This window comes from Lolium perenne, chromosome 3 (assembly GCF_019359855.2).
Source record: "Lolium perenne isolate Kyuss_39 chromosome 3, Kyuss_2.0, whole genome shotgun sequence".
In the NCBI taxonomy this organism is placed as follows: Eukaryota; Viridiplantae; Streptophyta; class Magnoliopsida; order Poales; family Poaceae; genus Lolium; species Lolium perenne.
Window position 1 is genome coordinate 17,433,015 of NC_067246.2, and position 72,089 is coordinate 17,505,103.

The 72,089-nt window shown below is 46.1% G+C and overlaps 1 protein-coding gene across 3 annotated transcripts; it reads right to left on the reverse strand.

Moving 5' to 3' along the window:
* Positions 1–11,498: 11,498 nt before the first annotated feature.
* LOC127341094 (ent-kaur-16-ene synthase, chloroplastic) lies at positions 11,499–39,050 on the reverse strand. Of its 3 annotated transcripts, none has more exons than XM_051366871.1 (14): positions 38,792–39,050; positions 32,057–32,100; positions 31,684–31,957; positions 31,374–31,554; positions 29,823–30,040; positions 29,616–29,736; positions 29,447–29,544; positions 29,150–29,364; positions 28,940–29,052; positions 28,753–28,848; positions 28,459–28,674; positions 28,214–28,355; positions 27,871–28,116; positions 11,499–12,077 (listed from the first exon to the last, which is right to left on the reverse strand). In XM_051366871.1, exons 1-14 carry the CDS (start codon positions 38,976–38,978, stop codon positions 11,742–11,744), a joined length of 2,487 nt encoding a protein of 828 aa, XP_051222831.1. In that variant the 5' UTR covers positions 38,979–39,050; the 3' UTR covers positions 11,499–11,741. The 3 variants fall into 3 exon arrangements, with proteins under 3 accessions (XP_051222831.1, XP_051222830.1, XP_051222832.1); XM_051366870.1 differs by having other exon boundaries at positions 31,344–31,554; XM_051366872.1 differs by lacking the exon at positions 28,459–28,674 and having other exon boundaries at positions 31,344–31,554.
* Between the last annotated feature and the right edge of the window lie 33,039 nt (positions 39,051–72,089).

Sequence of the window (72,089 nt, forward strand, 5' to 3'; positions counted from 1 at the left end):
TAATGCGAACAAGCAGGGGGGTTTTGTTATCTGTCCATGTGTTAACTGTAAGAATCAGAAGGGTTACTCTTCCTCAAGAGATGTTCACATGCACCTGCTTCGGCACGGTTTCATGCCAAGCTATAATTGTTGGACCAAGCATGGAGAAAGAGGGGTTATAATGGAAGAAGATGAAGAAGGGGATGATTTCATCGATGAAAGCTATCTTTCTCATTTCGGTGATACTTTCATGGAGGATGCTGAAGGTGAAGGGGAAGGTGAAGGGGAAGGTGAAGAAGAGGCACGTGATGATCCCGTTGATGATCTTGGTCGGACCATTGCTGATGCACGGAGACGCTGCGAAACTGAAAAGGAGAGGGAGAATTTGGATCGCATGTTAGAGGATCACAGGAAGGCGCTGTACCCCGGATGCGATGATGGTCTGAAAAAGCTGGGCTGCACACTGGATTTGCTGAAATGGAAGGCACAGGCAGGTGTAGCTGACTCGGCATTTGAAAACTTGCTGAAAATGTTGAAGAATATGTTTCCAAAGAATAACGAGTTGCCCGCCAAGCACGTACGAAGCAAAGAAGGTTGTCTGCCCTCTAGGTTTAGAGGTTACTGAAGATACATGCATGCATCAACGACTGCATCCTCTACCGCGGTGAATACGAGAATTTGAATGAATGCCCGGTATGCACTGCATTGCGTTATAAGATCAGAGGCGATGACCCTGGTGACGATGTTGAGGGCCAGAAAACCAGGAAGAGGGTTCCCGCCAAGGTGATGTGGTATGCTCCTATAATACCACGGTTGAAACATCTGTTCAGGAACAAAGAGCATGCCAAGTTGTTGCGATGGCACAAAGAGGACCGTAAGTCGGACGGGGAGTTGAGACACCCCGCAGATGGAACGCAATGGAGAAAGATCGACAGAGAGTTCAAAGATTTTGCAGCTGACGCAAGGAACATAAGATTTGGTCTAAGTACGGATGGCATGAATCCTTTTGGCGAGCAGAGCTCCAGCCATAGCACCTGGCCCGTGACTCTATGCATCTACAACCTTCCTCCTTGGTTGTGCATGAAGCGAAAGTTCATTATGATGCCAGTGCTCATCCAAGGTCCGAAGCAACCCGGCAACGACATCGATGTGTACCTAAGGCCATTAGTTGATGAGCTTTTACAGCTGTGGGGCAGACCTGGTGTCCGTGTGTGGGATGAGCACAAAGAAGAGGAATTTGACCTACGAGCGTTGCTTTTCGTAACCATCAACGATTGGCCTGCTCTTAGTAACCTTTCGGGACTATCAAATAAGGGATACAATGCATGCACGCACTGCTTACATGAGACTGAAAGTGTACATTTGCCAAATTGTAAGAAGAACGTGTATCTTGGGCATCGTCGATTTCTTCCGAAAGGTCATCCAGTAAGAAAGAAAGGCAAGCATTACAACGGCAAGGCAGATCACCGGCCGAAGCCTGCGGAACACACTGGTGCTGAGGTATTTGATATGGTCAAGGATTTGAAAGTCATCTTTGGAAAGGGTCCTGGCGGACAATCAGTTCCGAAGGGAGCTGACGGGCACGCAGCCATGTGGAAGAAGAAATCTATATTCTGGGAGCTAGAATATTGGAAAGTCCTAGAAGTCCGCTCTACAATCGACGTGATGCACGTTACGAAGAATATTTGCGTGAACCTCCTAAGCTTCTTGGGCGTGTATGGGAAGTCAAATGATACAAAGGAAGCACGGCAGGACCAGCAAAGTTTGAAAGAACCTGATGACCTGCATCCGGAATGGTTTCAAGGTCGTGCCAGCTACGCTCTGACCAAAGAAGAGAAGGTCATCTTTTTTGAATGCCTGAGCAGTATGAAGGTCCCGTCTGGATTCTCGTCCAATATAAAGGGAATAATAAACATGGCGGAGAAAAAGTTCCAAAACCTGAAGTCTCACGACTGCCACGTGATTATGACGCAATTGCTTCCGATTGCTTTGAGGGGGCACCTGCCGGAAAATGTTCGAGTAGCCATTGTGAAGCTATGTGCATTCCTCAATGCAATCTCTCAGAAGGTAATCAATCCAGAAGTTCTACCACGGTTACAGAACGATGTGATCCAATGTCTTGTCAGTTTCGAGTTGGTGTTCCCGCCATCCTTCTTCAATATTATGACGCACCTCCTGGTTCACCTAGTCGATGAGATTTCCATTCTCGGTCCTGTATTTCTACACAATATGTTCCCCTTCGAGAGGTTCATGGGAATATTAAAGAAATATGTTCGTAACCGTGCTATGCCAGAAGGAAGCATCGCCAAGGGCTATGGAAATGAGGAGGTAATTGAGTTTTGTGTTGACTTTGTTCCTGACCTTAAGCCGATTGGTCTTCCTCGATCGCGGCACGAGGGGAGACTAAGTGGAAAAGGCACGATCGGAAGGAAATCAACGATATGTATGGACGGCCATTCTCTGACTGAAGCACACCACACAGTTCTGACCAATTCCAGCTTGGTGGCTCCGTACTTTGAGAAACACAAGAATATTTTACGCTCGGACAACCCTGGGAAGCCTGAATCCTGGATTAGGAAGGCCCACATGGAGACTTTCGGCAGTTGGTTGAGAAAACATTTAATGAGTGACGAAGATGTTGTAGATCAGCTGTACATGTTGGCCAAGACACCATCTTCGACTATAACGACTTTCCAAGGGTACGAGATAAATGGGAATACATTTTACACGATCGCCCAAGATAAAAAGAGCACCAACCAAAACAGTGGTGTCCGCTTTGATGCAGCAACCGAGAATGGGCAAAAGGTCACATATTATGGTTACATAGAGGAGATATGGGAACTTGACTATGGACCCTCCTTTAGGGTCCCTTTGTTCCGGTGCAAATGGTTCAAGCTAACAGGAGGTGGGGTAAAGGTGGACCAGCAATACGGAATAACAATGGTGGATTTCAACAATCTTGGTTACCTTGACGAACCATTCGTCCTAGCGAAAGATGTCGCTCAGGTTTTCTATGTGAAGGACATGAGTAGCAAACCGAGGAAACGGAAATATAAGAAAACGATCAGTACATCATGCGATGATCCAAAGCGCCACATTGTTCTTTCAGGGAAAAGAAACATCGTGGGAGTGGAGGACAAGACAGACATGTCAGAAGATTATAATATGTTTGCTGAAAGTCCGCCCTTCAAAGTGAACACCGACCCAAGCATTAAGTTAAATGATGAGGATGCTCCATGGATACGGCACAATTGTAAGCAAGCAGGGACACAAGGAAAGAAATGATGTGTAATAATTTATTGTACCAAACTTTGTTGAATGGATCATGTGAATTATATTACCCGTGATGTGTTTGGTGTCCATTTTCGAATGATTCAATTGACTCGAGATAGCACTGATGATACATGAAATTTGGAGTGATTCAGTCATACTCCTGCATACAGGAAATTTGGAGTGACTAAGTCATACTCCTGCATACAGGAAATTTGGAGTGACTAAGTCATACTCCTGCATACATTAATTTTGGAGTGATTTAGTCATACTCCTGCCTAGGCGTATAATATGCATACTCGTAGTCTTCATAGCCGCCGCCGTTGTACTGGTAGTCGTCGCCTTCTAAGTTGCCGGCGTCGTCGTCGGCTCTTTGTCGTCGCTGTCGTCGGGCGGTGCTCGTGGCTCGAACTGAGGGTAGCGCAGGCGGGGGATATCGCCGGCCGTGATGTAGTCCATGACGCTCTGCAGAGTCCGGCCGTACCACCATAGCCGACGGCCGGCCTCGTGGAAGTTTCCAGGAGGCAGACCGTCCTCCTCATACCTGGCGAGCGCCCTCTCACGCCGATTGATGAAGAAGGCGTCCCAAGTATGCTGGTTATCGGGATGCCAGCGGGGATTCATCCGCTGCTCCGGCGTGAGGTCGAGGTAGTAGTGGTTCGTGATGGCCGCCCGGCGCGCAGTACCCTGAGGGACGGGAGGGACCGGCACGCCGCCGGCGCTTAGGCTCCAGCCGGCAGGGACGCGGTAGCCCGGTGGGCAAGGGTAGTTCGAGGCGCAAAGCTCCTCCACCTGCTGGTAGGTTAGAGTGGGTGCGGTGGAAGCCATGAGAGAGTGATGAGAGATTGTAGAGATGTGATAATGCTGGCCAAGCCGGGCTACCTATATGTAGTGACAAATGGCGGGAAAAATAGGAGCGGGAAGACAGGAGGCGGGAAGAAAGAGGCAGGAAGAAAGTGGCAGGAAGAAAGAGGTGGGAAGAAAGTGGCGGGAAGAAAGTGGCGGGAAGTATTTTTAAGAATTTGAATTGAATTAGTTTTATTTTTCTGATTTATTTGATATATTTTTTGTATTTTTAAAATTTTGAATTGAATTAGTTTTATTTTTCTGAATTTTTTGATATATTATTTGTATTTTTAAAATTTTGAATTGAATTAGTTTTATTTTTCTGAATTTTTTGATATATTATTTGTATTTTTAACATTTTGAAATGAATTTGTTTTATTTTTCTGAATTTCTTGATATATTATTTGTATTATTAACATTTTGAATTGAATTAGTTTTATTTTTGTGAATTTTTTGATATATTATTTGTATTTTATGATTTTGAAAAAGAAAAGTAATTTGAAAAAAGTCCTTTAGTCGCGGTTGGCCTAAAGGTCTCTGCGCGCGGGAACGAAAAAACCCGGCGAAAAAGCCTTTAGTCGCGGGTGGCCGGGCCAACCGCGACTAAAGGGTACCCTTTAGTCGCGGGTCGCCTCCCCAACCGCGACTAAAGGGGGGCTATAAATATTTTGCCCCGAGCCGTCGCCTCTCCACATCGTCTTCTCCGCGCGCCCGAACCGTCGCCTCTCCACATCGTCGCCCCCAGAGACGTCGCGCCGATCGACGCCGCCGCCCCGCCGCCAACAACGCCGCCGCCCGCCGCCGCCCCCGCCCGGCCGCGCGCCGCCCGTGCCGTCGACCTCCATCGCGCCCGTGCGTCTCGACGCCGTCGTTTCCTCGCGCCGCACCGGTCGCACGCGCCGCGCGCGCCCGCGCCGGCCGCGATATTCTTCTCAATCTCCGACGTAGACCGCCGCCGCCGCCCCGCACGCGCCGCACCCTGACCTTTGACCGCGCGCGCGCCGCCGCCCTTGTTGCGCGCCGCCGGCCAGTCGACCACCGCAGCGCGCGCCATGAAGCAGAGGGAGAAGAAGGAAGGGCGCGCCGGCAGGGGCGCCTTGCCACCTTTTTTTTTGTTTTTTTGTTTTTTTTTTAAATTTGTAACTAAGTACACATAACTAAAATTTGTAACAAAAAAAAATTTGTAACAAAATTTGTAACTTAACAAAAATTTATATATAACTAAAATTTGTATATAACTAAAATTTTATATAACTAAAATTTATAACAAAAAAAAGTACTCCGCACGCCCCCGTACGTCGCCGGTACGGTCAAATTTTGAGTGGTACGTCGACGACGTCCTTCTCGCGCCGCGTGTGTACACGTCGACGAAGTCCTTCTCGCGCCGCACCGGCCGCGCAGCCCGGCCGTGTTCTTTCCGACGTACGACCGCGCGTATACGGAGGGGGCAGCTAGCGCTCGTCGCCCCCTCCGTATACGCGCGGTGTTTTTTTTTGGATCGAGAGGGGGCGGCGAGGGTTATGTGTGTTGTCCTCGCCTCCCTCTCCGTGACGCTGTCGTCTGCCGCCCCGTCTCGCGCTCTTCCGCGACACCCTCTCCCACCCCTTCCAGCTCGCCCCCTCCTTTTGCCACCGCCCTTTCGCCACCACCACCGCCCCCCTTCTTCACTTAATTAATTTGTTTTGACTACATGTTTTCAGGACTGACATATGGCGGACGATAGAGCTGACCCAATTATGGACAACTATGATCCGGACGCTGAAGAACAAATCTTCGGCATCATAAAAGGCGATGTTCTATATGTGCCGACCGGACAAGAAGAAGATTATATCGATTCTTATCTGAACCTTGACGGTGAAGATGAAGGGCATGGTCAGCAAGATGGTGCCGAAGGAACGTCGATAAACGACGATCTTCAGTTGGAAGTAGCAACCACCTCCGGCGCCGAGGTATATATATATACATTGAGCCTCTGGTGATACAAACTCACTGATTTGAATAAATATGTGTGTACTAACGCGCGCGCCTCTCTTTCTTATTTTAGCCCTCGGCCGGATCGTCGAAACAATCGAGTACGTCGTCGTCAAAGCGTGGCGCAACCAAGACGATGAAAGGAGGAGAAACATGCACCATCGATGTTGTCGAGGAAGCAACCGGCAGGCCGCTGGAGCCCAGCAAGAACGCCACCAAGTTTGTCAGCCAATGCGGAGCCGTTGTTAGAGACAACGTCTCGATCACCGTCCAGGAGTGGAATGAGCCAAAGAAGGCACGTGTTGGTTTCACTTTTGTCGATAAGAGAACAAAAAAAGATTGCTTCAACAAGCTTATGGAACATTTCGTTCTACCTCCGGAATACCGCAAATACAATGAGGAGGGTAACAAGATTGCGGAAAACAAGGAGAGGTGCAAGCTAGTCAAACAGTTCGCTCTTTCTAGGATGGCCAACGCATTCCGGAAATACAAGCAAAATCTAGCCCATGACTTTCTCAAGCCGGGCAAGACTCCGTATTTCAAAGGACAATATGAGAAACTGCAACATGATTGGCCAGATTTTGTGAAGCAAAAGAAATCGGAGCAGTTCCTTGAAATATCGAAAAAAAATAAGGATAATACGGCCAAGAAGGAGTACAATCATAAAATGGGGCCAGGAGGGTATCGCTTTTGGCAGCCTAGGTGGGAGAAGATGGAGAACGAGCTGAGGACGTGAGGAATCCGTCCAGGTACGGAGGGATGGGACCCAAGGGCCAAAAGCTGGTGGTACGGGCATGGGGGATCGCTGAACCCGGAGACAGGGGAGTGTGTTTACCAGGGCAAAATAATTACACCCACCCAAAAGCTTATTCAGGCAATGAGGGATGCTCAAGAGGGGAGGATCAAGTTCAACAGAGAGAACGACGCCCTGACAAAAGCCCTCGGGAATCCTGAACACGGAGGACGTGTACGAGGCATGGGGCCCATTCCGTGGAAAATAGGGTTCCCCCAGAACGATGACCCGTACGGTTACAGAAGCCGTAAGAGAAAGATGGATCGGGAAGCAGATGTTGTGGCGCAGTTGGTATCGGAAATGGATGTGATGAAGAAAACCGTGAGTGTACTAGTAGCCGAAAGAGATGCAGCTCGGGCGCAGCATGAAGATCATCCATTGGATCTCGGAAGCCAGCCGCGGAGAAGCAGCGTGGCTTCCACGGAGGCCCCATCGGCTGGTGCACCGACGATCGAAATTACTGCACCGGAGCCTCTGGTGGTCGAAATTACTGCACCGGAGCCTCCTCGCTACCCCGTGGACGATATAAAGGAGATGAAAGCATGTCATCTGTATTATCCTATCGGGAACATGTCCATGAAGGTAGCCATCGGCTGTGCTTTACCACCTGGAGCACTCCACCACAACAACCCCATTCAAGATGGCTATGCTCGTGTCACGGTGGAGGACATAGTCCAAGGGTTTGAGGACCTGGACATTGACATTGCTACACCTGAAGGGGCGACAAGACTTGGAGATGTCAAGCGCCAGTTCATTCTATGGCAGAAGAAGTTTATCAAGTTTCCAGGCGAGGCGCCAACAAGTCCACCACCCTACGGTGGTGGTGGTGGCGGCGGTGGCGGTGGTGGTGGTGGTGCTTCACCTACACCTCCTTCACGAGGGCCGACGCCGCCCCCCAATTCACCTCCGGCGGGTAAGCAGCCACCGCCCCCTAGTCCGCCCCGGGCGGGTAAGCAGACGCCGCCCCCCAATCCACCTCCGGCGAAGAAGCAGAAGCAGCAGTCCTGGATTATTAACCCGGACCCTTACGTACCTAAGAAAACAAAGGTACCGGAGCCATCACTGAAGCCTCTCCCCACGAGGCCTTGGGAACATAGTGCCGAGGAAGTCGAGGCGGGCGCGGCTGCTGATTTAGAGAAATGGAAGGCGAGCTGCAAGAAGAAAATAGAGGGCGAGCCCAAGCCAGTATTTTCTGATGAGCAAAAGAAGTGGGCTAAGTCATTTTTGAACACACCGTCCCAAGCCGCAAAAAATCTGCCTGACGACTATGCACGTGAACTTCGTAGGCAAGCACTCGCGTTCAAGAGGAACCAAGATTTGGCGGAGAAGCAGGAGAAGAAAGCCTTGGAGGAGGCCGAGAAAAAATTAGAAAGGGGGAAAGAAGTTGCCCAGCTCGGGGAACAAAGTAAACAATCGATCGCCCCGCTCATAGTGCAAGCCGCCGGTCCGGATGCCCCCGATATCATAGCAGCTGCGGCAGCACATGGATTGACTGTAACGAGTGCCAGAGAACAAGCGGCCGACTTAGGTATCACTCTTCGTGCACTGTTAGGCCTTGATGAGGCGCCAATGAAGGACGTAGTATTTACATATGTGAAGAATGGCCCTCTCGTCGAGCCTGCGCAGGAAGAGGATCTACCTCGACAAATGAAAGGTCTGCTAAATTGGTACAAGGGTTACATAAAACTTAAAAACGCCAAAGACTATATTTATGCGGAAGTTAGATATGAGCATCACTTCAAACATTACTATATAACAATTCATCGGAGTGAATTGTTCCAGCTGTTCAATCTGCGCGACCTCGACAAATCTATCATCAGTTGCTACGTTCTGTAAGTGATTTATTAATTTCTACCCCATCTCGTTCATTGCCTGCACTATATATTGTCCTAACTATCTTGTTGTGTACGCTATTATGCAGAATGAAGAAGCGGGAAATGCAAATAAGGAACATCAATGATGTTGGGTTCATTGACCCACACATCGTTAATTCATATGTGTTAGAACACCACCCCGCCGACGTGGAGGAAGACCTGTCGCGGTTTCTTAGAAAACAGGAACTCAAAAGTGATATTCTATTTCCTTACCATTTTGGGTGAGTGTTTCTGTCTTGAGCACATTCTCTTTTGTTTACTCCATGCATGGTATGTGGCTAATCGATGAGTTATATATGCATGACTGTGCATGTATCCTGTCCGCAGGTTCCACTGGATTCTGATGGTAATTCAAATTCACACCTCCACAGTTCTCGTCCACGACTCTCTGAATATGGATGCGGCGCTTTGGGCCGACATGAGAAAAATGATGCAAAAGTAATTGTTTTCATTCATTTGCGCTCTATATCGATCGGCCTATTTCATTCATCATTTCCTAATATCAAGTAACTAATTAATAACTCTCTTGTTCATTTAATTTTCTTTGCCTCGTAGGGTTTGGAGACGGTTCGTAGATGAAAAGGTCGGTGAATTCAAAAAAGAGCTACATTTTAAAAGGGCAGTGCGGACGACTGGGGATATTCAGCCACCGGGGACCAATCTATGTGGATACTATGTTTGTGAGAGGATCCGGAGATACACCAATGAGCGGGACCAGTCGGATGAGATCAACATCAAGAGGAATAACCTCCGGAAGACGCTTAGTCCAGAAGCTCGCTTCCGACCACTTCAGGAGGAACTAGCTGGATGGTTCGCGAGGGAAGTCATCGATCCTACAGGACAACACTACGTAGAGGACGTAGAACTATACATGCATTAAATTATGTATGGAAACTTGTTCAAACTTGTATATGGTCATCCGATGATATTGAATATATATTGTATATTCCTCTTGAATTCTTTTTGGTTCTAATTTCAAATTTGTTTGAAATTGTACATTCATATGCATGCATGTATGTAGTACCGTAGAATATGTGAAACTCCTTCAAAATTACAATAAAGCACAAAAGAAATAAAACAATACAAATTAAACAGAAAACAGGTTTAGGGGGGGGCAAGTTTAGGGGGGGGGGCCTAAAACCCTAAACCTGCGGCGGCTTTTAGTCGCGGTCGGCCAGAAGAACCGCGACTAAAGGGCCTCCGCCCCGACGGTCGCCTGGCGCCCACGTGGACGGGCCTTTAGTCGCGGTTCGTAAGCAACCGCGACTAAAGGGGGGGGGGCCTTTAGTCGCGCTACTTTGGTCGCGGTTGCGCAACCGCGACTAATGGCAGTTGCGAACCGCGACCAAAGGCCCTTTTTCCACCAGTGTGAGTAATGGAGGAGTGCCTGCCGACGCCAATAGAGGCTCCGTGCCTCGTGACATTCATAGGTGAAAATTCTGTGGTGCAGCAGGTCAGCGTTGAAACCGTTGACACGACAAAGCTTCACCTCGTCGCGCGCGTGGCTGCGCACAACGATCGTCTGAGGACTCACCACATAACCGCATCTTCGGCTTCGGGAGCGATGAAATCCCCACGCTCTCCTCCTTTACCTCCTATGCCTCCTCGTCACCTCTCAAGAAGTCGTCAGCCTCCCCATCCAATTCTTCCTCCTCCTTGTGTGAAGACACCGGGTACACAATGATGCACAAGCGCTCGGTGGCCCAGGAGCTCTCCACCGCAGGAGGGGAAGCGGGAGTGGGATACCTGAACCGTGTGTTGTACGTGTTGGAGCAAGCGCGTGCGCCTCGTGTGCTCTCCTGTGCACAAACTTAGCGTGGGTGCTCACTAACGTTGGCGCTGGAAGGTGCGCGGCAGAGCCTGTTGATCCGGCCATGGGTATGCTAGATCTGTTGTTAATTGCTCGCTAGAATGAGTAGAGACGGTGGGCCTGCGGGCGATTTTGCGGAGGAGGCAATGCACGGAGGTGGAAACGAGGATTTACTACCCGATACCCCCATCGTCCTAGATATAGGATGTGTCGCCGTGTACTTGATAAAATTATTTGGGCCGGTCCATTTGTGGGATCTGTCCTAGGCACAAAAATAGCATAAAACCGGATAGTGGCATCAGTTTTTCGGTTTTGGTGTATTATCGGAATCTACTAGAGTTGCTATAATGACATAAACATTTTGGTGTATTATCGGAATCTACTTTGTGATGCCCTTGTCTAAAAAGCACCTGACATAAACATTTTGGCGGAGCTAGATTGTCTACGGGCGATGCTAGTTCCGCGTGAGCTATAGATGAAAGGGAGTAAATACATGAAAAACATAAGTAAAAATGCGGAAATGCACTTTTGATCCCAGGTGTAGATGCTCCCTTTATTTAAAAAACAAATTTCAAAATTTCAGAAAATTTGGGAACAAAATTGTGCTCATATATCTCCACATTCTACATGCTCACTTACAGTTTCATAACAAACTGATATTTTTCATGGCCTGTGCAAAAAAGACAAATACATGCTTATAAAAATGCCTTATTTTAGCACCAAATTTTATCTTTTTTGCACAAGACACATAACAATTCGATTTTTCATGAAACGATATTATGAACACGTAAGATGTATAGATGTATGCTCAACATTTTCTTTTGAAATATTTTAACATTATTTAATATATTTAAAATGCATTTTAAATATAGGGAGCATATGCACCTAGGAGCAAAAACACCTTGTCCGTAAAAATGGTGCTATACACCTCTTAATATAGGTGGGAGTGAAGAAGTAGAGTAAATCCTCGAGAATCAGAGATATAAAATCCAATGGTACTTGATCTAAGATTGGAAAATGCCCCATGAACAAGGGAAATACCTAGACATGGAACACGTTTACACAAGAAACCAGAACTATACTAGAGACCGACCATCCTGCAATCCTTCATCACGATGCTTCACATTGTCACCATTTATACTGCACCAGAATCCTTTTTCCTTTGGAGAAATCGATCATGCGATCCTTTGGGAAATCTTTATTGCGCCGATTTAACATCTAAAGATGGGTTGTTGGTATGGAGTTTGAGAGGCTCATAGATAACAGCGTTCACCGCCCCGAGCATTTCTGTTTTCGAGCTAAGCCCGTCGGTGTTTGAGTAGAACAAATGATTAACCTGGTACATCCTCAAAAACAACTCCTTGCACGGCTTAGGAACAACAGTACCTTCCCTAAGAACCAACCTTAGCAATTCTCTCCGACACGAGGCAATAGAGTCCTCTGCTTCCTTTTTAGCTGCTTCTACAGACATAGAACCGCCACTGTGGAGAACAAGTAGTGAAATACTATTCAGCTTTCCCTGGCTGCTCTCCCTCTACAAGAGTAGGTAAAGTTTTTGTCAGAATCTCCAAAAAACAGTTTACAAGTTTAAACAACAATATTATTACTGTCTTACAAATTTATTTTGGCAATTTCTCGCAAAAAATCATTTTGGTAATTGGATACACAAAACCTACCTGAATTTCCGATCAAATTCATCTGTCCCAATATCATAATACATGGGTTTAATAGTATATGTGCACATAAATGCACTCCCCTCCCGAATTGTAAATATTTCCCCTTTACTTAAAATATATAGTACTCCCTTCATTCTAGAATAAATTACTCAACTTTGCATTGATACAGATGAGATATATATATCTGTATCGAGAAAGAGTTGAGTCACTTATTTTCAAATGGAGAACATACATTTTCTAGTAAAGTATGCACTTCCTTGGGTTCAAATTAATTGCCTAAAATAGATGTATCTAGACATATTGTAGTGTGAAGATACATAGAATTATATATAGGCAATTATTTTGAACCAGAGATAGTAATAGAAGTAATACTACAACCGAAAAAACTACTCCTACCGTCCTTAATTAAAAGAGCCGCTCAATTTTATCATATATATAGATATATAAACTAATCCTTCAATTTTCGAGGAATCTTTCATCAGTGGTTATGAATGATTGACTTTTTGCAATCCTTTCGACCTTGGTTCCAGAGGAGCAAGTCATAAAGGTTGAGAAGTAGAATCGTCTGATTTGATTCGTTCCCAATAGCCATGTGATGATCATCTTAGGGTGAGACCATGCTGTTAGCACGTCAAAAAAGTAACCGCAGTCAGCCAGTTGCCAAACTTGCAAACAAGGAAACACCCTTCGTAAAACAGAAATGGTAAACCCGAATATAAGAGCAACCTACGGGCTACGGACGCATACCAGCACGCGCACGTTGTTGGCCGCGCGCTCAGAAAGTAAGGTAGCATATCAGGCTGGTGGTTTGGGTACCAAGAAGGATGAGGGTCTAGATGGAATGTTGCAGAGACTCGGTTTTGAGTAGGGTTGAAAATGAAATGAAAACGGACGGAAATATGTTTTATCGTTTTTGTTTTCCTCTATATTGTCGGAATTGAAAATGAAATCGAAAACCCCGGAAACGAATATGAAAACGGAAATCATCGGATATGAATACAGAACGGATACGTTACGAAAACGGATATTTGCCACAACACAATGCGGCATGTAATACCTTGATTTGTAGACTGAAAGACACACATAAATAAATAAAAATAAGACAAGATATATCACTTAACTTCGACAAGCGGCAATTCAGTATAAATTAACACACATAGCTTAACGGCTGCATGCACACGTAATTATACAAAGTGATTAGGGTTAGAGTAATTAGTGGACTTGATATGTGGCCAAACCCAGTTTCATGTGTAAATGTAGGCCTACTAAATGCACGGGCGTCTCAGATTATATTTTCGGAAACTTTTCGTATTTATTTTTCGGAATATCCCCTGCCGTTTCCCTTTCCGTCAGAAAGGGCTCCCTCGTTTTCTTTTCCGTTTCCGTTTATGATTTTGCCGTTTCCGTTTCATTACCTCCAAATACTGCTTCCTTTTCCGTATTTTGCCCTCCATTTCCTTTTTCTTTGGAAACAGAAGGAAAGTTTCCCTTTCATTTTCAATCCTAGTTTTGAGGATGATAAACTCGACAATCTTGTTTTCGAGGAAGAAGAGACCATCTTAAGACCCGTTTACTTATTTGGTATTATATGGATTTGGAGGGGAAATTTCTGGCCCATCCTGAAAAATCCCGAACTACCGGTTTACCTCTCTAGTAGAGTTTTTTCCCCGCAGATCCCGAGAAATTCCCCACGTACCCAACCCACCGGCTCGTGTAATTTCCACACGTGAGGCAGACCTTGTGTTTCTTCGGAAAAGAAATTGAAAGCCAGCGACTGCGGCCGACGACGAGATCTTGAGGCGACGGCGTAGTTTCGAATCGAGGCGCGGACGTTTGAGCACGAGTAAGTAATTGGACTAGAGATAAGGGTAGTTAGAGACTAAACTTGTGAAATAACTAAAATACTAGAAATTCTGAAAAAAAGAAAAAAAGAGGGAGTAGAAAATAATTCGAAAAAATGGGGGTAGCGGGGTTCTACTGCGGCAGCGTTTTGGTGCGTTTTTCTGCCGCGGCAGACCCTTTAGCACCGGTTCGAGCCGCCACGTGCTGCACCCTTTAGCACCGGTTCGTAACTGAACCGGTGCAAAAGGGGGGGGGGGGGGGGGGTTTGCACCGGATTGTTTGCACCGGTTGGGCATCCGGTGCATATAGCCCTTACCAACCGGGCAAAAGACCCGTTTTCCACTAGTGGCCAAAGGGTAAAGGAAATTTTGAATTATCTTGTCATATGGGAAGTTTTATATCACATTTGTTCAAACTTCAAACGGTTCTGAAGGATCTTCGGTTCTGGTCTCATTGCTTTGAGATAGATCAGCGAAAGCTCCAATTCATGGTGAGATCGATCGGAATGATCTACCGGTGGAGTTTGCTACTTATGGTTGGAGCAAAGGCAGGCGATATGGGGTGAAATGCTGCAGTGTCCCCTGTATGCTCTGCGCAATCTATTGCAGCTCTGGAAACGAACTACTAAGGGCAAAAAAGAAAAGAAGTGGCATCGCTAGGCATTGTTGTATGAAACCAAAGGAAGACTTTATAAAACTCAATGTGGATGCAGGCTTTGACTTGGACTCAGGTACGTGAAGCACAGGAGCTATCATTCACGATTAAAGTAGCTTCTTTCTAGCAGAGAGCTGATTAATGGGAAAATCCACTTTAGCTCGTAGGAGCATATGAACCCGTTGTATGAAAATATATTTTGAAGTTTTAAAAAATTCTGAAATAAAATTTTGCATGTACATCTAGACATTTTATGTTCGTACACAAGTTTTCAGAATTTTTGTATTTTTTCGGTGTCTCCTTAAAAAAAGCCAAATTTTGATACTACAACACGACCTATGTACATGAATTTTTTTAGTCTTTTTTGTACAAGGCACATAAAATGTTGGTTTTTTTTCACGAGACCTTGTATACGAACATAAAATGCAGCATTTTATGTCAGATTTATTTTACATTTTTAAAATTATTTTTCAATTAGTTTGCATAATGGGTGCAAATGCTTCTATGAGCCAAAACACCTCCTCCTGATAAAGGAGCTACTATCTAGCAGAGAGCTCATGTGGAATACCGTATGCCGCAGACGCCACTGGTGGAAAAACAGGCTTCGGGTGAGCCCCATAAGTCGCGATGCTGCAGGATCCGCGACAAATGGTACCTTTAGTCGCGGTTCGGGAGGAGAACCGCGACCAAAGGCCTGGGCCCAGGGCGCTCGGTGGCCAGCCGGTGCACGTGGGGGGTCTTTAGTCGCGGTTGGCCAGGCCAACCGCGACTAAAGGTGCCCGAAGGCCTTTAGTCGCGGTTGGCCAGGCCAACCGGGACTAAAGCCCCTCCCCTATATATACCCATCCAGCAGCCAACACTTAGCCATTTGGTGCCATTCTCTTCACAAGCTCACAAGTGGGTGTTAGGTTTGCTTTTGGTTCCTCTTATGCACATAAGGTGTTTGATGAAATGCCCCAAGAGCATGAAACAAACATGATATGAAGTGTTGGAGCCACACTTGAGCTTTCTCATTTATTTTTTCCTCCTCGATCGCGGTTAGCAACTTGAACCTTTGATGTGTCGTTGATAAAATGTGCATGTGTGTGTAGTTCATTGTTTAATTTATATTGTTTGTAGCTAGTTAGTTTAACAAATGCATGATGGTTAATTATATATTTTATATTATAATAATGCAGATGAATCGACAATGGATGTACGGTAACCGACTCTCCGGCGAGTTCAGTGCGGGTTTGAAAGATTTCCTCGTAGTGGCTAATGCGAACAAGCAGGAGGGTTTTGTTATCTGTCCATGTGTTAAATGTAAGAATCGAAGGGTTACTCTTCCTCAAGAGATGTTCACATGCACCTGCTTCGGCACGGTTTCATGCCAAGCTATAATTGTTGGACCAAGCATGGAGAAAGAGGGGTTATAATGGAAGAAGATGAAGAAGGGGATGATTTCATCGATGAAAGCTATCTTGCTCATTTCGGTGATACTTTCATGGAGGATGCTGAAGGTGAAGGGGAAGGTGAAGGGGAAGGTGAAGAAGAGGCACGTGATGATCCCGTTGATGATCTTGGTCGGACCATTGCTGATGCACGGAGACGCTGCGAAACTGAAAAAGAGAGGGAGAATTTGGATCGCATGTTAGAGGATCACAGGAAGGCGCTGTACCCCGGATGCGATGATGGTCTGAAAAAGCTGGGCTGCACACCGGATTTGCTGAGATGGAAGGCACAGGCAGGTGTAGCTGACTCGGCATTTGAAAACTTGCTGAAAATGTTGAAGAATATGTTTCCAAAGAATAACGAGTTGCCCGCCACTACGTACGAAGCAAAGAAGGTTGTCTGCCCTCTAGGTTTAGAGGTTACGAAGATACATGCATGCATCAACGATCGCATCCTCTACCGCGGTGAATACGAGAATTTGAATGAATGCCCGTATGCACTGCATTGCGTTATAAGATCGAGGCGATGACCCTGGTGACGATGTTGAGGGCCGTAAACCCAGGAAGAGGGTTCCCGCCAAGGTGATGTGGTATGCTCCTATAATACCACGGTTGAAACGTCTGTTCAGGAACAAAGAGCATGCCAAGTTGTTGCGATGGCACAAAGAGGACCGTAAGTCGGACGGGGAGTTGAGACACCCCGCAGATGGAACGCAATGGAGAAAGATCGACAGAGAGTTCAAAGATTTTGCAGCTGACGCAAGGAACATAAGATTTGGTCTAAGTACGGATGGCATGAATCCTTTTGGCGAGCGTAGCTCCAGCCATAGTACCTGGCCCGTGACTCTATGCATCTACAACCTTCCTCCTTGGTTGTGCATGAAGCGGAAGTTCATTATGATGCCGTGCTCATCCAAGGTCCGAAGCAACCCTGCAAGAACGACATCGATGTGTACCTAAGGCCATTAGTTGATGAACTTTTACAGCTGTGGGGCAGACCTGGTGTCCGTGTGTGGGATGAGCACAAAGAAGAGGAATTTGACCTACGAGCGTTGCTTTTCGTAACCATCAACGATTGGCCTGCTCTTAGTAACCTTTCGGGACTGTCAAATAAGGGATACAATGCATGCACGCACCGCTTACATGAGACTGAAAGTGTACATTTGCCAAATTGTAAGAAGAACGTGTACCTTGGGCATCGTCGATTTCTTCCGAAAGGTCATCCAAGAAGAAAGAAAGGCAAGCATTACAACGGCAAGGCAGATCACCGGCCGAAGCTCGCGGAACACACTGGTGCTGAGGTATTTGATATGGTCAAGGGTTTGAAAGTCATCTTTGGAAAGGGTCCTGGCGGACAATCAGTTCCGAAGGGAGCTGACGGGCACGTAGCCATGTGGAAGAAGAAATCTATATTCGGGGAGCTAGAATATTGGAAAGTCCTAGAAGTCCGCTCCGCAATCGACGTGATGCACGTTACGAAGAATATTTGCGTGAACATCCTAAGCTTCTTGGGCGTGTATGGGAAGTCAAATGATACAAAGGAAGCACGGCAGGACCAGCAAAGTTTGAAAGACCCCGATGACCAAAGCATCCGGAACGGTTTCAAGGTCGTGCCAGCTACGCTCTGACCAAAGAAGAGAAGGTCATCTTTTTTGAATGCCTGAGCAGTATGAAGGTCCCGTCAGGATTCTCGTCCAATATAAAGGGAATAATAAACATGGCGGAGAAAAAGTTCCAAAACCTGAAGTCTCACGCCGCCACGTGATTATGACGCAATTGCTTCCGATTGCTTTGAGGGGCTCCTGCCGGAAAATGTTCGAGTAGCCATTGTGAAGCTATGTGCATTCCTCAATGCAATCTCTCGAAGGTAATCAATCCAGAAGTTCTACCACGGTTACGTAATCGATGTGATCCAATGTCTTGTCAGCTTTCGAGTTGGTGTTCCCGCCATCCTTCTTCAATATTATGACGCACCTCCTGGTTCACCTAGTCGATGAGATTTCCATTCTCGGTCCCGTATTTCTACACAATATGTTCCCCTTCGAGAGGTTCATGGGAGTATTAAAGAAATATGTTCGTAACCGTGCTAGGCCGTAAGGAAGCATCGCCAAGGGCTATGGAAATGAGGAGGTAATTGAGTTTTGTGTTGACTTTGTTCCCGACCTTAAGCCGATTGGTCTTCCTCAATCGCGGCACGAGGGGAGACTAAGTGGAAAAGGCACGATCGGAAGGAAATCAATGATATGTATGGACGGCCATTCTCTCGATCAAGCACACCACACAGCTTCGACCAATTCCAGCTTGGTGGCTCCGTACTTTGAGAAACACAAGAATATTTTACGCTCGGACAACCCCGGGAAGCCCGAATCCTGGATTAGGAAGGCCCACATGGAGACTTTCGGCAGCTTGGTTGAGAAAACATTTAATGAGTGACAATAAGGTTGTAGATCAGCTTGTACATGTTGGCCAAGACACCATCTTCGACTATAACGACTTTCCAAGGGTACGAGATAAATGGGAATACATTTTACACGATCGCCCAAGATAAAAAGAGCACCAACCAAAACAGTGGTGTCCGCTTTGATGCAGCAACCGAGAATGGGCAAAAGGTCACATATTATGGTTACATAGAGGAGATATGGGAACTTGACTATGGACCCTCCTTTAGGGTCCCTTTGTTCCGGTGCAAATGGTTCAAGCTAACAGGAGGTGGGGTAAAGGTGGACCAGCAATACGGAATGACAATGGTGGATTTCAACAATCTTGGTTATCTTGACGAACCATTCGTCCTAGCGAAAGATGTCGCTCAGGTTTTCTATGTGAAGGACATGAGTAGCAAACCGAGGAAACGGAAAGATAAGAAAACGATCAGTACATCGTTCGATGATCCAAAGCGCCACATTGTTCTTTCGGGGAAAAGAAACATCGTGGGAGTGGAGGACAAGACAGACATGTCAGAAGATTATAATATGTTTGCTGAAATTCCGCCCTTCAAAGTGAACACCGACCCAAGCATTAAGTTAAATGATGAGGATGCTCCATGGATACGGCACAATCGTAAGCAAGCAGGGACACAAGGGAAGAAATGATGTGTAATAATTTATTGTACCAAACTTTGTTGAATGAATCATGTGAATTATATTACCCGTGATGTGTTTGGTGTCCATTTTCGAATGATTCAATTGACTTGAGATAGCACTGATGATACATGAAATTTGGAGTGACTAAGTCATACTCCTGCATACATGAAATTTGGAGTGACTAAGTCATACTCCTGCATATAGGAAATTTGGAGTGACTAAGTCATACTCCTACATACATGAAATTTGGAGTGATTTAGTCATACTCCTGCCTAGGCGTATAATATGCATACTCGTAGTCTTCATAGCCGCCGCCATTGTACTGGTAGTCGTCGCCTTCTAAGTTGCCGGCGTCGTTGCCGCTGCCTTTGTCGCTGCCGTCCGGGCGGCGCTCGTGGCTCGAATCGAGGGTAGCGCAGGCGGGGATATCGCCGGCCGTGATGTAGTCCATGACGCTCTGCAGAGTCCGGCCGTACCACCATAGCCGACGGCCGGCCTCGTGGAAGTTTCCAGGAGGCAGACCGTCCTCCTCATACCTGGCGAGCGCCCTCTCACGCCGATTGATGAAGAAGGCGTCCCAAGTATGCTGGTTATCGGGATGCCAGCGGGGATTCATCCGCTGCTCCGGCGTGAGGTCGAGGTAGTAGTGGTTCGTGATGGCCGCCCGGCGCGCAGCACTCGAGGGACGGGAGGGACCGGCACGCCGCCGGCGCTTAGGCTCCAGCCGGCAGGACGCGGTAGCCCGAGGGCAAGGGTAGTTCGAGGCGCAAAGCTCCTCCACCCGCCGGGTAGGTTAGAGTGGGTGCGGTGGAAGCCATGAGAGAGTGATGAGAGATTGTAGAGATGTGATGCTGGCCAAGCCGGGCTACCTATATGTAGTGACAAATGGCGGGAAAAATGGGAGCGGGAAGACAGGAGGCGGGAAGAAAGAGGCGGGAAAAAAATTGGCGGGAAGAAATTGGCGGGAAAAAATTGGCGGGAAGAAAGAGGCCGGAAGAAATTGGCGGGAAACAATTGGCGGGAAGAAAGAGGCGGGAAGACAGGGAAGAAATGGCGGGAAGACGAGGAGGGAAGAGGGGGTCGGCGGAAAGAGGCGGGAAGAGGGGGCCAACGAACTTTTGAATTGAATTAGTTTTATTTTTATGAATTTTTGATAATTTGTATTTTTAAATTTTTGAATTGAATTAGTTTTATTTTTCTGAATTTTTTGATATATTATTTGTATTTTTAAGATTTTGAATTGAATTAGTTTTATTTTTATGAATTTTTTGATATATTATTTGTATTTTTAAGATTTTGAATTGAATTAGTTTTATTTTTATGAATTTTTTGATATATTATATGTATTTTAAACATTTTGAATTGAATTAGTTTTATTTTTCTTAGTTTTTTGATATATTATTTGTATTTTTAAGATTTTGAATTGCATTAGTTTTTTTTTCTGATTTTTTTGATATATTATTTGTATTTTTAAAATTTTGAATTGAATTAGTTTTATTTTTCTGATTTTTTTGATATATTATATGTATTATATGATTTTCAAAAAAGAAAAAAATTTCAAAAAGAGCTTTAGTCGCGGTTGGCCTGGCCAACCGCGACTAAAGGTCCTTGCGCGCGGAAAATAAAAACCGGCGAAAATACCTTTAGTCGCGGTTGGGGTCCCCACCGCGACTAAAGGTACTTTAGTCGCGGTTGGCGACCCCAACCGCGACTAAAGGGGGTCCCTATATTCGCGCACGGCGAACCGCCGCGCCATTCTTCTTCCTCCGCCCGAATCGCGCATCGATCCGAGACGCCGCGCCGCCTCGTCGTCTCCACGCCGTCCTCTCGTCGTCTCCACGCCGTCGCGCGGCGTCATCGTCTCCGCGCCGTCGCCGCCATCGCCGCCTCCATCTTCTCTTCTCGCCACGCCCGGCCCGTAAGGATCCCTCCAAACAAACGCGCGCGCGCCGCCGCCCGTGCCGCGCGCCGTGTCGCCGCAGCCGCCGCGCCACCGAGAGGAAGGCGGCGCCGCACGAGAGGAAGGGCGGCGCCGCACGAGAGGAAGGGCGGCGCCGCCGGCCAGAGAGAGGCGCGCGCCGGCCAGTACATGGGGCGCCGCGCGCGCGGCCGGCGCACCCCCGGCCAAATTTTTTTTTCTTTTTTTTTAGTTTTAGTTCTTGTTAATTTCGAAATTAAAATTAACTAAAATTGGACTTAAAAAAAACTAAAATTGAATCATCATATCTGAATTGTTTTGTTTTGTTGGTTAGACACAAAATAAAACTTTGTTAACCTAAATTTTGTTAACCTAAAATTTTGTTAACCTAAAATTTTGTTAACTTAAATTTTGTTAACTTAAATTTTGTTAGCCGTCGATAACTAAGTACTTAACTCACAATTTGTTAACCTAAAATTTTGTTAACTTAAATTTTGTTAGCCGGTCGATAACTAAGTACTTAACAAAAAAATACTTAACAAAAAATAGTACTTAAAAATTAAAACTTCAAAATTTGTAACTTACAAATTGTAACTTAAATGAAAAATAGTTTTAAGTAATTTGTTACTTCAAATGGGGCATACCGGCCGGCCCGGCCAATTTTTTTTCTTTTTTTTTTAGTTTTAGTTTTTGTTAATTTCGAAATTAAAATTAACTAAAAATTGAGACTTATAATTTGAGACTTAAAAAACTACAAGAAGACATAAAATTTGAGACTTAAAAATTTGAGACTTAAAATTTTAGACTTAAAATTTGAGACTTAAAATTAACTAAATAATTGAGAGTTAAAATTTTGAGACTTAAAAAACTAAAAGAAGACTTGTAATTTGAGACTTAAAATTTTGACTTTTTTTGACTTAATAATTTTGACTTAAAATCTTGACTTAATAAAACGTACTAGATCTAGGGGGGAGACGGAGGCCCGAAGGCCGGCCGGGGGCGCGCGCCACACACACGCATTAGGACGGCGTGCCACACACACGCACTAGGGCGCCGAGGACACATAACTTAACCACCGCGCGAGGGTTATGTGTCCTCGGCACCGCCACCGCCCTTTCGCCACCGCCCTTTCACCACCGCCACCGCGCGCGTATACTGAGGGGGGAGCGAGCCCCTCGTCGCCCCCTCCGCATACGCCTCCCTCTCCGTGACGCCGACGTCTACCGCCCCGTCTCGCGCTCGTCCGCGACACCCTCGCCCAACCCCGGCCAGCTCGCCGGCCCCCTCCTTTGTGCCACCGCCCTTTTGCCACCGCCACCACCCCTTCTTCACTTAATTAATTTGTTTTGACTACATGTTTTCAGGACTGACATATGGCGGACGATAGAGCTGACCCGATTCTGGACAACTATGATCCGGACGCTGAAGACCATATGTTCGGCATCATAAAAGGCGATATTCCATATGTGCCGACCGGAGAAGAAGAAGATGATATCTCTTCTTATCTGAACCTTGAGTGTGAAGATGAAGGGCGCCGTCAGCAAGCAGATGATGCCGAAGAAACGTCGATAAACGACGATCTTCAATTGGAAGTAGCAACCACCTCCGGCGCCGAGGTATATATATATATATACATATTGAGCGTCTGGTGATACAACTAATCGATTTGAATAAATGTGTGTGTACTAACGCGCGCGACTCTCTTTCTTATTTTAGCCCTCGGCCGGATCGTCGAAAAAATCGAGTACGTCGTCAAAGCGTGGCGCAACCAAGACGATGAAAGCAGGAGAAACATGCACCATCGATGTTGTCGATGAAGCAACCGGCAGGCCGCTGGAGCCCAGCAAGAACGCCACCAAGTTTGTCGCCCAATGCGGAGCCGTTGTTAGAGACAACGTCTCGATCACCCGCCAGAGTGGAATGAGCCAAAGAAGGCACGTGTTGGTTTAACTGTTGTCGATAAGAGAGAAAAAAGATTGCTTCAACAAGCTTATGGAACATTTCGTTCTACCTCCTAATACCGCAAATACGATGAGGAGGGTAACAAGATTGCGGAAAACAAGGAGAGGCGCAAGCTAGTCAAACAGTTCGCTCTTTCTAGGATGGCCAACGCATTCCGGAAATACAAGCAAAATCTAGCCCATGACTTTGTCAACCAGGGCAAGACTCCGGATTTCATAGGACAATATGAGAAACTGCAACATGATTGGCCAGAATTTGTGAAGCAAAAGAAATCGGAGCAGTTCCTTGAACTATCGAGAAAAAATAAGGAAAATGCGGCCAAGAAGGAGTACAATCATAAAATGGGGCCAGGAGGGTATCGCTTTTGGCAGCCTAAGTGGGAGAAGATGGAGAACGAGCTGAGGGCGCGAGGAATCCGTCCTGTGCACGGAGGGATGGGACCCAAGGGCCAAAAGCTGGTGGTACGGGCATGGGGGATCGCTGAACCCGGAGACAGGGGAGTGTGTTTATCAGGGCAAAATAATTACACCCACCCAAAAGCTTATTGAGGCAATGAGGGAGGCTCAAGAGGGGAGGATCAGGTTCAACAGAGAGAACGACGCCCTGACAAAAGCCCTCGGGAATCCTGAACACGGAGGACGTATACGAGGCATGGGGCCCATTCCGTGGAAAATAGGGTTCCCCCGGAACGATGACCCGTACGGTTACAGAAGCCGTAAGAGAAAGATAGATCGGGATGCAGATGTTGTGGCGAAGTTGGTAACTGAAATGGATGTGATGAAGAAAACCGTGAGTGTACTAGTCGCCGAAAGAGATGCAGCTCGGCGCAGCATGCTGAAGATCATCCAATGGATCTCGGAAGCCAGCAGAGAAGAAGCAGCGTGGCTTCCACGGAGGCCTCACCGGCTGGTGCACCGACGATAGAAATTACTGCACCGGAGCCTGCGGTGGTCGAAATTACTGCACCGGAGCCTCCTCGCTACCCCGTGGACGATATAAAGGAGATGAAAGCATGTCATCTGTATTATCCTATCGGGAACATGTCCATGAAGGTAGCCATCGGCAGTGCTTTACCACCTGGAGCACTCCACCACAACAACCCCATTCAAGATGGCTATGCTCGTGTGACGGTGGAGGAGATAGTCCAACGGTTTGAGGACCTGGACATTGACATTGCTACACCTGAAGGGGTGAAAAGACTTGGAGATGTCAAGCGCCGCTCATTCTATGGCAGAAGAAATTTATCAAGTTTCCGGCGAGGCGCCAACAAGTCCACCCCGTACGGTGGTGGTGGTGGCGGTGGGGGTGAAGGTGGCGGTGGCGGTGGCGGTGACGGTGGCGGTGGCGGTGACGGTGGCGGTGGTGCTTCACCTAATACACCTCATTCACGTCAGCCCACGCCGCCGCCCCTCCCTCGTCCGGCGGGTGATCGACACCGGTACCGCCCCAATCCACCTCCGCGAAGAAGCGAAGCAGTCCTGGGTTATTAACCCGGACCCTTACGTACCTAAGAAAACAAAGGTACCGGAGGTATCATCGAAGCCTCTCCCCACGAGGCCTTGGGAAAGTAGTGCCGAGGAAGTCGAGGCGCGGCTGCTGATTTAGAGAAATGGAAGGCGAGCGTCAAGAGGAAAATAGAGGGCGAGCCCAAGCCGCATATTCTGACAAGGAAAAGCAGTGGGCTAAGTCATTTTTGAACACACCGTCCCAAGCCGCGAAGAATCTGCCTGACGACTATTTACGTGAACTTCGTAGGCAAGCACTCGCGTTCAAGAACAGGAAAGAGTTGGCGGAGAAGAAAGCCGTGAAGGACGAGGCCGAGTCAAAATTAGAAAGGGGGAAAGAAGTTGCCCAGCTCGGGGAACAAAGTAAACAATCGATCGCCCCGCTCATAGTGCAAGCCGCCGATCCGGATGCCCCCGATATCATAGCAGCTGCGGCAAAGACATGGATTGACCGTAACGAGTGCCGAGAGAACAAGCGGCCGAGTTAGGTATCACTCTTCGTGCAATCGCTAGGCCTTGATGAGGCGCCAATGAAGGACGTAGTATTTACATATGTGAAGAATGGCCCTCTCGTCGAGCCTGCGCAGAAGGGGATCTACCTCGACAAATGCTAGGTCTCGCTAAATTGGTACAAGGGTTACATAAAACATAAAAACGCCAAAGACTATATCTATGCGGAAGTTAGATATGAGCATCACTTCAAACATTACTGGGTACAAATTCCTCTCGAGTGAATTGTTCCAGCTGTTCAATCTGCGCGACCTCGACAAATCTATCATCGGTTGCTACGTTCGTAAGTGATTTATTAATTTCTACCCCATCTCGTTCATTGCCTGCACCGTCCTAACTATCTTGTTGTGTACGCTATTATGCAGAATGAAGAAGCGGGAAATGCGAATAAGGAACATCCATGATGTTGGGTTCATTGACCCACACATCGTTAATTCACATGTGTTAGAACACCACCCCGCCGACGTGGAGGATGACCTGTGGCGGTTTATTAGAAAACAGCAACAGAAAAGTGATATTCTATTTCCTTACCATTTTGGGTGAGTGTTTCTGTCTTGAGCACATTCTCTTTTGTTTACTCCATGCATGGTATGTGGCTAATCGATGAGTTATGCATGATAGTGCATGTATCGTGTCCGCAGGTTCCACTGGATTCTTATGGTAATTAAAGTTCAGACCTCCTCAGTTCTCGTCCACGACTCTCTGAATATGGATCCGGCGCTTTGGGGCGACATGAGAAAAATGATGCAAAAGTAATTATTTTCATTCATTTGCGCTCTATATCGATCGGCCTATTTCGTTCATCATTTCCTAATATCAAGTAACTAATTAATAACTCTCTTGTTTATTTAATTTTCTTTGCCTCGTAGGGTTTGGAGACGGTTCGTAGATACCAAGGTCGGTGAATTCAAAAAAGAGCTACATTTTAAAATGGCAGTGCGGACGACCTGGGATACTCAGCCACCGGGGACCAACCTATGTGGATACTATGTTTGTGAGAGGATCCGGAGATACCGCAATGAGCGGGACCAGACGTGTGAGAACAACATCCTGAGGAATAACCTCCGGAAGACGCTTAGTCCAGAAGCTCGCTTCCGACCACTTCAAGAGGAACTAGCTGGATGGTTGGCGAGGGAAGTCATCGATCCTAAAGGAGAACACTATTACGATGACGTAGAACTTTATATGCACCAGAATTTGTAACTAACTTGTTCAAAATTGTATATGGTCATCCGATATTGAATATATATTGTATATGGTCATCCGATATTGAATATATATTGTATATTCCTCTTGAATTCTTTTTGGTTCTAATTTCAAATTTGTTTGAAATTGTACATTCATATGCATGTATGTATACAGTACCGTAGAATATGTGAAACTCCTTCAAAATTAAAACCCAAAAGAAATAAAATAATACAAATTAAAAAGAAACCAGATTTAGGGGGAGGGGGGCTAAAACCCTAAACCCTGCGGAGGCCTTTAGTCGCGGTTGGCCTAAATATGTGAAACTCCTTCAGAATTAAAACCCAAAAGAAATAAAATAATACAAATTAAAAAGAAACCAGATTTAGGGGGAGGGGGGCTAAAACCCTAAACCCTGCGGAGGCCTTTAGTCGCGGCTGGCCAGAAGAACCGCGACTAAAGGTCCTCCGCCCTGGCGCTCGCCTGCGGCCCACGTGGACGGGCCTTTAGTCGCGGTTCGTAAGGAACCGCGCCTAAAGGGGGGGGCCTTTAGTCGCGCAGCTTTGGTCGCGGTTGCGCCACCGCGACTAATGGCAGTTGCCAACCGCGACCAAAGCCCTTTTTTCCACCAGTGCGCGTCTACGATGAAGGCTTGTGCCCTTGGCGATGGCTTGATCCTAGCAGGACAGATCTAGTGCAACATGATTGAAGTCAACTTTGATTGCCTTGACGTGATAGAAGTGAGATGTAGAACGAAAATTCTCTGGGACCACCAGCAACAATCTATGAAGAATGTTCCTCCCTTTGCCAGAACTGTGTATCCTTTCAATTTGTCATTATCTAGGGAAGCCAATTTAGCAGTAGATAGTCTAGGTAGACATTCAAAAGGGTCTATGTCAATTGCTTGGCATGAGGAGCCTCCAAACTTCTTAGTTTCTATTTATGTCAAAGGATGTATCAATATGACGATTTAATGAAATTAGCCTTGTTGTCTTTCTCTCCGAAAAGAAAGAAAAATGAAACCCGAAAAGTAATTAATACTCCTCCCCAAAAATCGCTCCCCTCTCGAAATATCTCTCAGTATGGAGAATCCAAAAAAATATTCCTCTCCCCAATCACTACACCTTCCAAATGTTTATCTAGATTTCTATTTCCAAGAAAAATGCTTTAAAATACAGATTTTGTATTCTACTTCTGATGAGAAATTCAAAACCGCGATTTTGATAAGTCATTTAAATTTGTTGCCATGTCATATTATTATGTGACGTGAATAGTACTTTCCTATAGCCTTGGCACTTAATGGCCCCAATCACATTAATTAGGAATATGGTAATTTCCATATGGTAGGAGTATAGTGTTAAAATTTATCGAGTGGGGATTTATAGTCCACTGAATAGACTTAACCATTGTAGTGGAATCACTAAACTAAGCCGTGACTTATACTGATATGTGAATCATATGATATATAAATTGTAAACAATTCATTTTTATAAAGCTATAACGAATGAACGGGGAAGAAATGTACGAGGATACACAAAAATTATCATAGAGCAACCCAAATATACCTCAAGGCCTCGGAGATCATTCACTAGACGACCACACGTGCTCATTAGCCTGAATAACTCATTATACTCTTCATCTTTTTCAGCCGACTCCAAAAGTTCTTGCCCAACAAAGTACAATGACGGGAGCACAATCGGCGCCAGTCCATAAGAGACATACGCATTTGCTATATACTCATCTGTTGTCGGCACATATTTAGTCCTCGCCCATTCGGCTTCAGTCATCATACTCCTCAATGTACGTATCCACTATAGATGAATTTCAACTCATTTATATCTTAAATATCATTTTCAACATGTTATACTTAACATCATTCAGAATTAGGGGGTCACTAATGAAAATTACCTGCTCTATCATGTGTTCCTTAACATCACGGTTTTGTACTATAGAAGCCATTTCTCCAATCTGATTGACTGTAGCATATATAGCGCAAAACAATATTTTGACACTCTCTGAGTAAAATTGAAGCTCCTGGTACTCATCCCACCTAAGAAAACCATTAGGCAAGCACAAGATAGCATGTTAGGAACATCACAAGATGCCAATACTTGATAAAAAGTAGACAAAGAGATCAAGCCGAGAAACTTTACGTCTCAACTAATGCTAGAAGGTTTTCTAACTCTTCTTTTGATCCCCCCACATCAAAGAAGTCATCAAAAATAATTACGAGTACACAATTTTTGGCCCATAAAATCCGAGCATCAAATAATTCAGGGGGGAATATACTAGCAGAAGCACTGAGAGAGCCATATATATGCGCTTGTCTTGCAAATTTTAGCTGGTCCAACCTATTCTCTTTCACCCAGCTGTTGTAAAAAGAATTTGTATATATCATGTAAAAAAGATAGTTAATAATATATGATAAGAAAACACATGTGGATTACCTTTCAAGATCCAGGAGTTCGTCCAGGTAAATACCTTGAGAAAATGTGAAATCTTCAGTAGCCAAAGCAAGATGATCTTTTTTGACACTACATGGCCTAGTTTAGCAACATATATATATGAGAAAGGACAATGTTTACATTGATATAAATATACAAATATATCCTTTTGGAAATATAAGAATCTTACAAGTATGCTGTCTTCAACATTTGATAACCTGTGACATCAAAATGTTCGATGTTTCTCCTGTGGTGTAGACGCTCCATTGTGGCATAAAAAGGGAACTTAAGAGCATAGTCCACCTGAAATTACATAAACATAGATTTTAATGTAAATTGAGATCTTAATCAAATATAAATATCAACAATTATCTAAATTGTATTGTTTTCATGCAAGCACCTCCTCAAAGATTGGCGTCCTATGCAACACATCAGGACATAACTTTTCTGCTAATAGGTTGCCTGACCATTCTTCTATGTTTTCTAGGATCATTTCATCTTTTGATACACTAACTCTTGAAGCCTTGTATAGTTCCAATAAAGATCTGGTATCATCCGAATATCCTTGTAGTGAATTACAGAAACTGGAGGCTTCAGACATATAGGACAGCTCATCTACGTAAAATGAAACTTTTGAGTTAAGTCAAGATCTGAAGATAAAATTAGTAAGTAGGGAAATTCCATCACAAGGAAATACCTGCGGAAACATCATATCCATTCATTCGTAAAATACGAAATGCCATTGCACATGTTTGTATATCCATCATGATTTCATCATCTCTCTGTATCCACAGACTACAAGATGGATACAGTAAAATTTAGAACCTACTAAATATATCTAGAAAAGAGTTACTCATGATGATTACCTATATATCCTGTCTAGGATACTCATTATCTCACTAGAAAAATGACGAGATATTCCAATCTTCTCAAGTGAATCTACCATCGACAGCTGACAATATATATTTAGTGGGAACACAGTTGGTACTGCAAAAGACAAATTTTATAAGATATATATCAACAAACCAATCCTTGCAAAAAAAAAACTCATAATTAAAGGTACATAGTCACACCTGCACTACCCAATTTAGTAACGAGTAAGTTTAGGTATTGCAGGGCTTTGTCATCATAAGAATAGATTAATGCTGCAGCAGTAGTGGAAGGAGAATTGAACAATGACCCATTCTTCCTTTGGAACTTCATAACTTCGTTCCAGTCCAGTAGGTTCCCCAACCCTTCAGCAACATACGCCATATATGATTCTCTCCCATTAGATTTATCCACATCATATCTGCATAAATATAAAGATTTTCGAAATTTTAATATGTAGCTAATTTGTTACTGCTATATTTGTTGAAAAAAATATCAATGACATTGTGGCTCACTTTCCGTTTCAAATTAATTATGTATCTTCGTACTTACAAAACAGAAGCTTTTTCATAAATGAAAGGGAGATAGGAAACAAGTTTGCCAACAAACTTACACTCGCAATAGCATCTCTTGCATATGTACTAATTCCCCGACCCTATCCCAAGCCACCACCCTTCCCATCTCATTCCTTTTGCCACCGCCAGAAGACGTCGTTGGGCAAAGCCCACATGGGGGATGGCGGCGGCAGGGCCCACGTGCGGCGGCCCCCTTCATCTAGAAGTGGCGGGTGGGCAGATGTGTATCTGTGGAGTGATGCTCTAGATCTCCGGAGGGGACGGTGGTAGGGGCTCCCTCCCCCCGGTGTTGCCGCCCCTGTATCTACGGATGGGGCGTACTGGTCGGTGGCCATAGGTGGCGGGGCGTGCAGTTTATCCTGGCTATGAAGGCTAGCTGGCACCATGGTGGTGACGGCATTGACGAGCTAGGTGGCAATGGCCATGGCGCAACATATCTGGTGATCGCGCAATAGACGTCGCCAAGACTTCTATCAAGGCAGATCGATGGGAGTTGAAGTGGTACGTGGTGGCCTCTCTCTCTCTCCTGTGGCGCGGCCCCAAGCTGCGGCGGCACGGGTTGGAGGCGAGGCAGTTTGCCGGTGAGAACCCAACTCTGATGAGGTCAAAGCCAACGATGGTGGCGTCCACGGACATTGTTAACTTGTTGATATGCATAATGTTCGGGGGGAGGGGGACCCTAGATCTAGGTTATTCCTAGATCAGACGATGGTGGAGTCACAGTGTGGCATCATGGCAGCGTCGATGACAAAGATTTTTTTTCTATATAGAAGGTTGCTCAACAGTTTGATGGCGACTACTGTAGCTTGTGCATGAGGTGCTGACTAAGAGTCTACTAGCCGGGATAAGCGCTCCCATCTCTCCTAGAGGATGATTCGGAATATACAATCTTATTGGCTGCTAGTTGATACGGGCTTTTCGTGTTTTCAGGGTATAAGACCCTGTTGGCAGTATCTTCCCTCCTTGCTAGGTGTGTAGGTGTTTTTTGGTGGCTTCTAATGAATGAACTTTCTTAGACCTTTGTTAGATAAATTAATAAAATGTGTATGCATTTTTCGATGCAGAGTCTGGGGGTCCATCCTCCATTTCGAAAAAACTAACAACCAATTGTCCTATAAGTACAAATGAAAAGGAAAAAAACATAAATACTTTTTATGCTCGAATTGTCGTATGATGAACCTGTTTAATTCCGACTCCCGAATATGAAGAACCGCATCAACATCAGTTTGTCTACCAGGAAACTCCAAACCCATTCCGATGGCAAGGTTTATCATTCCAGTAAAAGTAATATTGAAGCCTATAGGAGCAGTAATCTGATCATCCATAACAATGGAGAAATTTGTTCCAATAAAGTGTAGTCCTGTCTCACCGAAGGTAAAAAAATGTATTCAGGTGAGTATATATCAGTTATGTCATTTAGATTTTTGAAATCTTCAAGTAGAAGAATTTAAAACAACACTAACGAGTAGATCTATCTCTTTTTTCATACCTCTGGCGATATGCTGTGGACCAACATTCCATTTCTTAAGTGCAATAACACATGCCAGAGTAGATAAGAGGGTACACTTGCTGGTCGACAAATCCAATTCGATACCCCAAGATCCATTATCCTCTTGGTTTTGCAATATCCATTCAACACATTGAGGGAAGCATGGAGATTGAGAAAAAACTCGTAGGGGCACCATAGCCACCCATGCAATATCGTATGGAGATGGTGACAATCTAGGCTCCTCGAGCTCTCTCTTTATTCTAGCCTCCCGTTCCTAAGCAGCATTTTATCAAATCATTTAGCTGAGACGAAAATCTCATGAAGAGCATTCTCAAACATTTGATAAAAAATGATGGAAATGAGATGTTCAAACCTTGTTTCGTAGGCCTGCATTTTCCGCTACCAAACTCCTCTCGGCTAGTTGAAGCAAAAATTTATATCACGCGTCAATTAGAAGGTGTTGATATCAGCTAGACGTAAATATCTAGTGAACACTCTGTGAGTATCTGAAAAAGAAACCATATTCTAGCCGTGTAGTGTATTTTCTAGACCATAGTGTTACAAAACTGATATTTCAGTGCTAGGGTTTGGAATAATGCAGTTTCATGATATTCTAGAATTTTTCAGTTCTAGCAAAAACTGCAAGGTGTTTGGAGAGATGTCTTATCACCCATTTGACGGGCTTTTAGGCTAGATAAAAAGTTTAAGTAATGCTTCAAGCAAAGGATGTGAGGTGCGTCGTCTCTGTGCAGTACAATCCACTAGAAATATTGAGGCATAGATGAATAGAAGACATCAGCGGCAGCAGACTCCATGCGTCATATTGACTAGATCGATTATTTCATCGGCACTGGACGGATACAAGGACTGAAGCCGCTAAAACTAGTTCAAATGGAAGTATCATAAGTAGTATCCTACATGCCGTGTTGGCAAAAATCTGACGTGGCATATCAATTAACTAGGTGAGAGATGAGAATGATATCATAATATGATACGGTATCATAGCACATAAACCTAGAAAACTTCATGCCAAATACATCATGTACACATATTTGCATTGAGATTCTACAAAAAATTAAATATGATAGAAGTATGATACCATATTATGGTACTATGCATTGTGGAGGTGGTATCACAAACTAGTATCATGTGTACATGATAATAGTGTATGATACTTCCCATTGTGACTAATCTAAATATCAATATGTTTAGATTAGGATCATTAAATTGATCACAGGGTTTACCACTAAAGTAAAGTTAATGGTAAACAATGGAGCCACGAAACACTGCTATTATTGTACAAACTAGAGGAAACTTTCATCTACAAAAAAAAACAGTCTTTGACACATAGTATATATACTCTATTTTTGTGGTATTCTTAGGTGAAACCTGCTATATTTCTCTATATCTAAGGGCCAATTGAACGAGAGAGAGAGAGAGAGAGAGAGAGAGAGAGAGAGAGAGAGAGAGAGAGAGAGAATTGTATTGAATTTTATTATGGAGAGAGAGAGAGAGAGAGAGAGAGAGAGAGAGAGAGAGAGAGAGAGAGAGAGAGAGAGAGAGAGAGAGAGAGAGAGAGAGAGAGAGAGAGAGAGAGAGAGAGAGAGAGAGAGAGAGAGAGAGAGAGAGAGAGAGAGAGAGAGAGAGAGAGAGAGAGAGAGAGAGAGAGAGAGAGAGAGAGAGAGAGAGAGAGAGAGAGAGAGAGAGAGAGAGAGAGAGAGAGAGAGAGAGAGAGAGAGAGAGAGAGAGAGAGAGAGAGAGAGAGAGAGAGAGAGAGAGAGAGAGAGATAGAGAGAGAGAGAGAGAGAGAGAGAGAGAGAGAGAGAGAGAGAGAGAGAGAGAGAGAGAGAGAGAGAGAGAGAGAGAGAGAGAGAGAGAGAGAGAGAGAGATATAGAGAGAGAGAGAGAGAGAGAGAGAGAGAGAGAGAGAGAGAGAGAGAGAGAGAGAGAGAGAGAGAGAGAGAGAGAGAGAGAGAGAGAGAGAGAGAGAGAGAGAGAGAGAGAGAGAGAGAGAGAGAGAGAGAGAGAGAGAGAGAGAGAGAGAGAGAGAGAGAGAGAGAGAGAGAGAGAGAGAGAGAGAGAGAGAGAGAGAGAGAGAGAGAGAGAGAGAGAGAGAGAGAGAGAGAGAGAGAGAGAGAGAGAGAGAGAGAGAGAGAGAGAGAGAGAGAGAGAGAGAGAGAGAGAGAGAGAGAGAGAGAGAGAGAGAGAGAGAGAGAGAGAGAGAGAGAGAGAGAGAGAGAGAGAGAGAGAGAGAGAGAGAGAGAGAGAGAGAGAGAGAGAGAGAGAGAGAGAGAGAGAGAGAGAGAGAGAGAGAGAGAGAGAGAGAGAGAGAGAGAGAGAGAGAGAGAGAGAGAGAGAGAGAGAGAGAGGTTAGAAAGTGATGAGAGAGAGTACCCATAACTAATATTTTGGTTCAGTTGTTCGAGAAGAACTGTAGAACGACAACTCCCCTCAATTCGCCCCCTCCAGGTGACTGAGGGGCGAAACCCTAGCCTCCCCAGCCGTCGGCCCCTCCTCCCACTCGTCACCCCCAGAGGTGGCCATCGGACACGTCCGTGTGGCACCGGTGAAGGGTGCGGCGGGATCTCGCACCTCCCGTTCGCACCAGGGAGGGATCCACCCGCTCTGGTCGGTGGCGTCGCCGTTGGAGCTCTCTTCTCTGCGGTGGCTCTGGCCCGTGATCCCGTGCGTCACCATCGTGCTTAACTGATTATCTCATGTTGTCCGACCGATGGGTAGGGCGAGGCAACCGGCGTGGCTGGCCTCTACCAGGTCTCAACAACAGGGTTTGTTAGTCTGGTGCTCTCCTAGGTGGTTGACGACCGCGATCTGGTGGTGTTGTGGAACTTGGGTCATGTTAGCCAGGGTGGGTGGCCCTACACTGCTTGTGCAACATCATTCAGGGTGGGCGCTGCTCGCGGGTGCTTACCGGTTACCGTCCGCGGTTGTGTGGTTGATTCGGGGGTGGTTGAGAAAGTGCCATTCTATCGCAGCTGCCTCGTGACTTTCTTGGCAGGGCACCCTGCATTGCCTGCGAAGGGTTGGGATGGTCCGGGCGGGCATGGATGGGCATGTTCGAGATCTAGCATCTATGGCTGCTTGGATATGCATGGATGGTGTCGGCGATGAGCTTGATGTAGGTGATTAGGGGTCTTGGTCACCTCGTCCCCTTGGGGCGGCAATACTAGTGGGTGTGTTGTTCGTGGGGCCGACTTCGATCCCCCTCCACGGTCTCATGGCAGTGGCTGGCTCTATGCTACGGGTGGGACATTGGCGAAAGACATGCAAGGCTTTGGCCACTGCAGTGACAACGACGGCTTCGATGTTGTGTTCCTTCTTGGAGCCACTATCGAATGCCCCTCCTTTCTCGTAGTTGGATCACACCTCTACTTGTGCGTTTTTCTAGTGGGGTAAGGTTTTCTTCATCATTTTTAGTCACACCCTCTTCACCTTCTTTGTGCTTCTCGCCGCCGTTGTTATTCTACATTTACACAATGCTCTGCCCGATTTGGGTGACCTCATAGATATCGATGGGTGGTTTCTTAGGCCGGAATCATACGGCGGGCGATGCCGGTGATTTCATCAGTATGCCATGGGCTGAATGTGTCTTAGGATAAATATCAAGGTTGTGTCTTCATGGGTGGTGTTGGGTGAGGTCAACAGCTCGGCAAGTTCTCGACTGGTACAGGTGACGGAGACACCCTTGGGGCGCTGGTCTCCTCCTTGGAGGTGTTTCCATCAAGCCCTCCGCCTTCAGCATCTCGAGGCATGAAGACAACTACGCTTTGCCGATCATGGGTGCGCTTTGCTTTGGCATGGGTGTTTTGTTGGTTCGGGCTAGTCTCAGCGCCACACCCTTGCAACAGAGGACCACGCTTCGATCGACGAGTTCAAGCTCTCTGCCTAGTGTTGCCATTGTAGGGTAGCTTGTTTTTCTTCCGATCCATTGTTTCCTTTGCTGCCCCGTAAGCTGGTATCCCTAGCAGCTTCTTAATTTTGCTTTCTTTTGTTGATTTTATTGTAATTCTATCCGATTGGTGGTTTTATTAATTTTAAGTTAGGCTTTTGAGCCTTATGTTTACAAATAAACTAACACTTTGAGCCATCGATTATCATCAAATTTTCTTCTGTAATTTTAAGTTTTGAATGGAAAAAATATTTTGTTGCACTAGTATGCATAAGTATATGGACATGTTTAGCAATTATGTAGAATCTAATACTAAGTCAACAAATTGATTATCATGTAAAATGTTACCCTAGAGATACATTTTCTTAGAAGACATGTTCTAATTAACTGGAATAACAATACCGCAAACCGTTAAAAGAAGCTAGCAGTAGCTTGAAAATTTTGTTTGCTTGGTCATCACTGTTGGGCCTCGTGTTCAGAACTTCAGAACTTCAGAGACGTCCCTGCCCCCGCGCGCCCCTGTAAGCTGCCATTTGGATAGAAGAGCGTTTGTGGGGCCGTGGGGGAGTTTGGGGTACTTGCATTAGCGTCGCCCCACTAATTAAGAGGACCATCCCACTACTGCTTGGTACTTTCTATCATATTAAAAAAATACTCCAATTGTGACAAATAGACCGACCACGTTGGCCCGAAATCACCGAAAAGCTACGGGGCCTTTTGTCGCGGTTCTTTAAGGCCTTTTGTCCTGGTTGGAGCCAACCAGGACAAAATGGTATGAGGCCTTTTACGGCCTGCTGGCACCCTTTTTGTCCCTGTTGGAGACACGAGCCGAGACATAAGGTCCAACCGTTCGTTCCCGCGTGGAACCCGATTCATCTCACCATTACTGCACACGGAAAATAGAGACAATAACGATCGTCGGCGCTGGAAGTTGCATCGCCGCCGGCGCCATGGACTGGCCTTTTCACCTCCCTCTCCCCTATATACATGCCTTGTTCTTTTCTCAGATCTCCATAGCCACCAAAACTGCAGCATTAGCCATATCTCTCTCCTAAAAAAGAGCCCGGCCAGTGCCGGCCTCTCTCTCCCGCGCCCCGGCCAGCCCTCTCTCGAGTCTCTCATGGATCCCGAAATGTTCAAGCTCGCGCGTTCCCTCGACTTCCCTCGATCTGAAGTCTACTACGATATCCTGGAGAAGATGAATTTCAAGGTCACGTACACCCTTCGTGCGAAGAGGGTGGAGAGGTGGATTTGCACCGTCAAGAGGGATTTCCTCGACACCGCGGAAATCAAGGTTAGTTTTTCCATGGCTTTTGTTATCAAATATATGTAGCTTAAAATTTAGAGATATCATAAACCATTAAAATCCCAATGGAAAAAAAATTCTGTGTTTGAAGATCGTGGGCTTGGACTGCGAGTTCACCGACCCTCGCAAGGGTAACCAACGCGCCACCATCCTTCAACTCTCCATCGTGCAAAATACTTTGGTCTTCCATATTATTCATGCCGATGAAGTGCCACAATTGCTCATCGATTTCCTTGCGGAGAAGAACATCAGATTCTGTGGCGCGGCAATCCACAGTGATGTGAATATGTTGCATACCTACGGAATTATTATTCCGGCTGCAATCAACCTCCAGCATATCCTCTAGAACTCCGCCCCAAATAAGCAGACTCCGAGTTTGTATGAGTTGGCAAATCATTATATTGGGACGGGTCTCGAGCAGAAGAAGTTTAATAAGAAGAACAAGCCGCCGAAGACCGCTAAGAAATTATCAGAAGAAGAGGCACTGATTTTTGGATGGGGCGATTTTCCCTTGAGCCACAAGCAACCGCAGTATGCCGCTTTCGACGCTCACCTCGGTTTCGAGCTGGGGTAGGAGGCATTTCTGGGCACTTGGCTACAATAGCCAGTTGGATCGCCTCAGACTTAATATTTATGAGTAGATGCATGGTGGTGTGGTGTGTGGTGTCATGTGTGCCTTCTATGTATGAATATATGAATCATCGCGATCAATATATTACATCTTTCTATTATATTGTTATTTAAATTCCTCACATTTTTCTAATAATAATGGACGTATCATTTTTCTAATTATTGACCCAAATCATCATGATTGCTCACACGAAACCCCTTCACATCCATGCAAGAAACCATATGCCCTCAAACCTTATTTCCGGCATGATGCATATATTATTTGATAATAATATTAATAAATAAATAAAAACAAAATTATTCCATATTTAAATTCCTCACACTTTTCTAATAGTTATGCATATATTATTTGTCCACTTACGGTTTAAATATTTAAAGATATTAATTATTTGGTCATATTATATGAATAATGCATATATTATTTTATAATAATATTAATAAATGAATAAAAACAAAATTATTCCATATTTAAATTCCTTATACTTTTCTAATAGTTATGCATATATTATTTGTCCACTTGCGGTTTAAAGATTTAAAGATATTCAAATTCCTCACACTTTTCTAATAGGAATGCTATATTATTATCTTATGGTAGTATTTACAACAAGGTACAACTATATTCGCGGGAGCACATCAGAAAAAAAAAAACCCGAGGAATTAAGCGTGCTGATGGTGGAGTAGAGTGAAGATGGGTGACTGACTGGGAAGTGTCCAAGTCTAGAATTTGAGTATAGATTAAGTGTAATTAGTGTTAACAATGGTTCAAGTGAGAGAGTAACGAGTCAAACAAAAAGAAAAATGAAAAATAAAATGAAAAAACATAAATGAAAAAATAAAAATAAAACCTTTTGTCCCGGTTTTGATTATGAGCCGGGACAAAAGATCCTTCAGCCCAAACACCTGAATCATAGCCATGTGGTTAACTTTATGTCCCGGCTAGTAAGCGGGCCGGGACAAACGATTGAACCTTTTGTCCCACCTCCTTTGTCCCGGGTGGCCAGCCGGAACAAAAACCTTTAACAGACGCGACAATAGGTCTATTCTCCACTAGTGAACGTACGTTGACTAAAATTCACATGTTGACTACAACTATTCCCAGTTAGTTAACTGCTCGTGTACGTGAACCACCCCACGTTAGCAGGTGTATCTACGGACTGATTAATCACTACAAAGTTGCACATAAGTCTACGACAACCTCAATGGCCTAAGCAAAACTTACAAGAGGTTCTTGATTCTTAAAAAAATAGTTAAGATAGGTCACTTACCTAAACAGTTAGCAATCATCGTCCGACTCCTCATGGGCGGCACGGATAGGAGATGAGGACGATGACGGTAGCCTCGAGAAAAGACCTGGAGGCGAGGAGGATTTGCTCGGAGATGGTGGCATGGAGATCTTGACAAGGGCGGCGCTGTTACCGCAGCAGGGAAACTTGGATTTGAGATCAACCACATTGGAATGGGCGAAAGGAAGAGGATGGAATGGTTGATGACCTCTGCGAGAGGTTGGTTGAGCAATTCAGTTTGTTATTATGCCCTTATTACGGAAATGCAGGATGCGCAGCTTATATATAGATCATGGTAGTGGGGACAATTAAATCTTGTGGACTAGTGCCCACGTGAGTACGTATTTTCTAAGTTGTTGACTATCAATTTTTCAACAGTCATTTGGTACTTGCGATCATTTTTTCCACGCCAGCCAAAAGTTAACATACCTATGGAGTCGTTGATCGCGAACGTGGCTGCTCCCTCTGCCTATTGCACGACAGCAGCTTCCGTGTGTCTCTTATTTTATTTTATTTAGTTTGTGTCAAGTCTTTTTAAAGTCAAACAATATCAAATTTGACCATAAATATAGAGACAATATATCAACAACCATTATACCAAATTTATATATTATGAAAATATAGCTCATAACCATCCGAAAACTATATATTTTTTATATTGCGGATGCTATTTTTTTTAATAATTTGTCATCTTTTAGAAAATTCGATTTTAACTAAACTCAAAATGCATACTACTAGTTCTGAATGGAGGAGGTAACACAAATAGGTGCCAACGATCGACGAAACTTCGTTCGGTCTGTCGCTTGATCGGTTACGCGACAGAGAGAGCCAGCACAGTAGATGTGTAGACATGGAACATTTGATGCCCTTCATCGGGAAAATTCTCCCATGTTGAAATTTTTCATGTACATGTGGTTCTAGGCTTCTAGCCGGAACCAATGAAATGTTGTCAATCAATGTCTCGGGTCACCTTTGCTGAAGTGGGTATAAGTCACCACCACAACTACTGTTCTATTTGTTTCAATGGGTTCTGTCTTGGCATGTGTTTCCTGTTACGGAGAACACTTCTATGGAGAGATGGAGATTTGATCAGAGTCTCCAGCACAGCCATCTAAATTTAACACAAAATATACTATCTCTGTCCATCTTTTGATGTCAAAAGTTTATATAAATTCAAATGTATATAGACACACTTTAGTGCATAGATACATCTGAATTTAAATCGGATATCTATTAATGGACGTAGGGAGTATTTGATTTGGTTCGTTTTGGTGCTAACACAGACACGTAGAGGGACCATGTCCTTCCTATGTCCATTTGGCGTGGGGGGCACCTCACCCGATCCATGGCGACCACGACGCTTCCTCCTACGCGGGGTACTGCAGTGGTGGGCTCGCCGGTCCAACAGCCCTTGCCACCACCTCCATTCTCATCACCACCTAGCTCTGGGCCCTGGTCTCACTAGTAGAAAACATAGCTTTCGTCCAAAACCTTTGGGAGATTTAGTCCCGGTTTAAAAATGAACCGGGACTAATTGGCTGTATTAGTTACAGTTCAAACGGCGCGGGCGACGCCACCCTCCAGTCCCGGTTCGATCGGGACTAAAGGTACTGCCATAAGACAGTCAAGACCTTTAGTCCATCTCTATATATATACCCTACCCTACCCAAGTGTGAGCTACACATAGCTTTTTCCACTTCTTAGCACAAGAGGTGTGTTGCTTTGCTCTCTCTTCTTATGCACAAAAGGTGCTCGATGAAATGCCTAAGAGCATTTGCCACTTCAGTTCACACAAACAAGACACACTTAAATTTTCTCCTTTTTTTCTTCTCGATTGAGGTTAACAACTTTATCCAAACATTCGTCATTGATAAAATGCATTTGTGTATATATACATCGCTTCAGTATTCATGATATAAGCTTAATTATATCATGTAGATGAATCGGCAATGGATATACATTAACCAACACCAGCATAAGTTTAGTGCGGGCCTGAATTTTGTTATCGGTGTGGCTGAGGAAAACAAACGGGGTGGTTTTATGTATTGTCCATGTGTTAAATGTCAGAATAAGATAAACTATTCTTTCTCAAAACCCTTCACACCCACCTGATGTGGTACGGTTTCATGCCCAACTACAATTGTTGGACCAAGCACGGAGAAAGAGGGGTTATGATGGAAGATAATGAAGAAGAAGAGGATGATGAAAACTATCCCATGTTCCCTGAATATGGTGATACTGCAATGGTGAAAGCAGAAGATCAAGATGCATCAGATGGGCCTGCTGATGATCTTGGGTTCATTTACCCAAATACCGTTCATCAAGTTACGATACAACAATTCCCCAACGACATAGAGGACAACTTGCTAATGTTTTTACAGAAACAAAAAACGAAATCAGAAATATTCTTTCCTACAACTGTGAGTGTGTGTTACTGTCTTACACACATTCGATTTTTCTTACTCGATGATATTATGGGATCCCTGGCAACTAGGGTGCCATGAACCTATGGTTTCTATGCCCATGATAACTCCTCGGAAGCAATTTCTCCGGGAGGCAACTCTCGAGTGAGGCTCCGCGATGTATACAAGCCTCTCGGAGACATCAAGCTGGAGAGAAGGATGGGCACGGGGAGTAACAACCTCACGGAGGTTCCCTAACCATTGTCCTCTACAACCTAGGAGGCCTCTTTCAAAGATGATAAGCTCAACTGAGGAGCATGGGATTCCTTCTCCACCAAGCCTGCTGCAAGAACAGGCGGAGTGGGCTCCCAGGCTAGAAGACAAGCAAGGATTGCGCCCCACACGTCATGGCTGAGCTCACAAAGCTTTGTCCCGAGGAGGCAAGATTCCATAGCCCCTTTGGTGATTAAAGTGGGCTCTACGAGGACCAGAAGACCAAGGCCCTGCCCTTGCCACTTCGGTGCAAGACTGGGTGGATGGCACAAGCTTCCAGTAGAGGCGTCATTGACAACCTCAACATCTGCCGTATACCGGCACTTTAATCGGCCATGGACTATGTCCATCTTGTAAAGGGCGGGGATTTCCCGCCCTCGGTTTGGAGATGTGGAAACCCTTCCCTCTCAAGATATTTCGAGGGGAAGAGGACCAGCTCCTCTATAAAAGGGCTAGCCTTGCTAGCGTAGAAGGGGACGATCCTTGGAGATCACAATCCCTAGATATATGTACGGTCATCTTCTCCATTGTGACCAGCAATACAACCACCAAAGCATGAAGTAGGGGTTTTACCTCTCCGAGGGCCCTGAACCTGGGTAAATGTTGTGTGTCTCTCTGCAGTGCCCGCCTTCGGTAAGGCGACGATGTGATCTTGAGTCCCCTATGTTCGAACCTTTCGGGTTCAGTGATACCCGTGTTTCTTCGCGGAGACGAATCTCCGGCATTTGACGCCCCAGGTAGGGGACTCAGTCCGTCTTCGCTCTTCTCTGACGGTTTTCGACCATCCATCATGGCCAACTCGGTGGAAGTCGCGGCGCTGACTGACCATCGTCAGGAGCCGGTCGTTGAGGCTGCTCTGGGGATGACGCAGGTGACATAGGCATCCCAGATGGGCCTGCCGAATAAGGTACCCGGGGATAATTGAAGGCCCACGACCCGAAGAGTGTGAATCTCGGAAGCCCAACAAGCATCGATATGGGAAGTAGAGATAGATTAGGAATAATACTTGTATCAATACGGCAAAGACTCGAATAAGTCTCCCGGACTTTGTAACTTGTACGATACGAAAACCTCGGCTCCAACTCCTATATAAAGGGAAGCCGAGGGAGAAAGAAAGGATTGAATCATTGTCAACACACACCCTAGTTTTTCATAGTCGAGCACCTTTTCGGCTGAAACCTTCGAGATCTACTTGCCCTTTTCCGCAAAACCCTAGTCTATAACTTGTAGGCATTAACAAGTTAATACCTTGTCAATTGGCGCCAGTTGTGGGGATTGGAGGTGACAAGGAGCTGATCTCGATGGCACGGACAACATCATCAACATCATCAGTAGGAAGCAACGCGATGGACGCAGGTAAACAGGTCAAACCTGATCTCTTCAATTTTGTTTCTCACCCTCCCGCCCGTTTGCATGCATATGCCGATCTGGAGGATTCGTTGGAGATGACGTTCCGGAGCTTCCACTTCCACAGCAGGAGAGAAGGATCGCAACGCCTGGCGGCAGTGATTTTTTCGGGACCGTTAGCGGCCAATTCTGATTTCTCGGGATCATCATCATCAATCGAGTCAAGCGACAAGGAGGCTTCGCCGCCAAGCTACATAAAACCCGCTGCCGGTGGAGAACTCACTGACCTGCTCGGCGGAATGTCTTTCGGGTCGTTCACAGATTCCGATCTGAACAACGACTTGGAGAGCATCGACAGTTTTGATTTCATCGACATATCTACTCCTATTCGAGAGTTCTTCGTCGATCGTTACGACAGTCTCACCGACCCTGAAGATGAAAACACAATGACAAAATATCTCCAAGTCTACGTGATTGGAGAAGCAAGCCGACAAGAAGATGAAGCATCGGAAGCTTTCGATGATTTGGGCAACCCGTACATCGACCCTGCGAATCTCACCCGCGGAACAGGCCCCAAATAGATCGGCCCAACGCCGCGAGAGAGAGTGCAGCTGTCGCTAGCAGCTTGGGATAGAGCTGGAAGAGCCATGAATGGCACATGGCCAATGACCACAACAGCTACGACAAAAGAATTGCAGACATATCAAAATAGACTCGCTCGTGCTGGAAGTACGTGAGCTAGAAAAACAAAAAAAAATACTCGATGATAGAAGAGCTGCAGCTTCCGCGTCAAGTCCGCGCAGGGCCAACCTGAGCCGACAATCAGGATCGACGCGAGATAGTCACAGAGCAGCACACGCGAGAGGAAGATCTTGGCTAGCTAATGTGCCTGAGCAGGAAAGAGATAACCTGATACAAAACCTCGACATGTCCTTTATATCGATAGATACAAGAGGGCACATCATCCCCAAAACACCGGAAACAGGATATTTGGCGACACATGCTTTCATGTTAGCATCCAAGCCACCTACATGAGATCCCAGGGAAGCATTGTATAACATGGCCATGGCAGGAGTTGGAATCATGGGGCATCGATACAAGGATCGAGTACACCGCAACCCGAGAGCGCACCAAGGCAAAATAATGGTCAACCTACTTCGGTAGCACGTGATCCTCCTCGAGCAGGTGATGCAAGAGATACGACGATACAAGAACAAGTTGATAGAGCACGACAGGAGAGAAGAGAACATCGGCACTCACCAGAAGTCGACGAAGAGGATATGTGCGGGCTCCCTTGTTTTACCCGACGAGTCCGTAACACTCGGGTTCCTTCTGGGTTTAAGTTACCCGATAAGTACAAAAAGTTCGATGGCTTGCAAGACCCAGAGGATTGGCTGGTAGATTACCTGGAAACAGTTGACGTGGGCATAACCCTTCGGGTACTCGACAAGGCAGCCGGTCATGGCTCCAGCCGGCTGCTCCCCAGCCGGCCTTTGCCGCGGGCCAGCCGGCCTCGAGCCAACTGTTCCCAGTCCTTTGCCATACCCGGGGTCTTCCCCCGACACTTTTATAATCCCTTATGGCGTGTTCTGCTACAGAACAATGCCCTTCGGGTTGCAAAACGCGGGAGCTACCTATCAGAGGGTGATGTAGAAGTGTCTCGCCACCCAGATTGGCAAGAACGTCCAAGTATACATTGACGACATCGTCATAACAACAAAGCAAGGGTCCTCTTTGATCGATGATCTCAGAAACCTTCGACAATCTCGACAAGTTTTGCCTCAAGCTGAACCCGACGAAATGCTCCTTTGGTGTTCCTGCGGGAGAACTCCTGGGGTACTTGGTGTCAGCCAGAGGAATCGAGGCAAATCCTGAGAAAATAGAGGCCATCGTGACAATGAGGAAACCAACCAAGCTCAAGGAGATACAACAGCTGACGGGCCGTGTCGCAGCTTTGAGCAAGTTTCTCGCCAGGTTAGGATAAAAAGCGATGCCCTTCTACGCGCTCATCAAGCAAGGAGAAAAATTCGAGTAGAACGAAGAAGCAGACAAAGCTTTTGAGCATCTCAAGCGCACGATCTCGACACCTCTAGTGTTGGTGGCTCCGAAAGAAAAAGAACCCCTCCTGCTATACATCGCGGCCACACCACATGTGGTCATCATAGTCTTCATGGTGGAACGAGAAGAAGAAGGGAAGATCCATGGAGTTCATCGGTCAGTATACTTCATCAGGAGGTACTATCACCATCCAAGCAGCATTACCCGCATTATCATAAACTTGCATATGGAGTATTCACAACAGCAAGAAAGTTACGGCACTATCTTTCGGCACACCCGATAATAGTAGTTAACGAGGCACCTCTCTAGAACATCCTAAACAATCCAGAAGCCACGGGACGTGTCTCCCTTTGGGGAATTGAGCTCTCCCCTTGGGACATCACGTATGAAAAAAGGAAAGCGATCAAGTCACAGATTCTGCTGGACTTTGTCGCAGAATGGATGGAATTACAAAATACGGGAACCCCAGATCTGTCGAGTACCTGGCATATGAACTTTGATGATTCCAAAAGATTGGAAGGAGCTGGAGCAGGCGTGGTACTTGTATCACCTCAAGGCGACAAAATGAAATATATACTGCGGAAGACGTTCCCCAACGCGTCCAATAACGAGGTAGAATATGAAGCCCTCATACACGGGATGAAGATGGCAAAGGCATGTGGCACAACTCGATTAAAAATCTTCGGCGACTCCCAGTTGGTGGCTCAACAGGTGATTAACAAGTGCGATGCAGTCAACGATAGCATGATAGCATACAAGGAGGTGTACAATGAACTCGAGAAACTCATTGATGGCTGCAAAGTCAATCACATCAGCAGACTTAGCAACGACGAAGCCGACATTTTGGCAAACATCGGCTCGCAATTCTTTCCGATACCACCTGGCGTTTTCTGGTAGGAGATAAGTGCGAGATCATCTAAGGCGAAGAAAGCACCGAAGAAGTCGAAGAAACAAAAGAAAAGGCCAAGGAAGGCTCGGGGGCTACAGCAGTCCAAGAAACAAATACATCGGAAGATGAGGAGGAACCAGAAGAAGTTATGATGATACAAGTTCCATGGATGCATGTTTATGTAGCATACATCATAAGGAAAGAGATACTCGAAGATCCGGCATAAGCATGCCGAGTTATCAAACGATCCAAAGCGTTCACCGTGGTCAAGGGAGAATTATACAAGCGGAGCATCTCAGGAGTATTGTATAGGTGCGTCACACCCGAAGAAGGGCGAGTTATACTGAAAGATATACATGAGGGAGTATGCTGCCACCACGCAAGCAGTCGAGCAATAGCAGCCAAAGCTTTTCGGGAAGGATTTTATTGGCTGACAACAGTTGAAGATGCAAAGGATATAGTACGCACGTGCAATGTGTGTTAGAGATTTGCGGCTAAACCTCATTCACCGGTAGCAGAGCTGATGCCAATACCATTGGCGTGGCCTTTCGCGCAATGGGGGCTTGATATGGTGGGGAAATTACACATGTCCTGGCCAGGAGGACACCTAACCACTCCGCGAGGCGTCGACTGGATTTCTCGTTCGATGTCAACACGGCAGGGCCTGTGCGCCACCATGGCAAGGATAAAGAGGAAAGCAGTCACTCCTGCAACAAAGAAAAGGAGGAGGCCAATCCACGCGACCGGCCCCGATATGATGACAAGCGGTACCTCACCAAGGAACAAGTGAGAAGCGTGCGTTACCAAAAACCACTTTCCACGCATCTCCTCAACAAATATGAGTATCAGTATGACCAACGTCGGCAGTACGACAGAAACGACGATAGATACGATCGGTCCGATGAAGACAAAAGAAGGTACCGTCGGCATGATAGAGACGACGAAGGGCGTGAGCACCGCGCTAAGGGGAGGTCAAGGGAGCAGGAGGACATGGATAGACACTGGGACTGTCCCTTCTTTAAACACTGCTGGGATTGAGGGATGAGCCGACTGCCTACAATCGACAACTGCCCGGAGTGTAGACGCCGGAAGAAGGATGCGGGGGAAGTTTCAGTTTTCAAGCGTCTAGGACCTCTCCCTCCACAGAACAAGCAAGCTGAGTCCTCTCAAGATGAAGACTTTGAGTAGTCAGAAGATGAAGAAGAGGATAGGTACCACCGGCCAAGGTGGTGCCCTGATGGACTCAGCCACTCCCAAAAGCGTAGGGTTCAGCGGCTACGTAGCTTGGAGCAAGCCGAAGCGCGATACTTGCACACGTTGAGGAAAGCGCGGCCCGATCTGGCCGTGAAAATTCAGTAGGCTTTGGACGAAGAGACTCGTCCGCCAAAGAAAGTTTGGCGCCCCAAGCAAACAAAAGCCGATGCAGATACATCGGCTGGCACAAACATGGTGTTCTTCCTTCCATCAGAGTTTCGTGCCCCAGGAACTGAAGAAGTGCCGATAGCACAGTTTGACTGCGGTCCACGGCCAGTCATCTTTGAGAAGCCACGAGAAAAGGGCTACAAACACATGAAGGCCCTGTACCTGAAAGGTTATATCAATGGGCAGCCTGTCGGCAGGATGTTGGTTGACACGGGAGCAGCAGTCAATATAATGCCTTATTCCATGCTACGGCGTTTAGGACGCTCCAGTGCCGATCTGATCAAGACCAACGTCACACTAAACGACTTCAACGGCCAAGCATCAGGGACACAGGGTGTCCTGAACGTGGATCTAACCATAGGCCGAAAGACGATCCCCACGACATTCTTCATCGTCGACAGCAAGAGTACCTACGCTGTCCTTCTAGGAAGGGATTGGATTCACGCCAACTGCTGCATTCCATCTACAATGCACCAATGCCTGATACAGTGGGATGGAGACAACGTGGAAGTCGTACATGCACATGACTCGATCGACGTCTCAATAGCCGGCATGAACATTTGGGACTCGGAAGACCAAGAGCCGCTCTCTGGAATCAGTTTGGATGGCTGTGATCGCATCGAGGTGACAAAAAACGGGGTGAGGCTGGTCTTATCCACCGGCCTGATAGAGTAGCAAGAGCAACATCCATCGACATACGTGGCAAGGCCGATCCATGCGATCGGCCCCAAAAAATAAAAAGCAAAGATCTCACTGCAAACATGTCACGTAGTCGTGGTAGGAAGACTCCCTCCTGTAAGGGAGCGCATGCAAGTTGTAAACCTTCATCGAGCAATTCAATCAACATGGAGGCCGATTCCAGCAATCGGCCAAAATTATCCTCGCCATACGTTCTGCCTGTGTTCAACGTCGATCTAACAGGCGACGGAAAGCTAGGGTATGGGTTTACGTCAGCTGATGAGCTAGAAGAGATTGACATTGGTCCTGGGGATAAGCCACGACCAACATTTATCAGCAAAAAGTTAGATCCGCATCTGAGGGGCCTGATGATAGCTTTGTTGAAAGAGTACCCAGATTGTTTTGCCTGGGATTATACAGAAATGCCTGGGCTAGACAGGAGCATCATTGAGCATCGGCTACCTCTTAAGAAAGGATTTCGGCCGTTCCAGCAACGAGCACGGCAGATGAAGGCCAAAATTCTAGAAGAAGTCAAGAAGGAGATTGAGAAGATGTTGAGCGCCGGGTTCATCAGGCCATGCAGGTATGCTGAGTGGATATCTAGCATCGTACCTGTGGAGAGGAAGGACGGCCAATGGCGCATCGCCATAGATTTTCGTGATCTCAACAGAGCCACTCCGAAGGATGAGTACCCTATGCCGGTAGCTGAAACGTTGATCAATGCAGCGGCTGGTCATAAGGTTTTAAGCTTCATGGATGGCAATGCCGGTTACAACCAGATTTTTATGGCTCCAGAAGATATACACAAGACGGCCTTCAGAGTACCAGGTTCGGTGGGTTTGTTCGAGTATGTGGTCATGACATTTGGGTTGAAGAATGCCGGTGCAACGTACCAACGAGCCATGAATTACATCTTCCATGATCTGATCGGCAAGCTGGTGGAGATCTACATTGATGACGTGGTGGTCAAGTCTGTCTCAATGGAAGGGCACCTGGAGGATTTGCGACGCATCCTGGACCGAACTAGAAAGTTCGGACTAAGAATGAATCCGAAGAAGTGTGCTTTTGGAGTAACGGCCGGTCAGTTCCTGGGCTTCTTAGTACATGAACGTGGAATTGAGATCGGCCTGAAGAGTCAAGAGGCAGTACGAACAATGAAGCCACCTACTACCAAGAAGGAGCTCCAAAGTCTCATCGGCAAAATCAATTTCGTCAGGAGGTTCATCTCTAATCTGTCAGGACGAATTGAGCCGTTCATGGGATTGGTAAAGATCAAACCTGATGAGGAGTTTCACTGGGGGGCAGAGCAACATCGAGCGTTTGATGAGATTAAAGAGTATCTAACGAAGCCGCCCGTGTTGGTTCCGCCCCAGCAAGACATGCCATTCTATATTTACCTGTCAGTAGCCGATACTTCTATCGCCTCAGTGGTAGTGCAAATCTATGATGGCATGGAAAGAGTCGCTTTCTACCTCAGCAGAAGGATGTTGGATGCAGAGACGAGGTACCCGGAGATCGAGAAGTTGTGTCTCTGTTTATTCTTTACCTGCACCAAGCTTCGTCACATCTTTCTGATGGCAGAAATCGTCATCATTTGCAAATCAGACGTCATCAAGCACATGCTGTCGGCTCCTATTTTGAAAGGCCGACTCGGTAAGTGGATGTTTGCATTATCGAAATTGGATCTCCGGTATCAGCCTGCGAAAGCAGTTAAAGGGCAGGCCCTGGCCGATCTGATCGCTGAACGAATCAGCACTAATATAGCATCACTGTCTATACGTGCATGGGCCATGTTCTTCGATGGATCGGTTTATGACGATGGTTGCGGCATCGGCATCCTACTCGTGTCGCCCCGGGGGGCAACCTACACCTTCTCCATCAGGCTATCTACCCCTTGCACCAATAATGTTGCTGAGTATGAAGCGGTACGCAAGGGGATGGAGTTGCTGATTGAAGCCGGGGCAGAGGCAGTGGAACTCTTTGGAGATTCGAAATTGGTGATCTCCCAGCTCACGGACGAATACAAGTGTGAGAGCGAGTCACTCTTCCCGTTATGGATGCATTGCCGTGAGTTGATGACACAGTTCAGGTACATAAACTTCAACTGGGTCCCGAGGTCGCATAATACGGAGGCGAATGATCTCGCACAGATGGCGTCAGGCTATAAGGAGACAGTGGAAGAAGCCGATGTCTAGATACATTTCATGGAGCCAGATGATTGGAGAGCCGATATCTTCAATTACTTGAAAGATCCGGCTCGGGGGGCACCTAAACGGATAAGGTACAAGGCCATGAAGTATGTCCTTATCGGAGATGAGATGTTCTACAGGACCTTGGAAGGATTACTTCTCAAATGTTTGGGAACAGCCGAGGCAAATCGGCTCTTACACGAGGTACATGAAAGCGCCTGTGGAACTCATCAATCGGCTCATAAGATGAAGTGGTTGATCAGGCGATCAGGGTTTTATTGGCCCACCATGCTCGAGGACTCTTTCAATTACTATAAAGGGTGTCAAGCATGTCAGAGGTTTGGGAGTATCCAGATGGTGCCCGCATCAGCGATGAACCCCATCATCAAGCCTTGGCCATTTCGAGGATGGGGCATGGACATGATCGGCAAAATCCATCCTGCATCAAGCAAAGGCCACGAGTGGATCTTGGCCATCACAGATTATTTCACTAAATGGGTGGAGGCCGTCCCTATGAAGTCTGTGGCATCGAAGGACGTCATCAGTTTCGTGAAAGAGCATGTCATTCATAGGTTCGGGATTCCCCAGACTATCACGACCGATGGAGGTCCGGTCTTCATCTCTAAAGAGTTCAGAAAGTTCTACGGCGACATGGGAATTAAGCTGATCCGATCGTCTCCATACTATGCTCAGGTGAATGGGCAGGCTGAAGCGTCCAACAAAAGCCTTATCAAGCTGATTAAGAGGAAAATCGACGAGTATCCTAGACGTTGGCACGAGGTATTATCGGAGGCTTTGTGGGCTTATCGCATGTCATGTCATGGAGCAGTGAAAACCTCACCATACCATCTGGTCTATGGGCAAGAAGCCGTGTTACCCTGGGAGATCACGGCTGGGTCGAGACATGTCACATTTCAGAATGACTTGACAACTGAAGAGTATGCAGCCCTGATGAGTGATAGCGTTGAGGATCTGACGGAACTCAGACTTTGGTCACTTGAGAAAATTAAGGAGAACAAGGCCAAGGTGGCTCGTGCATATAATAAGAAGGTGAAGCCAAAGGAGTTCCACGTTGGTGATCTGTTATGGGAAGCTGTACTGTCGTTGGGGACTAAGGACAAGGCATATGGCAAATGGTCTCCAAATTGGCACGGGCCGTACAGGGTTGACCAGGTCCTAAAGGGCAATGCATACATGCTCGAACAGTTGGATGGTGTAAAGTTCTCAGTGGCTGTCAATGGCCAGCATCTCAAGAAGTATTTCCCAAGTATGTGGGATGACGGGCAGTGAGATACGGGGGCCGATTTTAAATCGGCTAGTAAAATTTTTTTTACATCAACCTGAGCAGTGGAATATGGGGGCCGATGTATGCAATCGGCCGATAAAAGAAATATATGTGCGAAGCAAGAGTCAATGCACGGTCATCGACTTGAGAATACAACAGCCGATGCGTAGCCATCGACTCTAGTACTACAAAATATTATGAGCAGGTGTCAAGTTACAGTCTGAATTGAGGAATGTTTACTTGGATTTGTCTGATTAGGTCTTTAATTTGGGCCGTATGAGCATCTATTGGGGGAAGACCGATGCGCTGCTATCGGTTCTTGGTGCGTTGACCTACTTTTTGGCAATCGGAATAATTAAAATTGGTCGATTGGAAAACCAAATTCAGGAACATTCTTCATTGCTTAACGGAAAGATCTTACAAGGAAGAGCCGATGGCTCTCAAAAGGATCATCCGATGCCTAATGTACTACTACTACTGGCCCTGCACTACTCCCTAATCTAAGGGCCATCGCTACCCTCGTCGTCGTCGTCCTCGCCGCTATCGGCACTGCTGCCAGCGGCGTCCTCGTCCTCGTCACTGAAGCCGCCAGCGGGGGATTCATCTTCCTCGTCGTCGTCATCATCATCGCCATCCGACCCAGCGCGGAAGCGCTTGGCCGGTGGGTATTCCTCGGAGGAGGAGGAGGAGTCTCCTTCCTCTCCGTCGGAGGAGAGGTCCGCCTCCCATGAGAAGAGGTCGTCGTCGCTTGCTGCCTCCAGCTCTCTGTCAGCAAGGAACTGGAGGTCTTCTTCTCCGTCGGTGAGGGGCTCGTCATCCTCTGACTCGATGGAAGAATCCCAATCCCTCTCGTCCCAGTACTCGGGGGCGAGAACCTCGTAGATGGCCATCAGATTGACCTCCTACTCTAGCTCGCTGGAGGAGGAGGAGCCGAAGGAAAGGCCGGATGAGGCAGAGGAGGAGGAGGACGACGACGACATGGCTACAGAGGAAGGGGTTTTTTTGCCGATGGCTAGTACGGAGCAAGAGGATGAAAAGGCGAATTGCTCGACGCGGTTAAATAAAGGGATATGGGGGAGAGTTAATGTTACAGCAGTTTCCGAGGAAGTGGTGCCAAAGAACTGTCAAATCGTGCAGAGAAGTTGAAAAGGCAAGGCATCATGATGAAGGATACTGCGACGGTTCTGCTCTACCATGACGTGACCCTACGAAGAAAAAACGGAGTGGTTTTGAAATTATCATTGCCAAAACCAGGGGGGCATGTGTTACCACCAGAATTTAACCAAGTCTGGAGATGGGCCGTGATTAAATGGGCTTAGAGGATGTGCACGGAAGATATACCCGAACCGGCCTTGTACAAGAAGTTTGGGCAAGATTGCCCGTGTATCTGTAAATTATAGTAGGATACGTGTCGGTTAGAATTAAGAGATAGAGTTTAGCTCGTGCACGATTGGGTTTATTCCCAAGTTAGAAAGTCTATGGACTATAAATATGTATCTAGGGTTATCGAGAAAGGAGGACGATCACGTTCACAACAAATCAATCTAGGCGCATCGCCACCCCTTGTTTCGAGGGTTTCTCCCGGGTAAGCATCATGCTGCCTAGATCGCATCTTGCGATCTAGGCAGTATACGTTTATTCGTTATTGGTGTTGTTCGTGCTGAAGCCTTTTTGATGGCGAGCAACACCCTTTATCTTAGGTATTTTGGGGCTGACGTCGATGCTTTCACGATGAACTTGTTTAGCTACGCTGCCCCTCGATATCTAGCTACCCTTACACCTATTTTAGGTGTAAGGGCAGCATCTTGCTTGTTCGTTATTTAGTAGATCTAATCCGTTATAGTTGCTCCTTGTTCTTCAAGGATTGGTTTGATATCCGTATGGTTAGGCCTTATAAACGGGTTGAAGGATCCGGTAGTGCGTAAGGTGCGGTTTATTAAGCTCTAGAGGGATTGTTCCGGGGATCAACTTCACGTTGGTTTTTAGGCCTCTTTAGGGTTGGTTCTCCATCATCTTACGTATCTGTTAGGCTCAATTACGCATAGGATGTTCCGGTTATACGGTGAAAACCCTAGACTATCGAAGATTAGATTAGCTTGATATTGATAATGCATGATCCCCATGTCCTTATAAATCTAACATGAACCATGGGGCAATCGGCTCTTTGAGCCGATCCACAGAACAACTTAAGAGCCGATTGGGGCTCGTATTTAATGTTTACATGTTTGCCATGCAGGAAGCTAGTCGAAGCAAACCATCACCTTCCTGACCAGGTATAGGTCAGGTGGCACGCCCTCGTAAGCACCAGGACGTGTGCCAGAAGGCATTGCGGGCCGTCGCCCGAGGGACCAGGGTCAGCCGCAATCCTGGGAGCCTCCCGGCTCTACGGTGTTGCCCGTCGCTGCTCGCCGGTGGGTTTCTGACAGCAACACCATGCTACTTTTATGATGATACTCACATGTTTTATACACATTATATGTCATATTTATGCATTTTCCGGCACTAACCTATTGACGAGATGCCGAAGAGCCAGTTGCTGTTTTCTGCTGTTTTTGGTTTCAGAAATCCTAGTAAAGAAATATTCTCGGAATTGGACGAAATCAACGCCCAGGGTCTTATTTTTCCATGAAGCTTCCAGAAGACTGAAAGGGAAACGAAGTGGGGCGACGAGGCGCCGACACAATAGGGCGGCGCGGCCTAGGCCCTGGCCGCGCGGCCCTAGCGTGTGGGGCCCCTGTCAGCCCTCCGACTCCGCCCTTCCGCCTACTTAAAGCCTTCGTCGCGAAACCCCCAGTACCGAGAGCCACGATACGGAAAACCTTCCAGAGATGCCGCTGCCAATCCCATCTCGGGGGATTCAGGAGATCGCCTCCGGCACCCTGCCGGAGAGGGGAATCATCTCCCGGAGGTCTCTTCATCGCCATGATCGCCTCCGGATCGATGTGTGAGTAGTCCACCCCTGGACTATGGGTCCATAGCAGTAGCTAGATGGTTGTCTTCTCCTCATTGTGCTATCATGTTAGATCTTGTGAGCTGCCTATCATGATCAAGATCATCTATTTGTAATGCTACATGTTGTGTTTGTTGGGATCCGATGAATATTGAATACTATGTCAAGTTGATTATCAATCTATCATATATGTTGTTTATGTTCTTGCATGCTCTCCGTTGCTACTAGAGGCTCTGGCAAAGTTGATACTTGTGACTCCAAGAGGGAGTATTTATGCTCGATAGTGGGTTCATGCCTCCATTGAATCTGGGGGAGTGACAGCAACCTCTAAGGTTGTGGATGTGCTGTTGCCACTAGGGATAAAACATCAATGCTTTGTCTAAGGATATTTGTGTTGATTATATTACGCACCATACTTAATGCAATTGTCTGTTGTTGCAACTTAATACTAGAAGGGGTTCGGATGATAACCTGCAAGTGGACTTTTTAGGCATAGATGCATGCTGGATAGCGGTCTATGTACTTTGTCGTAATGCCTGTTGACTGTCAAAACCCACCGGCGGGCAGCGACTGTCAACACGGTAGAGCCGGGAACAACCTAGAGCTGCGGCTGGCTGAGGTCCCTCCGAGCGACGGCCCGCAAAGCACTTCTGGTCACACGTCCGATGCTGATTGCAAGGGCGTGCCACCTGACCTATACCTGGTGATGGAGATGCCTCGCTTAGTTTCCTGCATGGCATACACGTAAACATTAAATACGAGCCTCGATCGGCTCTCAGGTTATCCTGTGAATCGGCTCAAGGAGCCGATCCACCCATGATTCGTACGGGGTGCACGAATATATGGTGGTCCTGCTTGATCAAGATAAAGCTAATGAGATCTACGACGATTTAGGGTTTTCACCGCATAATCGGATCATCCTACTCCAGGTTGGGCCTCGCGGCCACGCACGGTGATCGTAAGCCGATCCTAAACAAGGCCTAAAAACCAACACGAAGTTGATCCCTGGAACATCCTGTTTAGGACTAGCGAATGACACCCTACGTGCCGCTGGATCCTCCCCCCCTTTGTAAGGCCTAACTATTGCAGATATTAAACTAATCCTTGTAGAACAAGGAGCAATCACAACGGATCAGATCTACTAAATAATGATCAAGCGGGGTGCCGCCCCCACACCTAAGATAGGTGTGAGGGCGGCTAGACATGCAAGGGTTGCACTACGATAGCATGTTACGCGAAGAACTATGCTAACCCTAACACATCTATGATAACTACGTTGCTCGCCATCAACAAGGCTTCAGTACGAGCAACGCATGAACAACGTGGAGCTTGTGCTGCCTAGATCGCAAGATGCGATCTAGGCAGCATGTCGCTTACCGGTAGAAACCCTCGAGACGAAGGAGTTGGCGATGCGCCGAGATTGATTTGTTTGGGTGAACGTTGGTTGTTGTTTATTCCATAAACCCTAGATACATATTTATAGTCCAGGGGACTTTCTAATTCAGGCGTGCACCTAACCGTGCACGGGTAAAATTCTACTTCTAATCTAAGATGCAATCTACTATATTACAGATACATGGGCCATCTAGCCCAAACTCCTAGCGCAAGGCCGCTTTAAAGACGCTCCACGTGTAATCCTCAAAGCCCATCTTCACTTACGGCCCCTCTCCTGATTTGGCCAAAATCTGGTGATAACACATGCCCCCCTGGTTTTGGTAATGATAATTTCAAAACCACTCTGTTTTTCCTTCGAAGGGTCATGTCGTGGCAGAGCAGAACCGTCGCAGTATGTTTCATCATGACGACTTGCCTTCCCAACTTCCCTGCACGATTTGACAGTTTTGGCACCATGTCCTTGAAAACTGCTCGAAAATTAAATCTCCATCTCCTTTTATCTCACTGCATCGAACAGTTCTCCTCTTCATCCTCATCGCACTAGCACTCCCAAAAAGCCCTTTTCTACCGCCATGTCTTCCTCTTCTTCTTCTTCATCGGATCTTTCCGCCCAGTCCTCCCCCTTTCGCGAGCCGATGCCAGAGTGGAACCCGGAGGAGGCCCATGCGGCCAACATCCGCCGCACCATCGAGGCCGGGGACGAGCCGAGCCACAACTTCTCCATCTGGTCAGAAGACGACAAGTCCCTGACCGACGGGGAAAGCGACCTCCGCTTCCTCTCCCATGGGGAGTCGGAGGAGGAAAGTGACGATGGTCGCTTTCCCTGGGACGGGGTCACCTCCTTCGAGGAGGCGAAGGAGGAGGAAGAGGAGGAGGAGGAGAAGGACGACAGCTCCTCCGACGAGCCGCCGGCCAAACGCCACTGCCCCTGGCCCGGGAACCTCAGCGACTTCGACAGTGACGACGACGACGCTGATGAGGAGGACGAAGACAACGAGGGTCCTGCTGGCGGTCGCTACAGCAGCGACGACGAGCCGGCCGGGAGCAGCGCCGACAACGGCGACGACGACGAGGGCAGCAACGGCCCCTAGATAGGACCCTAGCCTAGGGCCAGTAGTGGTAGATGGGGCAATGTATCCCCTAGGACCTCCTTTTGAGAGCAATCAGCTCTTTATGTAAGAAATCTCGTTGGTCAATGAAGAATTTCCCCAATTTGATCCTGCCGATTCTCTTCATGATAATTTAGCCGATTGTCAATTCGGTTAATGCTCGATGAGCCGATGGCAACGCATCGGTCTCTCACGATAAATTTCAAGATAGATCCATCCGGACTCAAACTCCCGGTCAAACAGGGCCAAGCCATAACCATGTTAAACTTAGCAGCAAAACTCCTGAAATAATGTCCAGCCTCCTCATTAACTATAAATTTCAGACATTCTTCCGCCGCATCCTTCTCTTCCAGATCCTCTTTGCCTTCAGGAGAGCCCTAGGACTATTGCTGGATCAATTCAAACGCCGAAGCTGCCACTTCTGCAGAACAGGCATTACTTGTCCACAAATTCCCTCGTGATGGTATGCAGTGATGTTTTATAATCCTGCTCTGTTTTCTTACAGCAGCCATTTCTCGAAGTCAAATCGAGATGCAGAGCTAACCGATTTCAGCAAAATCGGCTTCTTATAGCAAAGGACCTTTCGTGGCAAGCTGCCCCCCGAGCCTCAGTCGGGGCGAGAATAGCAGTGAGCCGACCAAGTCGGTCATCCTCGGTTTCCAACTCGTGATGCAGTATCAGCCGATTCCAACAAAATCGGTTCTCCAGAGTGAAGCAATTTCCATGCGAGCTGCCCCCCGAGCTTCTCCAGCTTACATCTTGTGCCTGGCTGATCAGATCGGCTCGTCATCTTTGGCAGGCCGAAGTAACTTCTGGCGAGGATGCCTTTGAATTTCTGATGCCCTCCAAAACTCTGGACGTAACAACCCCTGGAAGTGATAGCTACCAAGTCACAGCCTTGGCCAAGCCTTAGGCAAAAAACGTTACAGCCGATTGCTTCGTCATCGGCTGTTCTCCTGGTCCTAGAAGAGATATGCTCCCTTCGTTAGGCTCATCCTTACCCTGACTTGCTCTCGTTGTTGGTCAGGGTCATGACCCTCAAACTGCCCCGGCCGATACTGCAGGCACGAATACTCGCAAAGAGAACCCGGAGATCCTTTGAAGAGAAGATCCACTTCCTGCTCCATTGATCCTCTAATTATCACAGTCATACTTCTTGAGTCGATGGCCATGCACCGGCTTTTCGTGAAATTTTTTTTTACCGGCCGATTTTCCTCTAATCGGCCCCTAGTGTTTCATTGTACACATGTTTGCTGCACATGCTCATCTGACTATATGCCCCCCGAGCCGAATCTGCCAGGTGACTGCAGATGTCGGCTTTTATGATTAGCTAGGGCACTGCACTTGCACGTCGGCTCCGCAAGGATTCGTGCTGGCTTTCACCCGCCGACGTAGCCGCTGCCCAGTAGATCGATGTTGAGCATAAGCAGAACATGTGGTAAAGATAATTCTGGCCGATTGCTGGAATCGGCCTCCATATCAATTGAAGCGCTGACTGAAGGTTCTGTAACGTCCCTTCATAGACTTTTGGGGCCGATCACAAGGATCAGCCTCATCGCGTTTGCTCATCGCTTTGCCTCAGCTACATGGTCAGGCCAGTGGATAAAACCAGCTTAACCCTTCCCTTCGTCACGTCGATGCGCTCGCAGTCGTCCAAATTGATCCCTGAAAGGGGTTCTTGGCCTGCTGCTTCCCATGCGTTCATGCCAGCCGTTGAAATTTCGGCTGAGTCATCGGCCTGGACGACTTCTACCTCATCTCCATCCCACTGAATTATGCATTGGTGCATCGTGGAGGGAATGCAGCAGTTGGCGTGGATCCAATCCCTTCCTAGCAGAACAGCATAAGTGCTCGTGCTATCGACGATGAAGAACATTGTAGGGATAGTTTTCCTTCCTACGGTTAGATCCACATTCAGAACACCTTGTGCGTCAGATGCTTGGCCGTTGAAATCGCTCAATGTCACGTTGGTCTTGATTAGATCTGAGCTAGAGCGTCCCAGCCGACGTAGCATAGAGTATGGCATGATGTTGACTGCCGCTCCGGTGTCCACCAGCATCTTATTTACAGGCCTCCCATCAATATAACCTCGCAAGTACAGGGCCTTCAGATGTCTGTAGCTCTTTTCTCGTGGCTTCTCAAAGATAACCGGCCGTGGGCCGCAGTCAAGTTGTGCCACGGGTACCTCGTCTAATCCTGGAGCACTGAACTCCGAAGGGAGGATGAACACCATGTTTGTACCAGCCGATGCTTCATCATCGGCTCTCCTTTGCTTGGGGCGCCACTCCATTTTTCGTGGACGACCCTCTTCATCCAGGGTTTGCTGAACTTTCGCAGCCAGATCAGGTCGTGCCTTCCTTAATGTATGCAGGTATACCCTTTCGGCTTCCTCCAGACCGTGCAAACACTGAACCCTGCGCTTCTGTGAACGGCTGAGTCCATCAGGGCACCACCTTGGACGGTGGTACCTGTCTTCTTCTTCTTCTTGTCCCTCGTCTTCGGAATCCTCAAGATCTGCCCAGCGAGGGGACTCAGCGCGTTTGCTCTGTGGCGGGAGAGGCCCTAAGCGCTTGAACACAGACATGTTGGCTGCCTCCTTCTTCTTCTAGTTGCATTCTGGGCAATTGCCGATTGTGGGCAATCGGCTCATTCCTGAATCCCAGCAGTGTCTGAAGAAGGGGCAGTCCCAGTGCCTGGCGTTGTCATCTTGCTCCCTTGATCTTTCCGTGGCACAGCGCTCGTGCTCCTCCTCATCGCGATCGTGCCGACGATGTCTTCTGGCTTCTCTAGCCGGACGATCTCCTTCATCATCATAGCTGGACCGTCGGCGTTGGTCATACTGACTTACATACTTGTTGAGGAGGTGATCAGAGAGGGGTCGCTGATATCTTATGTTCTTCACCTCTCCCTCTGTGACGTACCGCTTGCCATCATGATGGAGCCGATCGCGTGGAGCGGCCTCCTCTGTGTCCTTGCTACGAGAGCAGCTGCCCTCGTCTCCCTCTTTGCCAGAGTGGTCCCCAGGTCCTACCATGTTGATGCTGAACGAGGATCCTGGCTGGCAACCTTCAGGGTAAGTGCACTCCACCATGTTAACGGCGGGAAAGGGCTGGGTGTCGACCTTCATGGCGTACTGGTTGAAAATTAGACGCCCTTTTTGTAGGATAACGTTGCATAGAAAACAAAAAATTTCCTACGGCGAACACGCAATCCAAGCCAAGATGCAATCTAGAAGACGGTAGCAACGAGGGGGTATCGAGTCTCACCCTTGAAGAGATTCCAAAGCCTACAAGATGAGGCTCTTGTTGCTGCGGTAGACGATCACTTGCCGCTTGCAAAAGCGCATAGAAGATCTTGATCACGATCGGTTCCGGCGCCACGAACGGGCAGCACCTCCGTACTCGGTCACACGTTCGGTTGTTGATGAAGACGACGTCCACCTCCCCGTTCCAGCGGGCAGCGGAAGTAGTAGCTCCTCTTGAATCCGACAGCACGACGGCGTGGTGTCGGTGGCGGTGAAGAAGTCCGGCGGAGCTTCGCTAAGCTACGCGGGAGATATGGAGGAGAAGGGGGCGGCTAGGGTTTGGGAGGGGGTGGCCGGCCACTCAAGGGGGGCGGCCAGCTTGTCGTCTTGGGGTGGCCGGCCCCCTCCCTTGGCCCCTCATTATATAGGTGGATCCCCAAGTGTTGGTGTCCAAGTCTTCGAATAAGACCCGAACCAAAAACCTTCCATAAGAGGGGAAACCTAGCCCAACTAGGACTCCCACCAAAAGGTGGGATTTCCACCTCCCATGTGGGGGGTGGCCGGCCCCTATGGAGGAGTCCACTTGGGACTCCTCCCCATCTAGGGCTGGCCGGCCATGGAGGTGGAGTCCCATGTGGACTCCACCTTCCTTGGTGGTTTCTTCCGGACTTTTCTAGAACCTTCTAGAACCTTCCATAGAACCTTCCGCGACATTTTATTTCACATAAAATGACATCCTATATATGAATCTTATTCTCCGGACCATTCCGAAACTCCTCGTGATGTCCGGATCTCATCCGGACTCCGAACAAATATTCGAACTCCATTCCATATTCAAGTACTACCATTTCAACATCCAACTTTAAGTGTGTCACCCTACGGTTCGAGAACTATGCGGACATGGTTGAGTACTCACTCCGACCAATAACCAATAGCGGGATCTGGAGATCCATAATGGCTCCCACATATTCAACGATGACTTTAGTGATCGAATGAACCATTCACATATATTACCAATTCCCTTTGTCTCGCGATATTTTACTTGTCCGAGGTTTGATCTTCGGTATCACTCTATACCTTGTTCAACCTCGTCTCCTGACAAGTACTCTTTACTCGTACCGTGGTATGTGGTCTCTTATGAACTCATTCATATGCTTGCAAGACATTAGACGACATTCCACCGAGAGGGCCCAGAGTATATCTATCCGTCATCGTGATGTACAAATCCCACTGTTGATCCATATGAATCAACTCATACTTTCCGGATACTTAATCCCACCTTTATAGCCACCCATTTACGCAGTGGTGTTTGGTGTAATCAAAGTACCTTTCCGGTATAAGTGATTTACATGATCTCATGGTCATAAGGACTAGGTAACTATGTATCGAAAGCTTATAGCAAATAACTTAATGACGAGATCTTATGCTACGCTTAATTGGGTGTGTCCATTACATCATTCATATAATGATATAACCTTGTTATTAATAACATCCAATGTTCATGATTATGAAACTAATCATCCATTAATCAACAAGCTAGTTTAAGAGGCATACTAGGGACTTCTTGTTGTCTACATATCACACATGTACTAATGTTTCGGTTAATACAATTATAGCATGATATATAAACATTTATCATAAACATAAAGATATAAATAATAACCACTTTATTATTGCCTCTAGGGCATATCTCCTTCAGTCTCCCACTTGCACTAGAGTCAATAATCTAGTTTACATTTGTAAAGATATAACACTTGGCCTTCTGGTGCTTTATCATGTATTGCTCACGGGAGAGGTTTTTAGTCATCGGATCTGACACGCTCAGAAACGTATGTATTTTGTAATTCATTTGCGTCTCAACGCATTACTCATTTCCAAATGAGTTGGCATTATATATGTTTGATCTTCTGGTGGAACCTTAATTCCGCTGTCTGAAATATGTCACTTATATTGTCACACACAATATAGCTTCAAAGTTCTGACTCGCTGAACTACACCAAGTTCTCAAAGAACCTCTTGACTTAACATCCTTTGTCATTGTCAAAACAATGACATACTCTGCCTTCTTTTGTAGAATCCGTCACAATATTTAGAACTCTTCTAAATCTAGCATAGACAACTTCTAGCTCATTGTGCTACCTTTTAAACAACACTTCGTCTAATTTGAGATTATATTTTATATGTGACAAAACCAATATCGGTGTAACACCTTACAGCGATTTGTTTGTCATTTCTTCATATAAAAATATATATATATATCCTTAGTTCTTCTAAAGTACTCAAGGATATTCTTACTGTCGTCCAATGATCATCATATGAATCATTCTGGTATATGCTCATAACACTTTATAGCACATGATATCTGATTGTGTACATATTATTCGTGATCTATAATCACTCATGTGTTTTTACTCATTGAGTGTCAGATACACTCAAGTCTTGTTAAACCTTCACATGACAAGAACATTTTCTTAATATTTCTATATTGAACTACTTCAATATCCATCATATGTACTTTGACTTAAACTTATTTATGTGTTTCAATCTATCTTCATAGATCTTGACACTAAATTTGTTTCAGTCCATATCCTTTCATTGAAGTTAATTCTCAATGAAACCTTTTAATCAAGTATATAATTACATCATTTATAACCAACTATATGTCACCTACATAAAGTATTATAAATGTGTCTTAGTGCTCCCACTTAATTTCTTGCAAAAGCAAGCCTCTTCATCATCTCTGATGAAATCAAAAACTCTTTGACTATTTCATCTGGTGAAGATTCCAACTCCGTGATACTTACTTCATCCAATTGAAGCTTGTATAGCTATCTAGTATACCACGGGCCAGCAAAACTCTTGGTTGTATCTTGTATACATACTTCTGTTAAGTAGTGTATTTTGCCATCCTACTAGCATATCTCATAAAAGAAATATGTAGTGATTACTAGAATAATCCACATAGACTATAAGCATTGCTACGGAAGATCTAATCTTATCGTATTCAACTCTTTGAACTTTGTCGTAAACAATTTTTCGACAAGTCAAGCTTTCTTCAAGGATATTTCATCCAAGTCTATCAATTTCATAGATCCATTTACTTTCATAAAGTATTCATCTATCTTGGATTTCATGGCGTATAGCCATTTTAACGGAGTCAGGGCCCATCATAACTTCTTTGTTTGTAGTTGGTTTATCATTGTTCAAAATCAATCCTTTGTTCACAAATCATTTATTTGATCACAAAGTAAAACATACCTACAAGGTTCAATATGTACTTCGATCTCCATGGCTAAAACACTTTGTAGTCATGGGAGCCATGATCGTCGTGGCCGCTTCCGAAACAAATTCCGATGCTGCGCTACTCTGATCATTATGCTCAGGTTCATAAACCTTATCAAATTATATTGTCCTCCCACTCAAAAACTTCACTAGAAACAATTTCTTGGAAATAAGAAACATTGACAAACACTTTTGTCTTTGTCTACATAGTGGGAAGAATTCCCAATCAATTCTCTGGGATAACCAACAAAGACATTCATCCGATTTTGGTTGTAAACTTATTTACTTATGCTATGCATACCAAGATTTTAAGAAAAGACTATTAGGATTCATATCCATACCATAACTCGTATGGTGTCATTTCAACGGATTATGATGATGCTCTATTAAGTGTAAAAGCGGTAGTCACTAAAGCATAATCCACAAAAATATAATGGCGTCATAATATTTTATCTCATCATTAATCCAACAAGGTTTGGATACATCTCTCGGATACTTCATCATCACTATGATACTCCAAGAAACGTGAGTTGTAGAACAATTTCATAACTCTCTTAGATGTTCGCTAAAACTCGTAATTCAAATATTTCCACCATGATCCAATCATAGATATTTGACTTTTTTATTACGATGATTTCCACTTCATGCTGAAAAATGTTTCAAACTTTTCCTTATTGAATATATCCACATATATACTCAATTCATTGTTTGAAAGTTTTCATGAAGTAGAAGAATCTCCCGCACACAACTATGCCCAGTGAACCACATACATCATCATGTATTTTTCACTAAGTTAGTTGCCCGTTCAACTTTTGGCCTATGAACGGTATTTTAATCATTCTCTTTATAAAAGATTTGCAAGCGCCAAATGATTCAAAAATCAAATGACTCCAAAAATCCATTTGCATGGAGTTCCTTCATGCGTTCCTTTCTAACATGACCTAAATGGCGGTTCCACAAATAAGTGGAATTCAAATCATTTGCCTTATGGCATTTTAGCGTCAGTGTTATGTATGTGTGTTTCACCATTAAGATTTATAATAACTTATCCATCGTACATGGAGTAATGTCATAATTTAAACAACTCATTGTTTTTTTTGACCAGAGAAAAATAACAATTTATTAAGCTCTTTATTATAAATTCTAAGGGCTAGATAGAATGCCAATGACGAACATAATAACACTTTATTTTTGTTCCTGACGTGCATTCCTATCATATTCCTTGTCAGTCACTTAGGCCATTGTATTCTTGTATTGCGTTGTTTTGTATGACACTTCATACCAACCAATATAGTACTAATACCCAAGAATTTCATAGTGTGAGTTAACTAGGAATACAACCATAACATGTATATCATTTATATACACCTGAGCTAGACTTTCTAGTCTTCTCTTTTCTTTTTGCCAAAATATCTTTTGTAGTTTCTCTTTTAGCTTTCCTCATTATTCAGAAAAACACTTCAACATCATTAACTTCTAGGTTTGTTGGCCAAATACCAATAACCTTGAGGTTCTTACTTTGAAGTTGATCATCATATGACAAGTGTTCCAGATTTCATTATTAGTAACTTTGTAATATGATGAACGATTTCACTCATAATTTTATCCATCATATCATGACGACTTTCCGAGACCATGTCTGTACATGCTAGGCTCGTAAAGTTTTAACCTTGGTATTTGCATGTGCTAATCTAGCTTGCACCCGTTTTATGCACACGTAGAATCTATCACACCCGATCATCACGTGATGCTTCGAAACGACGAGTCTTAGTAACGGTGCATATTTAAGGATAATCACTTCATGGATATGCGAATATCGTTAGTGCCCCAATAGTTGGAGGATTGGGACGCCTTGCGTCTTCAACCTTCGTACATTCCCATAAAACTTATGAGTTTATGTAGTCTCACCAAATTTATATTCTATCATCTTGCAATAAGGTCTTAGATATCACATATATCTCGTACCTTGATTATTTCTGAAAACTAAATTTTCAGCTCCTTACTTTTCAAACAGATTTGAACTTCAAGTTTCACGGAGACAAGATAACTTTAGGTACTAATTGAAACCATAGCTCTCTGAATCAACAAAGTGAGGTTTACTAAAAGTTTGCAATAGGACTTAATCATTTCTTGATTCATTAACAATACGGTACCAATCCGTAAAGTTTCTAGTCAGATTTTAACAGTATTTCTATCTCAATTATAAGACTAGCGCATAGTAGTAAACGGATGCCAATACTACAAAATTAATTCAAAATACTACTCAGACTATGTTTATGATAATTAGTTCATGTTTTAATCTAATTACTAATGAACTCCCACTTAATACAACATCCCTCATAGTTGGAAAGTGGTACACGATCCAAATCCACTACACCAAAACCGATCATCACGTGAGATGATGTAGTTTCAATGGTGAACATCAACATGTTGATCATATCATCCATATGACTCGTGTTCAACCTTTCGGTTTCCATTGTCCCGAGGCCATGTCTGTACATGCTAGGCTCGTCAAGCAAACCCAAGTATTCCGCGTGTGCAACATGGCTTACACCCGTTGTATGTGAATCGTTGAATCTATCACATCCGATCATCACGAGATGCTTCGAAACGACGAACTGTTACAACGGTGCATACGAGGGGAGAACACTTTATTATCTTGATATTAATGTGAGGGATCATCTTATAATGCTACCGTCGCGATCTAAGCAAAATAAGATGCATAAAAGGATTAACATCACATGCAGTTCATATGTGATATGATATGGCCCTTTTGTCTTTGCGCCTTTGATCTTCATCTCCAAAGCACGGACATGATCTCCATCATCTTCGGGCATGATCTCCATCATCGTCGGCGTAGCGTCAAGGTTCATGGCGCCGTCTTCATGGTTGTTCACCTCATGTAGCAACTATTACAACTACTTTGAAATACTACTCAACATGAAATTTAAAGACAACCATAAGGCTCCTGCCGGTTGCCACAATACAATAATGATCATCTCATACATATTCATCATCACATTATGGCCATATCACATCACCAAACCCTGCAAAAACAAGTTAGACGTCTCTAATTTGGTTTGCATATTTTACGTGGTTTAGGGTTTTCGAGAGAGATCTAATCTACCTACGAACATGAACCACAACGTTGATACTAATGTTTTCAATAGAAAAGTAAATTGAATCTTCACTATAGTAGGAGAGACAGACACCCGCAAAGCCTCTTATGCAATACAAGTTGCATGTCAAACGAGGAACAAGTCTCATGAACGCGGTCATGTAAAGTTAGTCCGAGCCGCTTCATCCCACTATGCCACAAAGATGCAAAGTACTCAAACTAAAGACAACATAAGCATCAACGCCCACAAACCATTGTGTTCTACTCGTGCAACCATCTATGCATAGACACGGCTCTGATACCACTGTAGGATAACGTTGCATAGAAAACAAAAATTTTCCTACGGCGAACACGCAATCCAAGCCAAGATGCAGTCTAGAAGACGGTAGCAACGAGGGGGTATCGAGTCTCACCCTTGAAGAGATTCCAAAGCCTACAAGATGAGGCTCTTGTTGCTGCGGTAGACGATCACTTGCCGCTTGCAAAAGCGCGTAGAAGATCTTGATCACGATCGGTTCCGGCGCCACGAACGGGCAGCACCTCCGTACTCGGTCACACGTTCGGTTGTTGATGAAGACGACGTCCACCTCCCCGTTCCAGCGGGCAGCAGAAGTAGTAGCTCCTCTTGAATCCGACAGCACGACGGCGTGGTGTCGGTGGCGGTGAAGAAGTCCGGCGGAGCTTCGCTAAGCTACGCGGGAGATATGGAGGAGAAGGGGGCGGCTAGGGTTTGGGAGGGGGTGGCCGGCCACTCAAGGGGGGCGGCCAGCTTGTCGTCTTGGGGTGGCCGGCCCCCTCCCTTGGCCCCTCATTATATAGGTGGATCCCCAAGTGTTGGTGTCCAAGTCTTCGAATAAGACCCGAACCAAAAACCTTCCATAAGAGGGGAAACCTAGCCCAACTAGGACTCCCACCAAAAGGTGGGATTTCCACCTCCCATGTGGGGGGTGGCCGGCCCCTATGGAGGAGTCCACTTGGGACTCCTCCCCATCTAGGGCTGGCCGGCCATGGAGGTGGAGTCCCATGTGGACTCCACCTTCCTTGGTGGTTTCTTCCGGACTTTTCTAGAACCTTCTAGAACCTTCCATAGAACCTTCCGCGACATTTTATTTCACATAAAATGACATCCTATATATGAATCTTATTCTCCGGACCATTCCGAAACTCCTCGTGATGTCCGGGATCTCATCCGGGACTCCGAACAAATATTCGAACTCCATTCCATATTCAAGTACTACCATTTCAACATCCAACTTTAAGTGTGTCACCCTACGGTTCGAGAACTATGCGGACATGGTTGAGTACTCACTCCGACCAATAACCAATAGCGGGATCTGGAGATCCATAATGGCTCCCACATATTCAACGATGACTTTAGTGATCGAATGAACCATTCACATATATTACCAATTCCCTTTGTCTCGCGAAATTTTACTTGTCCGAGGTTTGATCTTCGGTATCACTCTATACCTTGTTCAACCTCGTCTCCTGATAAGTACTCTTTACTCGTACCGTGGTATGTGGTCTCTTATGAACTCATTCATATGCTTGCAAGACATTAGACGACATTCCACCGAGAGGGCCCAGAGTATATCTATCCGTCATCGGGATGGACAAATCCCACTGTTGATCCATATGCCTCAACTCATACTTTCCGGATACTTAATCCCACCTTTATAGCCACCCATTTACGCAGTGGTGTTTGGTGTAATCAAAGTACCTTTCCGGTATAAGTGATTTACATGATCTCATGGTCATAAGGACTAGGTAACTATGTATCGAAAGCTTATAGCAAATAACTTAATGACGAGATCTTATGCTACGCTTAATTGGGTGTGTCCATTACATCATTCATATAATGATATAACCTTGTTATTAATAACATCCAATGTTCATGATTATGAAACTAATCATCCATTAATCAACAAGCTAGTTTAAGAGGCATACTAGGGACTTCTTGTTGTCTACATATCACACATGTACTAATGTTTCGGTTAATACAATTATAGCATGATATATAAACATTTATCATAAACATAAAGATATAAATAATAACCACTTTATTATTGCCTCTAGGGCATATCTCCTTCACTTTTTCTATCGCCGCTTGGATGTGCTGACGCCATACCCTGCAGTCGTTGGTGGCATGGGAGAGCGAGTTGTGCCATTTGCAGTATGGCTTTCCGTTCAGCTCTTGCACCGTGGGGAATTTGAGACCTTCAGGAATCGTCAACTGTTTCTCCTTGAGCAGGAGGTCGAAGATTTGCTCAGTCTTGGTCACGTCAAAATTAAATCCCCTGGGTGGGCCTGGTGGCTTTACCCATTTGCAGGACACGGGGGTTCCTCCCCGAGTCCATTCAGCCACTGCTACCTCTTGGTCTCCCGCAGGAACTTCGTCTTCCTCTGCATCGACCAGGGCTACTGCACGCTTGAACTTGTCTTGGTACAGGTCCGGGTGGCGCTGTTCATATGCCGATAGTTTCTGAACCATATGCGCCAACGAGGGATAATCTGCTTGGGAGGCCATGTCCTTGAGCTGTGTTGCAAGGCCTGCTACTGCCAACTCGACTACTTCTTTTTCAGTTATACGAACCGAATAACATCGGTTCCTAAGATTCCTGAAGCGCTGGATGTATTCTGTCACAGTTTCTCCACGCTTCTGACGTAGTTGTGCTAGATCGGCAATGCCAGACTCGGAAGCCTCTGAATGGTACTGCATATGGAACTGCTCTTCCAACTGCTTCCAAGTCCGGATGGAGTCTGGTGGCAAAGAGGTGTACCATCCGAAAGCCGATCCCGTGAGGGACTGTGAGAAGAGCCTCACGCGTAGTTGATCCGACACTGAAGCCGGTCCTAGTTGTGCCAAATATCGGCCCACGTGCTCGATGGAGCTGGAACCATCCGATCCACTGAATTTGGAGAAGTCAGGGAGCCGATATTTAGGTGGTAGCGGGATCATCTCGTATTCGTCGGGGTACGGCTTGGAATAGCCGATTGCCCTCCTTTTCGGCACCATGCCGAACTGGTCTCTCAGTATAGTACTGATCTGATCCGCTGTGCTGGCTGCAGGAGTTGAACTCTGAAGATTCGCCGGGGTGGCGTACTTAGCCAGCCATGCTTGCTTTTCCAGCTCTGAGCCAACTGCAGGAGCTGAGCTCTGGAGGTTCGTCGGGGTGGCGTACTTAGTTAGCCACGTCTGCTTCTCAAGCTCTGTCGCTGACGTCCCTCCTGTTTTCCCAGAAGTCCCTGATGTTGTGGCCTGGTTTGTGAGTGCCCAGTTGCCACAATCTGGCACATACATGCACGCGTACCCGTGAGGGATCTCCTTAGGCGCCTCGGGCAAGAACTGGTAGTCACTAGGGTCACCACCAATCTTGTAGACGACGAATGCCGGTGTAGCCGGCACTTCCGGTGCTGCCAACGCATATGGCAGCGGTGGACGGGACTGGAGTGGCAACTCTCCTTGATGCGTCCCGAGAGCTGGTCCTGACGGCGAGTAATGGTGCCTCATGATCTCCTGGATCACGCGAAGAGCGACACGCTCCAACGTGTTGACCAGGTTCTCAGAGTGGCGGTGCAGCCAGTGAGCCACCAAGTAGTTGATCTCCTGCCGCAGGGACCTAGTGCGTTCCTCCGACGGGGCAGAGAGGTCTATCCCATCGAGTGCACCTTTGGTGAGAACCCCTTCCATCTGATGCCATGGGAACGGGTTCTCTGAAAAGAGCCGATGAGGTCGGCTTCGAGGGTGACTTTGATCTCGTCATACCTCTTCTTGAGCTCGTCGGGCAGCTCCTCGTAGGTGACTGGCGTGCCGTCCGCCATCTCAGATGTAGATGGCGATGTGGTTGATGTAGAAGCTGGTCCCACCGGGCGTGCCAGAATGTGTTGACTGTCAAAACCCATCGGCGGGCAGCGACTGTCAACACGGTAGAGCCGGGAACAACCTAGAGCTGCGGCTGGCTGAGGTCCCTCCGAGCGACGGCCCGCAAAGCACTTCTGGTCACACGTCCGATGCTGATTGCAAGGGCGTGCCACCTGACCTATACCTGGTCAGGAAGGTGATGGAGATGCCTCGCTTAGTTTCCTGCATGGCATACACGTAAACATTAAATACGAGCCTCGATCGGCTCTCAGGTTATCCTGTGAATCGGCTCAAGGAGCCGATCCACCCATGATTCGTACGGGGTGCACGAATATATGGTGGTCCTGCTTGATCAAGATAAAGCTAATGAGATCTACGACGATCTAGGGTTTTCACCGCATAATCGGATCATCCTACTCCAGGTTGGGCCTCGCGGCCACGCACGGTGATCGTAAGCCGATCCTAAACAAGGCCTAAAAACCAACACGAAGTTGATCCCCGGAACATCCTGTTTAGGACTAGCGAACGGCACCCTACGTGCCGCTGGATCCTCCCCCCCTTTGTAAGGCCTAACTATTGCAGATATTAAACTAATCCTTGTAGAACAAGGAGCAATCGCAACGGATCAGATCTACTAAATAATGATCAAGCGGGGTGCCGCCCCCACACCTAAGATAGGTGTGAGGGCGGCTAGACATGCAAGGGTTGCACTACGATAGCATGTTACGCGAAGAACTATGCTAACCCTAACACATCTATGATAACTACGTTGCTCGCCATCAACAAGGCTTCAGTACGAGCAACGCATGAACAACGTGGAGCTTGTGCTGCCTAGATCGCAAGATGCGATCTAGGCAGCATGTCGCTTACCGGTAGAAACCCTCGAGACGAAGGAGTTGGCGATGCGCCGAGATTGATTTGTTTGGGTGAACGTTGGTTGTTGTTTATTCCATAAACCCTAGATACATATTTATAGTCCAGGGGACTTTCTAATTCAGGCGTGCACCTAACCGTGCACGGGTAAAATTCTACTTCTAATCTAAGATGCAATCTACTATATTACAGATACACGGGCCATCTAGCCCAAACTCCTAGCGCAAGGCCGCTTTAAAGACGCTCCACGTGTAATCCTCAAAGCCCATCTTCACTTACGGCCCCTCTCCTGATTTGGCCAAAATCTGGTGATAACAATGCCCTGATTAAATCTCATAGTACTCATCATTATATATGTATGTGCATTGTTATGCCTTCTTTATTTGTCAATTGCCCAACTGTAATTCGTTCACCCAACATGCTATTTATCTTATGGGAGAGACACCACTAGTGAACTGTGGACCCCGGTCCATTCTTTACATCTGAAATACAATCTACTGCAATTGTTCTTTACTGTTCTTCGCAAACAAACATCATCATCCACACTATACATCTAATCCTTTGTTTACAGCAAGCCGGTGAGATTGACAACCTCACTGTTACGTTGGGGCAAAGTACTTTGATTGTGTTGTGCAGGTTCCACGTTGGCGCTGGAATCCCTGGTGTTGCGCCGCACTACACTCCGCCACCAACAACCTTCACATGTTCCTTGACTCCTACTGGTTCGATAACCTTGGTTTCTTACTGAGGGAAAACTTGCTGCTGTGCGCATCACACCTTCCTCTTGGGGTTCCCAACGGACGTGTGTATTACACGCCATCAAGCATATTTTCTGGCGCCGTTGCTGGGGAGATCAAGACACGCTGCAAGGGGAGTCTCCCACATCCAATCTCTTTACTTTGTT

Coding starts and splice junctions, on each gene's coding strand:
- LOC127341094 (XM_051366870.1), bottom strand. CDS start 38,978: ATGTGGTTGATCTCAAATCCAAGTTTCCCTGCTGCGGTAACAGCGCCG. Junction 32,101..38,791: donor GATGATTGCTAACTGTTTAG/GTAAGTGACCTA, acceptor TGCTTCAACTAG/CCGAGAGGAGTTTGGTAGCG. Junction 28,356..28,458: donor CTTCTAGCATTAGTTGAGAC/GTAAAGTTTCTC, acceptor TGGTTTTCTTAG/GTGGGATGAGTACCAGGAGC.